Source organism: Rhinoderma darwinii, chromosome 2, assembly GCF_050947455.1.
Source record: "Rhinoderma darwinii isolate aRhiDar2 chromosome 2, aRhiDar2.hap1, whole genome shotgun sequence".
In the NCBI taxonomy this organism is placed as follows: Eukaryota; Metazoa; Chordata; class Amphibia; order Anura; family Rhinodermatidae; genus Rhinoderma; species Rhinoderma darwinii.
Window position 1 is genome coordinate 356,921,063 of NC_134688.1, and position 72,089 is coordinate 356,993,151.

The 72,089-nt window shown below is 42.6% G+C and overlaps 1 protein-coding gene across 4 annotated transcripts; it reads left to right on the forward strand.

Moving 5' to 3' along the window:
- The first annotated feature begins 31,891 nt into the window (after positions 1-31,891).
- SIKE1 (suppressor of IKBKE 1) lies at positions 31,892-55,390 on the forward strand. 4 transcript variants are annotated; one of them, XM_075850722.1, is made up of 6 exons: positions 31,892-31,937; positions 47,017-47,177; positions 47,445-47,550; positions 48,378-48,520; positions 48,984-49,097; positions 54,961-55,390. In XM_075850722.1, the coding sequence occupies exons 2-6, from the start codon at positions 47,019-47,021 to the stop codon at positions 55,060-55,062; spliced, it is 624 nt and encodes a 207-aa protein (XP_075706837.1). In that variant the 5' UTR covers positions 31,892-31,937; positions 47,017-47,018; the 3' UTR covers positions 55,063-55,390. The 4 variants fall into 4 exon arrangements, with proteins under 4 accessions (XP_075706837.1, XP_075706835.1, XP_075706834.1 ...); XM_075850720.1 differs by lacking the exon at positions 31,892-31,937 and adding an exon at positions 45,589-45,703; XM_075850719.1 differs by lacking the exon at positions 31,892-31,937 and adding an exon at positions 45,662-45,757.
- Positions 55,391-72,089: the final 16,699 nt, after the last annotated feature.

The window sequence follows — 72,089 nt, forward strand, 5'->3', positions numbered from 1 at the left end:
ATCGCGGGGCAGGCAATGGGTGGTCGGAGGGGCCCACCCCCTCTTTCTAACGGCTTAGATGTCGTCGTCGCTATTGACCGCGGCATCTAAGTGGTTAAATACAGCCAATATAGGAGTTATCTCCGATCCAGGCCGTTAGAGCAGAGTGTAAGCTCTAATAGACAACCACCTCCCCTATGACGTACATGTACCATGGTTGGTCTTTAACAGGTTAACAGTAATTAAATAAAGTTGAATTGAATAAAAAATATTGTACCAAATAATTTATATTTTTTATAAATCATAAATAAGAGTAGCTAAATAGTAAAACACATATACATCTTTGAAACCACGATAACAATCCGTATATGAACTGTATAAAAAATAAGCAAAAAAAAAATTGTGAAATTGCTTTTTTTAAGCATTCCACAATTAATAAGAATTCATATAAATTGAACCCCCAAATGATGTCTAAAAAATAAATAAAATATAGGACATTGAACAATATAATTCCAGTAGTCAGGAAGATTCAAAGTAAGATTTACTTTTATTCAGACCTCTATTTATATCGCATTTTGGGACGAGAATTCCCCTTCTTCAGACAGTGAGATCATAAAAACTATTTTTTTTTTAATCACTGAACAGTCACCATGAACGGGGATATATGATAGTAAAACATACCCTTTAATACTTTATTATAAAATAAATTTATCTGAAACTAATTTTTATTAAAATATATTGATATTTCTGTGAAAACCTCATGCTAGCGCACGTTGTATAGACACTATCGTTTTAGTGGGTACATTGAACAGACAGTGTACATTTATTTACAGTTGGGCCTGATAGCTCTGACTTAGTAATACGCCTCAAGTAGGTCCCTTTGCCTTGCTCCAGCAGAATATGTGTGGCTATCTTTCCCTGCCGCTTAGCAGCAAGAGAGCAGGGGAAAGGGTAACTGTTGGAGCTGTGACTATATCACTAGTAATTGATTTGTCTGTCTAAACCCTTAGAGCCCTACGCGTTTCTTCACTTATTTTACTCTGAAGTGAATCATCAGGGGCTTTGCAGAGACTATGTAATTGCATCTCTGTCAATCCAAGGGAACAAGTGTGCAATACACTAAAGGCCCGTTCACATGGGCCAATTATAGGGCAAACAAGTGTTCATGTTAATGCTCATGTGTAAACAGGGCAGCGATCAGACGTTGAATGAGCAAAGGCAGCAGAAAATATTATCGTTGTTGGCAGCACATCTCTCGTGTAAACGGAGATGTGCTGCCGACATAATGGAAATGTATGAGGACGAGCGATCGGCACTCGTTTACGGGCAGTGTAAGAGGACCCTAACACTCAATCAAGGCGTGAATATACATGCCAACACAACATGAATGATTGTCAGTGTATTGTATGTGCTGCCGCCAAACGACAATTTGTTCAGCGGAATAAATTATGCAATCAGCCAACAGATGTGCGTTTGCTCATTTGTCGGCTGTTTTACACAGGTCAACGATCGGAAAGTAGTGTTTATACGAGCTCTCGTTTAGCCGATCATCTCCCCATGTAAAAGGGCATTTATAAATCTGTGGTAGGAAGAGATCTACCCAAAAGCAGCGTTAAAAAAATACATTTATTCACCAAAGAAGCCGTGCTCTACTTCTGCGGTCCAGCAGCCACCTTCTCTGTGCTAAATGCAAGCTAGTAATCATATGGTATTGTGCTTTACATGTGCCCCCTACTAGGGGTGGCACCTGTTGCTAGGTAACCACCTAAACTTATTTAAACTACTCCTTAGTAGTGGTAATAGTGAATTGTATTTGTATAAGAAATAATGAGCGGAAATATACATTGATTTTGGAAGTAAAGGCTACGTGGACATCCACCACATTTGTGTAAAACAATTTATCAAATACAAATAGTGATTAGTAAAATTGAAGCGAAAACACACATTCATGTCCAAGATGCCTGTAAGAGGATGAATCTGACAGATACACAATCCTTTCTCTCACACTCTCTGGCCTTTGTCCAGTGGAAGTTTATGTAAAGAGCAGAATATATTGCCCAGATACATAAACAGAAATTGTGTGGTGTCATTGGCGTATCTTCCTAGTTTGTCAAATGTGGTTAATTAGGATGATAGATGAATTTCTGCATTAAGCTGCCCATTACTCTTTTTCTCTTTTACTCATTATAGACCGTGGAAGTTTTCTTTCTAAAGTAAAGGAACCCCTGTATATTATTTACATTTACAAAAAGTTTGTTTGTAAAGTGATATTCAGATTCCGCACTCTGCGCACTATGCATCGCAAAGGGTGAAATCTGCACTGAAAATCGGCAACAGAATTGACATGCAGAGGATTAGAAAATCCCATCTTCGTGTATTGTACTGTAAAATGCTGCGGAATCTACAATGAAAATGTGTAGCAATTTTGCAGCGTGTGAATTCACCCTTTGGAAAACTGTGGAAACATGTTTTCTATGGCCCCTCAAAAGCAGTGGGCCTTATGTATTAAAACTGTCTTTCTGAAAAACTGTCCTAGTTGCCCATTGCAACCAATCAGAGCTAAGCTTTTACTTCTTAAACTTCTATGGAAAAATGAAAGCTGAGTCTTAGTTGGTTGCTTTGGGCAAATATGAGAGCGTTTCTGTAAGATAGTTGTGATGAGGCCCAGTTTTGTAAATTAATACAGAAGTATCAGATTCTGAAAGATTTTGCTATAGTTGAGCAACAGTGTGTATACAGTCTTATACTACAATGCGGAAAAAATGTAAGGCAGCGGGGCCTTAAGCCTGGGGGCCACATGGGATCACGGCGCCACTTATTATTTAAGCGGTATGCACCTGTGTTTCCCTCTCTTCTGCCCCCCTTTTATAGGGGTTTCTCGGTACTTACCTTTTCTCTGAGTTTATTGGACTAGGTTGTTACCAGGAAGAACGCTGGATTGTTCTCCTGGAATCAGCGCGAGGCAAGCTGTGGATCACCTTGATTGGCCAGCAGCAGTTTTCGGCGGGAAGGTTGCTTCGGCTGAAGCGGTGTCAGTCTGAATACAAGATGATCTGGAGCAGTACCCCACCCCCTCTCCCTTACAACAAGTCGAGGTATTTTTTAGTGGGTTGTTTAAATTTGGGAGGACTGGGTCTATTAATAATAAAAATAAATTTGAATTGGACTATTTGGCTTGAGTAAGCCCTTTGGTTTACGAGTTTTCATTATTTGCTATTTATGTTTGTTTGGTAACCCTTAATAAATACTGCAGCCTTATTTATTCCAAATGATCTTGTGTCTTTATTTATTTATTTATGTTTATTATTATTTTGGTTTATTATATGAGTGGCGCCTGTGATCCCATGTATCTGCCCCCTTCCAGTTGTCCCTAATATGGAATATTGTAACGTACCTACCTCGGCGCGATCCAGTGCCATCTCTCCTTGCCGTCCGCTGCTGCAATAAATAACTTGCGGGGACTGGCACGTATGTCAGGCGACCCATGCGCAGAATGCACAGATGTCTCACCTGTCAGAATGCTAGGCGTCTTATTTAAACCGCTAGCATGCTAGACTCAGTTATTATTGTTAGTTTCCTTACCTGTCTTAGCTATTACTTTAGCTAGTATCTACCTGTGCCTTAGGGCCCATTCAGACAAGCGTAATCCCCGTCCGTGTGCTGTCCATTGAAATAATTGACAGCACACGGACCCATTAATTTCACGGGAGTTATTCAGACATGCATGAGTTTTTATGCAGCGAGTTTCCGTTGTGTGAAACTCACTGCATGTCCTATAATGGTGCGTTTTTGCGCACCTTGTCGCCCATTGAAGTCCATGGATGTGTGAAGACCACGGACATCACACGGACGACATCCATGTGTTGTCCGTGCTTCACGCATCAGTTGGTAAGGAAATGCAGATAATAAAAAAGAAAAAAAAAGAAGTGCTTGCACGGACTTGAAAAACGCCTGCCACACGCAAAGCACGCTGATGTCATACGCAACGCACACTGATGTCATACGCAACGCACACTGATGGCACACTGACATGAAATGCGCTAAATACACTGCGTTTTTTAAGAATGTAAATCGGACACGCTCGTGTGAATGTAGCCTTACTGTTGTGACATGACTCTTTGTCCCTGACTTCTTTTACGGATTATCCTCGCTACCGCATACTCAACTCTACTACATTACCGTTGCCAAACCCTGGATTGTCTGACTATCCTCCTGAATTGTACCATGTACCCAACTTTGCTACATCACTGTTACCGAACCCTCAATTGTGACTGCCCTCCTGAATGAACTCTGGAACTGTACCACATTCCCAACACTGCTATATCACTGTTGCTGATACATTATTACGTTAGTCCTTCTCTTCCATGGAGCTTGTTATTGGACTGTTGACTGTTACCCTTAGCAACCATATCTCCAACCACCCTATCACTTGTCTGGGTCCTTATCCACTGATGTTATGCAGAGAATCAACCACTGGGCTAGCAAGAGGCACTGTAGTCCTGGGGCCAGCCAAATACCTTGACCCTAACCGAAGTAGTGGGAAAGGGGGTGCTATAAGCGAATTGGGCTGCCTGGATGGTCCTTTCGCTGAGTATCATATGAACCAGACTGTAACAATTGTTTGAGAAATAATACTAAATATTATAAAATCCTACAGCTACATCACCCACATAAGAATGTAACTGCCCAATTAAAGAGGTTGTCCGCTTTGAACAATTGTTAAATGAGTCCCTTGGCAATAAGCTGATCCACTGCAAACAGAGATGATGCTTTTTTACATCCCATCACTTTAGTCCACCCTTTGTTGCGGAAATTTTGTTCCTACAGATTAGTACATTTTCACGCATGAACTGCATATTTCAGGATCTGTAATAATTCAAAAACTGTGTTATGTGTATACTCATATTCCTATTATATTATATTTTGTGGAAGATCAGAAACCATTAGTCCCACACTTCAGGCTTTACTGCACTGTGATGAATTAGGGTATGTTCAAACATGGTGGATTTGCCATGGATTCCGTAACCCAAATCTGCGACAATTAATACTACAATACATAAGGGTGGTGTTTTCAAAACCCTTTCCTCGTATTGCAGAAAAAAGTCAGCGCGGAAATCAGAGCCTGTTTCAGATCTACAGCAGGTCAATTCCGGCGCATAAATGCAGAGGATTCACCAAGAAAATCTGAATGCAAGACATAACGGCGGATTTCCTGCTGATTTATGGCGAAATCCCCAGCAGAAAGTGTTAGCTAAATCTTGACGTTGCCTAGTGTCGAAACGCGAAGTCGTTGTTTAAATGAAAATCTTCTGCAAAAATCTACTATTCCTGTCGTCAGCAGCGCTGTTTATTCTCCATTTTCCTGACTACTTTCTACAGCTTACAAATTGGTGGATTGGCAGTAACCTACTTTTCTCATTGGCGATTTAGCTGCTTGTCCTTGTTGTAAAATAAAACAATACTCTATGCACTGACTCCCTGTGAGCCAGTGCTGGGCTTGAAGGGCTATCCCCATCTCCCCGTTTACCCTCACTTCATGTCCATTGCTGCCTGACACTTCTGCGTTTGCTGCTCTTTGCAGTGGGCGGTACTCAGTCTGATTGATAGTTCAGGGCGGCCGTGATGTGATGATGTCATCGCGCCACTGCACTGAACATGCGCGCTCTGTGTGCTGCACTACTGAACAGCTCCAGGGCTACTCCGAAGACCGCATGCCATGAAGCCGTCTATTGACCTTGGTAGCGCTGCTGAGAGGTGGCCGGATTGGGAGCTACCGCGCATGCACCAGCATGTGTGCTCTCGTGACCCCTGCCATCCTCTACACTAAAGGAATGTGGGAACATTGTGCAAGTACAGCCACCGATGTAGGACAGCGGTAGTGCCCGTAACCCTAGACAACGAGCTACCAACAAAGAGGGGGACCCAGGCTGGATGTGAAGAAATATCTGGCAAAAGGGAAACTTTTGAAAAATCATGGTATTTAGGAAAGTATATATATTTAAGTTGGCTGTCATATGAAAATGTATTAAAGAGATGGGAATATCTCTTTAAAGAGGACGTTTCACCTCTCCTGACATGTCAGTTTTAGAAAATACTTGTATTTCCAATAAAATAACAACTTTGTAAAACATTTTCTTAGAACTCTGTGTTGTGCCATTACTTTGTTATTCCTCCTAGACAATTATTAATAAAATGACAACTGGGTGTTACCATTCCAGTTGTTAATGGGGCGTGTCCCTACACAGTCTTACTCTGTCAGCACTGATAGGACATTGTCAGTCTTTGTAGGGACACACCTCCGACTAGTAACACCCAGTTGTCAAATGATTCATACATTTCTAGGAGGAATAACAGGGGAACGGCAGAACATAGAGTTCTATGAAATGATTCTCCAGAATTGTTATTTCACGGGGAATAATATTATTTACTAAAAAAAAATATAAATCAGGAGAGGTGACAAGTCCTTTTTTAAAAGTATCTTCCGGGATGTAAAAATAAAGGTTAATATACTGAAAATTTAAAAACATAATAAATGTAATTTAATAATAATGAAAAATACTTACCATAGTGATGGCGCATGGTTCCAGCACTGCTGCCTGCAGATCCCGGGACATATGATGTTACATTGACATGTGAGTGTATTAAAGCACACCAGAGTGACGTTTCGTCCATGTTGACTCCACGTGATTATCCCCCAGAGTCACATGACATAACATTACATAGAGGTTATGTTGTTACATAAACTTTGGAAACAAGATGGACGAAGAGAGGTGATGAGCGATGCAAACACAATACAGTAAATACATTTCCTTATTTATTTTTTTCCATTTCAACATATTAAACTTTATTTTGTATCCTGGAAAACCCATTTTAGCATCAGTCAATGCAAAAGGACAGAGCTGCAGTGTAAAGTATGGGGAGGGATATAGAGCAGCCTGAGCCTCTTATGATACAGGGGCTAGATTTTAGACTACAAGAGATTTCCAGAAGGCAATGCAAGTTGCAGTCACTGATCATAGTTGTGTTCTAGTGGATCAGAGCTATAAATTAGTCAACGATGAAGAAAACAAATAGCTTGTAACAATACACATGCATTATGTACATATCTGAAGATCACAATTGGACAAACAGTATAGTTCAATAAGTCGCCCGCAGTCTCTGCATCGCCTACAGATATCTAATTAAATGTCTAGTATGAGGAGCAACTACATTTCTCCATAGATATTTAAAGGGGTTTTCCAAAACGTTAATATTGATGGCTTATCATATAGGCTATCATGTGTCGGTGGGGGTCTGACTCTACACCAAATAAAGGGACTACGGTGCGCACTGGTCCCCTTCATTGTTTACCCAGGCACAGCGCCTTTTATATAGTTCTGGCTGTGCCTGGTATTGCAACTCAGTCCCATTCACTTGAAAAACGAACACCTCCTTTAAATATACAAAATTAGCTTCAAAGACTATTTAAGTGGCACTGGGTTGTTCACCCTAAATGACTTCAAGTGAATATCTCAGCTGCACTATGCCATGAGTAAAGAGGGTTAGAAAGGTAACTAAACGGTCAACATACTTCTGACATGTCATAGTTTTGATTGGTGGGGGTCCGAGCACTGTGACCCCCACAAATCGCTAAAACGAAGCAGCAGAAGCGCTCATGTGAGTGCTCAGCCGCTTCGTGTCTGTTCGGCTTATTCTGGAAATGAATGTATCGGAGTACGGACTCAATAGAAAGTCTATGAGCCAGTACACCGCTACATCAGCTTTCCGGAAAAAGCCAAACAGAAATGAAGCGGCTCAGCACTCACACGAGCACTTCTACCACTTAGTTTTAGCGATTGTTGGGGGTCTCAGTGCTCGGACCCCCACCAATCAAAACTTCTGACATGTCACTATGACATGTCAGAAGTTTGTTGAACGTTCAGTTACCCTTTGAGCATCTTTTGGTAAGTCATTCTATGCCATTACTGTTAACATTCTATGCCATGCTCACAGTGCATACACGGGCACATCATAGCACATAGTATTAGAACAGTTCTGTGTTCTATGAATTGTATTACTTTGCGTTGTATTATATGGTTTAAATTGTGGTTGTTATTTGAAGAAAAGGAGACCATTTTCTATAAAATATTAATGAAAGATTTTTTTTAAACAGCAAACAAAACTTTTTCTTTGAGATGTTATAGAAATATCAGTCATTTCTTATGGCAAACAGGTTTTCCTCCCACTGACAACAGTAGTTTGGTATTAAAAGCATTAGAACATTAACCCTCAGTGACCTCATTTTTTACTCTATACATTAGACTTCTGTAAGTGGATTTAATCTGAGAGATACACAATGGCTGCGTTTAGTGGCAAAGGTTGGTAAAGCAATTGTCATGAGGATTGAGTGAAGTACATGAATGAGAGATAACATACAATATGGAAGACGTGGTATTCCCTGTTGTTACACAATGACTTGTAGCGCCTGCACAATGAGCACATGCAGTAGATGGAACAAAAATTCATTTTGAACTGGAAAAAAAAAAAGTTGTGTTCCCATATTAAAGTTGTAGTGTTGATTAGCTCTGTAAAACCTAAAACTGCTATGTAATTTGTATTATTTGATTTAAAGGGGTTGTCCCACCATTTAATATCATACTTATTGCATAGATCATAAAAAAATGATGTCATATTATTATATATTATGCCGCCACTTGGTGTTCAAAGTATATAGCAACATGCACGGCCGCTTAATGAGCTGAGTGCTAGTGCACACGCATGCTCCGTTAACCCCTTTTGATTTTTGATTTTTCACTCCCCGCATTCCAAGAGCCATAACTTTTTTATTTTTCAACCAATAGAGAAGTTATTTTTTTAGCAGGAGGAGTTGTAATTTCTTTTGGTACCATTTATAGTTCCATATAATGTACTGGGAAACTGAAGAAAAATTCTTTGCGGGCTGAAGTTGGAAAAAACTGCGATTCCTCAATAGTTTTTTTGGTACGTAGACCTTTTTGAACACTTTTTATTAAGTTTTTTTGGAGAGCTAGGTTAACCAAAAAACAGCGATTTTGACGGTTTACTTTTTTTTACGGCGTTCACCGTGCGCATTAAAAAAGGCTTTATTGCAATATTTCAGACTTTTACGGACACAGCGATACCAATTTTGTTTACTTTGTTTATTTTTAACCATCAATATTTTTATTCAAAATTTTTTGTCAAGATAACAAATATAATACACAATAACCACAAACACATGGTTGTACAAAAACGCAGTGTATCACATAATATACATAATACATAGAACTTGCATAGTGTCGTGAATGGACAACTCAGAACCATTCTAAGCACCACCACATATATATGAAGTACGAACCATGCGGAGAGAGAAAATACAGTAAAACATGTCGCATGTGGTAAATACACACAAAAATGCCCTGAAAATAGAGCATAAAACATACGGACAGAAAACCAAGAATAGAGAGTTTCAGGTTTAACCCCTTAGTGACCACTAATACGCCTTTTTACGTCGGTCACTAATGGGCTTTAGGCTAGGCTGACGCCTTTTCACGTCAGCCTAGTCTAAGTCCTGCACGGGTCTCCCGTGCAGGCAGGAGCCGGGGCTCTGCTGTCAGTTTACTTCGATCGCGGCCGTTTAACCCGTTAAATGCCGCCGTCAATAGCGACCGCAGCATTTAACTTTGTTTACAGAGGGAGTGCGCTCCCTCTGTTACCCATCGGCGGCCCGCGAATGCAATCGCGGGTCTCCGATGGGGTGTCATGGCAGCCGGGGGCTTGATAAAAGCCTCCAGGTCTGCCCTGGACATATGCCTGTTAGGACGCGCCGGAGGCACGTCCTAACAGATTGCCTGTCAGATTTACACTGACAGGCAATAATGCTCTGGTATACGAAGTATACCAGAGCATTATAGCAGCGATCGGAATATCGCACAGTAAAGTCCCCTAGTGGGACTAATAAAATAAGTCATCAAAGTAAAATAAAGATTATTAATAAAAAGTACAGTAAAAAAATAAATAAAACCATTTTTTTCCATAAAAAGTGGTTTTATTTAGTAAAAGTGTAAAAAAAGTACACATATGTGGTATCGCCACGACCGTAATGACTCCATTAATAAAGTTAATATGTAATTTAAACCGCAAAGTGAACACCGTAAAAAAAAACCATGGCGAAATTGCAATTTTTTTCCATTGCCCCCCAAAAAAGTCATAATAAAAATGAATCAATAAGTCCCACGCGCCCCAAAACAGTACCATTCAAAACTACGTCTCGTCCCGCAGAAAACAAGCCCAAAAAATCCCTACATTGATGGAAAAATAAAAAAATTACAGCTCTTGGAAAGCGACGATGCAAAAACAAATAATTTTAGTTCAAAAGTGTTTTTATTGTGCAAAAGTCGTAAAACATAAAAAAACCTCTACATATGTGGTATCGCCGTAATCGTACCGACCCATAGAATAAAGTTAACATGTTATTTACGTCGCACAGTGAACGGCGTCAATTTAAAAACGCATAGAACAATGGCGGAATTTCAGTTTTTTTTAATAATCCCCCCCAAAAAGGTTAATAAAAGTTAATATAAAAATTATATGCACCCAAAAATGGTGCTATTAAAAAGCACAACTAATCCCGCAAAAAACAAGTCCTCATACAGCTATGTAGACGAAAAAATAAAAAGGTTATAGCTCTTTGAATGCGACCATAGAAAAACGAATGAATTAGCTTGGTCATTAGGGCCTAAAATGGGCTGGTCACTAAGGGGTTAAATACATCGGTTTCAAATATGCATTACGGGAGTATACAATTCTGAGGGAGAAGATACCAGTTCTTCCAGTTCTCTACTTTGTTTCTTTTTTTACATTACTTTAAGGGGAAAATCTGTGTTTTTTTTTGATTTTCTTAAACTTAATATTTTATTTTTTTTCCCTACTAAAAACTTTTTTTCAGGTTTTTTTACACACTTTATTAGCCCCCTAGGGGACTTGAACCAGCGATTGTTAGATCGTTAGATCGCTGGTACATTATACTGCAATACTAAAGTATTGCAGTATATCGGCACTTTTACAGGCATCTGTTAAGCCCTGCCCCTGTGCTGCCATAACAATTGTCGTCACTCCCCCCCCCCCCCCCCCCGATCTCACTGCGGGGAGGGAGTGATAAGCTGTCGGAGGGGGCCGACCCCCTCTTTTCAATGCCTCATTTCAAAGCAGCATTTGAGGGGTTAAACAGCCAGGAACAGTGCGATCGCTGACACCCGCAGCATATGGAGCGCGCTCAGCGTGTGAACGCGCTCCAAACATCACCCCCGCACCCGGACGTAATAGCACGTCTGGGTGCGCGAAGGGGTTAAGGTACTTTTAAACTGGCCAATTTTGGCTGGAGCAACGAGCGCCGATCAACGAGACAGCTCGTTAATCAGCGTTCGTTAGCTCTTTCACAAGGATCTATGTATGGGGACAAGCACTCGTTACGCCAATCGCTCGTCCCCATACATTTGTATCATGTTGGCAGCACATCTCCCTGTTTACAGAGGGAGATGTGCTGCCGACAACGATATTTTTTACAATAAAAACGATACAATCAGCCAATGAACGAGTGTTCACTCGTTCATCTGCTGATCGCAGCCCTGTTTACACAAGGCAATGATCATGAAAAGGGCCTTTACTCTCTACAGCTATAGTTTATTAGTACAAGGCCTTATTCAGACGAACGGGAAATACGTCCGTGCAACGCGCGTGATTTTCACGTGCGTCGCACGGACCTATATTAGTCTATGGGGCCGTGCAGACATGTGCGTGATTTTTACTCAGCGTGAGTCCGCTGAAAAAAAGTCACTACATGTCCGTTCTTTGGGCGTTTTTCGCGCATCACGCACCCATTGAAGTCAATGGGTGCGTGAAAATCACGCAAGCCGCACGGAAGCACTTCCGTGGGACGTGCGTGATTCGCGCAACAGCTGTGAAAAGGATGAATGAAAACAGAAAAGCACCACGTGCTTTTCTGTTTACAAACATCCAAATGGAGTGTCATAATGATGGCGGCTGCGCGAAAAGCACGCAGCCACGCATCATACGGGGCTGTCACACGGAGCTGTTAAGGGCCTTTTGCGCAGGCAAAACGGCGCATTTTTTGCATGCGCAAAAACGGCACGCTCGTGTGAATCCAGCCTTAAGGCTGAGTTCACACGTTGCGGATTTGTCGCGGATTTTGTTGCGGTTCTGACGCAGATCTCACCCTTTTGCATTGCAAATTGTAAAATCTGCGCTGAAAATCTGCGTCAAATCTGCGACGTGTGAACTGAGCCTTAGGGTTAGATGAAGTTTTAGAGACACACACAGGAACCGCTGTCAGCAGAGCCGTCAGTCCAGCTTACTGACTAATTCTGCTGACAAAGTCATTCTGCAGTTTCTATGTATAGTGGATATATAGAAACTGCAGAACAGAAATAAAGCAACATTTAAAAAAAAAAAGTATATGAGAAAAGTGATTAGTATAACAAAATACAGACATTACATAAAAATTGCATTAAAGCTTTCTTTAGCCTTTAAGCTGGCCATACACATCAAATTAAGATTGACCAACATGCAGCTTATAAATTGTACATTCTACAAACAATCCAACCATCAACAGGAGCAGGGGCGGACATAGGTGGCAGAGGACACGAGTGCAAGAACAGTTTATGGGCCTCTTGACCTCAAATCATAAAGTATTCTCCCCTATTCACCAGTAATTGTGAACTATAAAAAAGCATTAGCTCTGTCGCTTACATGTTATCTAATAGAATTATGATAGCTGTTTTTTCCTCCTGGGCCCCTGTGCAGCTGCACTGGTTGCAAATATGGTATGCCCGCCTCTGAACAGGGGACATAGTTTAAAAAAAATGTGATTAAAAAAAAAGGAATGCACTTGTACAAACTGATGAATGTTTGACCATAATAAGCTAATCATCCCATACATACCTAAGACCAAGACCATCCCAAAACAAAAATCCAACATGACTGGTCACATTTTCAGCAGTCAGATGTCAGATAACTAAAATGATAATTTATGTAAAATTTTAAAATGACAGCTGAGGGGATGACAGCTGAGAATTTGGAGAATCATGGGGTTCTTGCTTCCTTTTTTATTCGAGACGTGGCCACACTTACTTGGTCCGTCTCCATTGAAATGAAAAATGGGTGCACTCAAATAGATCCCATTGATTTCAAACTAGGATAACATTTCATATGTGGCCCTCACTCTACTGAAAATGGGAACCAGAACCCTATTGTTCTTAAGATTAAAGGGGTCCAGCTACCAGCAACCCATCCATTTGACACTTAAGTATATGTCTATGTTATAATTTTTAAGGAAACGTTTTTAAACAAGTTCATGGTCCACCAAGCCACAGATCAGGGCTGCTGATCTCTCTGACATGCCAAAGTTCTATTTAAGCTCATTTTAGTAGATCCTTATTGACACAACTCCATCTTTCCAGACATCTATGGAGTTCCCATCTCACTGAACCCCCAACAATATTATTAACTGGCATGCATCAAAGAAGAACCCTATAACTGAAACTATCTGCTGATTGAGCTGTCATTTTACTGTATCCACACAAGGAAATATGTGGTTTTCATTTGGACAGTCTTTGGACATTGCTGGTAAATACCTGATATAACATTGGTATGTGGGGCATCATGTACAATCTTTGAAAGGTGGATGAGTTTGTTTGATTTACTACAAGTTTGCTGAACAAATTACTAACATAGAAAAAGGAGTCAGGTCCACATCAGCTAAAGTGGAGGATGTTTACTGTAAAATGGACAAACTGCAGATAAGCCAACAGATCTACAAATCCCTTCCAAAACTTATCAAGAGGGGCATTTGCTTAGATAAGACAGGATCACCTAAGGTCAAGGATGAACCAAGAGCAAACACTGGACAAGCCGCCACTGATGGGCTACTGGTCAACATACCAAGTGACAGCCAGAATACTCACTAGAGTCTTGTCTCTCCAATTAGCTGTAGTCATTTACATTTAGAAAAGTTTGGGAAAACATGTGCACATGGTATTTATGATTTATTATTGTGCTTTTTATATTTTAAGTTCAAGAAAAAAACACACACTTTTTTTTTTTAAATAATCTCATAGATTAAAGTTTTGTCTCAAGTTTTCTAAACCTTTCTATATATTTAAGGAATTATTACCAGAATTGTAGTGCGAGAGTGCTAATTCTACACATCTCTTTCAAAACTGTCAGCAAACTACAGGCTGCTGTGTGATAGCGGACTACAGGCTGCTTAATGTGCATTCTGGTAGTAATGCTGCAGAGCTGGGGATTCTGGTAGTAAGGCTGCACCCCAAGATAGCGTGGTTTGGAAGGAGGGGTATGACGACAAAATCTTGTCATATGCTGATGATCTATTAATATTTGGGGGACATGGGTACTATGCTTGAACACACCATGTTGACCAATGGGAGTTTGGTGGCTTCTCCAGTATTCGTACTAACTGGCAGAAGTCAGCAATACTGCCAATAGATAAAGATGTGAGAACAGAGGACTTCGGACTAAATGTTCTTCCGCAACATGGACGTTTTGAATATCTAGGAGTTGTTGTGTCCCAAGACCCCAGGGAGTATATGGAATTAAATTTTTAGCCTCTGATTCGGAAGCTTGAATCTAAAATAATTTTATGGAACAGAACGCCTTTCTCCAGGGCAGATAAGATCACTATGATTAAGATGCCCATACTCCCCCGTCTTCTGTATATGTTAGCAAACACTCCTGTGGCTATAGGCAATATAGCTTTCAAAGGGAATGTGTCACAAATTAAGTTTTATTTATTAAAGAGGCTCTGTCACCAGATGATCAAATCCCTATCTCCTATTGCATGTGATCGGCGCTGCAATGTAGATAACAGTAAAGTTTTTGTTTTGTTTTTAAAACGATCATTTTTGGCCAAGTTATGAGCAATTTTATATTTATGCAAATGAGCCTTTCTAATGGACAACTGGGCGTGTTTTCTCTTATTTCCAACTGGGCGTGTATTGTGTTTGTAACATCTGGGTGTGTTTACTTGTTTTACTAGCTGGGCGTTGTGAATAGAAGTGTATGATGCTAACGAATCAGCATCATTCACTTCTCATCGTTACCACCCAGCTTCTGGCAGTGTACAGGCACACAGCGTGATCTCGCGTGATCTCGCGAGATCACGCTATGACGTCACTTCCTTTCACAGGAACTTCATCGCGTCGGACGAGCGAGGACACACTGTGTGTCTGTGCACTGCCAGAAGCTGGGTGGTAACGATGAGAAGTGAATGATGCTGATTCGTCAGCATCATACACTTCTATTCACAACGCCCAGCTAGTAAAACAAGTAATTTCGCGCATATTTCGCGCGTATTTCGCGCATCACGCACCCATTGAAGTCAATGGGTGCGTGAAAATCACGCATGTCATACGGAGGCACCTGCGTTTTTCACACAGGACACGTTGTCTCTATGCTAAGGAGTTTGACCTAACTCGTCCAAACCAGCAGAAAAGCAGGAAGTAGCTTAGAGACCAGGTTTTCAAAAAGAGGCCAAACCGTTTACTCCTGCACCACGAGCAGCTTGCAGCCATGCCTCGCCAGATGGATGTTGCTAAGCTAATCGCATTAGTTCAGGAGCGGCCAGAGGTATGGAACACCCATGCGGAGTCATACCATGACCGCACACTCAAGGTGGCTACATGGGAGCATATTGCCGAGGCGCTGTTCGAGCAGGAGTGGGCCGACAGCCGCACCCGTGACCGCCAACGCATTGGTGAGTGGTGATATGTGTGTCGACATATACGTGTATAATGTCATCCATATTGCCTATTGCGTCCCTGTTGAAACAATGCCTGTCATGGGCAACGTTTCGGTTCAGTGGCATCTTTATAGTAGCTGAAAGTAAGGTCTGTTCTTGTGTGGAGGTGTCGTACTGTCGTTTATATGCAGTGTCTGTGTGCGCAGTAACATCTTGTGTGTTGCTTGAATGATGTGTTCTTTATTATTTATACAGTGGACGATGTAAAGAGACGGTGGCGAAGTTCCAGGGACCAGTTCCGGAGAGAATATGGTTCCAGCGGCCGCAGCGGAGAAGGTGGCACCAGGAAGCGCCGCTATATATATTATGATCAGCTGTTGTTCCTGCGGGAAATAATGGACATGCGACCGTAACTACTCGTTGTTGGCCCTTTTTGCAAACGTGACCTCCCAAAAATGTCATATACGCCAAAGATGCTTTGTGTTTGAACAGTAAATTGTGTTCCTCAACTGACGTCTCCCCTATATTCTAGAACTAGCGACAATCTTGACGCGTCAGAAGAGGAGGCACGGGCCGAGTCTACCCAGGCGTCCGAAGCCGCCGCTCCCCTGGTCACCCTAACCCCGGACCCCACCAGAGAGGATCCTGTCCCAGTCGCCTCAGCGTAAGAAGCAGGCCCACCGGACCAAGTGGCACCTACCCATGCAGCACCCCGCCGCATTCGCCCTGTGAACCCGTCCGCAGGTGCACAGGTGGACGCGCGTGTTCTGGAGTACCTGCGGCGTGCAGCTGATGAGGACAACTGCGACTACTTTTGTCGCAGCATGGCACCTTTAATGCGCCGGCTACCAGAGCATAGGCTGGCGCGCCTGCAATCAAACATGCTGTCGCTCCTCGACAGTGCTACACCACCCGCTTAGTCCAGGGCGGTGCTTCACTGCAATCGAGCAGTGGCGTAGTGTGTTTATGCCCTCCGCGGGGGTCCATTTGCCAGGGCACTCACAACCTGCCCCTGCCATATCGCAGATGCCGCAATATCCTCCAGGGCCAAGATACCTCTCCCCTGGCCCAATGGCTGGCCCTGTCCGTCACTTCCCTCCCTACTCCCTACCTGCCCCAAGTTTTCAGGCTCCCATCCAGCCTCACGGCTACCAGCCACAGTATCAGCACCACTATGCTGCTCAGGAACATCCTCATCAGGCCCGGGGACAGCATAGTGGTGCTGATATGTCTGCATACACATCGCCGCCCCATGCCTATCACAATCTGTAGGGGCGCGTGTATACTAAGGCCAAATGTCCAAAAGCCATGACAGCCTTGTAATCATTCCTGGTTACTATCTGCAATGCATCATGTTGGTGCCAATTTTTGTTGGGGTATGTAATCCCCCGTCTGTTTTTTTGTGTTATGGAGTGCATGTGCAAATAACATAAACGCCAAAGTTATATATTTCACTCCCGTGTGGACAATCCTTCTGTTACATAGCTCACCGATTTCTATAGCCTCTACCGCTATGAGGTGCCATGGCGTAAGAGGTTTAGACGGTATGACATTTCTCAACCCCATCGTTGAGGTCTTTGTTGATCGGAAGGGGTTTGGAATACCAGGAACTAAGGTGTTATTAGTATAGTTATTGGCCATACCTAGCTTCACTCACGCAGAAAGGGGCGCTGACATAGGGCAGGAAATCCTTTGTCTACAGAAGAGGATGTTATGTCAAGGAATTGGTGGCTTAAAAAAAGGGAATTCCAAACCCCTCCCGAGGTTTAAGCTCGCAACCCACGTCAAGGGGCCTCAAGTTTTGCGAGTCCCGAACCCTACCCCCCCCCCAAACCAAAAAAGGACTAGAGGGATAAACAGACGTTCGACAAAAGAATACTAACTTCACCACACCTCAAATGGCTACGTTCTGCCAGGGTACATCTCCAGGCTGGCTGTCAAAATACTCTGCAAATTGCTGCCGCACTCGCAGGCCAGATGTCATTTGCTGCCCTGGCCGAGCAGGCTGGGCGATGCTGGTGGTGGGTGCAGTTGTTAACATATATTCCCCATCATGAGCGGCATCATGGATGCGGGTAAAGTTGTGCAGCACAACCACAACACAGGCTTTGATCACAGATGTCACATTGGCCGGCGACATTTGCATTGCTGTCATCAGGCCCCTCCACTTGCTGCACATGATGCCAAAGTCGCATTCCACCACTTTCCGTGCTCTGCCTAGCCGGTTATTGAAAATGCGCCTACGGTTATCCATGCCCCTCCGCGCATATGGACGCATGACTTGTCTGCTGAGGGCAAAACCCTCATCTGCAACCATAACATAAGGAACAGGTGGACCGCTGGTGCCAGGGAGGATGTTAGGCTCGGGAACATCAAGTTGGTTAGACATTAGACGCTGGCCCATTCTGGACGAGCGAAATATGCGGGCATCCGCAGAGCTTCCATAGGACCCGATGTCGATGCTGGTAAAGCACAAATTACAGTCCGACAAGGCCAGCAAGACTATGGAAAAAACTGCTTGTAGTTGAAGTATCGAGACCCAGAGTGGGGGGGTTTCTGGACACGGATGTGCTTCCCATCGAGTGCACCAATACAGTGGGGAAATTGAGTGTTGGTTTCAAACTGCTGGGCTATTCGAAGCCAGTGTTGGGCCGTAGGCTGAGGCATCACGCTGCTCTTCAATCTCAGCCACAGGACCACACGGGTTGATGGGACAATGCCGGAAATAGTGGACACTCCAAGAAGGAATTCGAAATGAAGGGAATGGTAGCTATTGCCTGTCGCCAAAAATCTACAGGAAATCAGGAACACAAACCACAAAGCCAACATGTTAGGTAGGACATGAAGCACATAAAATAATGTGTAACCTGGATTAAGAAACAGCACATACCGTAAGGTGACAAGGAGACGCTCCTCTGGGGAAATACAGCGCGGCATGTTGGTGTCCTGATAGGTTATTCCTGGCCGAACCAGCTCCAGCAGCATATCAAAGGCAGGCACAGACAGGCGGCAAAAGGAGCAAAATTTATCTGGGTGACGACGGAGGTCAGCATACAGGGTATGAAAATGCACTTTTTAGGTGCGTTGGGCCACTATTGGGTGAACCCACATCTTACCTGATCTCCGCCGGTGTGGCAGTAGCATGCTACGGTGTTGGCCAAACCTCCGAGAAACCATCCATGCTAAGAGGACACGGGCCAGAGAGCTAGGTGGCATCAATGCAGTGGGGCATACAAAGTAACCGCAAATACTCGTTCGAACACTCTGTTGCACCAAAAGCTCACAAATTCAGCACCACAGGTGTGCACATCAAGCAGGGGTGTTGCATTCTTGGCCTTTTTGTAGGCTGGCGAAAACAGAACACCTGCTTGCGTTTTTTACACTCGCAGGAAAAACGCATGTCTTACGCGCGTAATACACGCACACACGGGCCAAATACGCATGCCACACGCTGCTGACACGTGCGCAAAACGCAGCGTTTTTTGCTCGCGCAAAAATGCAACGTTCGTCTGAATCAGCCCTTATCTACATTGCAGCGCCGATCACATGCAATAGGAGATAGGGATTTGATCATCTGGTGACAGAGCCTCTTTAAGTTACTGTGTTTTATTATTTGTTTTCAAAAAATGTTGGTGTATTTTTTCCGGTGAATCAGGCAAAGCAAGCTGACTCACAGCTGCTGTAAATGTGATGGGAGACTCACCCACTTCCTATTTTTGGCTACAAGCCAGGAAAAGGTGTCTTTAAATTGCCAAGCATTGTCCAGCTCCATTTTTGAAGTGATTCTACAATTGTAGGACGTGCTGATCCCAGCAGCTATAGGACACACCAAAAGACTAAGAATGATGAAAGTCAAGAGGGAACACCCTAGGGTGAATGACTTTTCAGTTGACAGGTTCACACGGCATGTAGTTGACACGTTTTTTGGCGCATTTTACATGTTGAAAAACGTGCAAAAAAAATGCTCGATTAAGTTTCCTATTTACATCACTGGGAAAGCGCTCCATTAGTGCATACAACGCACTTTTTTACACGAGTGTTTTAAAAAAATGCGTTGTGTAATAATGAAGCATCGGGTCAATTTTTTGAGCGTAAAACGCGTCATATGTTCCCATAGTCAATGGGAATCCTAATTACGCGCCAAAAATGTGAAAAAAATGCACACAAAATGCGTAAAAACAGACATGAAAAACACATCAAAAATGGTTGTATTTTAACCCCTTCAGGACCCAGCCTGTTTTGACCTTCAGGACCCAGCCGATTTTTTCAAATCTGACATGTGTTACTTTATGTGGTAATAACGTTGGAATGCTTTTACCTATCCAAGCGATTCTGAGGTTGTTTTCTCGTGACATGTTGTACTTTATGTTAGTGAAAAAATGTTGTCGATAATTTTGGTATTTATTTCTGAAAAACACCACAATTTAGAAAAAATTAGCAAAAATTAGCTTTTTTTCTAAATTTAAACGTACCTGCTTGTAAAACAGACAGTAATACCACACAAAATAGTTACTAGTTAACATTTCCCATATGTCTACTTTATGTTTGCATCGTTTTTTGAACGTCCTTTTATTTTTCTAGGACGTTACAAGGCTTAGAACTTTAGCAGCAATTTCTCTTATTTTAAAGAAAATTTCAAAAGGCTATTTTTTCAGGGACCAGTTCAGTCTGAGGTGGCTTTGAGGGCCTTATATATTAGAAAATCCCCAGAAGTCGCCCCATTTTGAAAACTGCACCCCTCAAGGTATTCTAATCAACATTCACAAAGTGTTTTAACCCTTTAGGCGTTTCACAGGAATTAAAGCAAAGTAGAGGTGAAATTTACAAATTTTATTTTTTTTGCAGAAATTAATTTCTAATACATATTTTTTGTAACACAGAAGGTTTTACCAGAGAAATGCAACTCAATATTTATTGCCCAGATTCTGCAGTTTTTAGAAATATCCCACATGTGGCCCTAGTGCAGGGACGTAACTAGGAAAGACTGGGCTCCATAGCAAACTTTTGACTGGGGCCCCCCTCCCCTGGGTGTCACACAACCCCCCCCCCCTTGTAGATAGTGCCTTTTTTACAGCCCCCCCTGTAGATAACGCCATACAGCCCCCCCTGTAGATAACGCCATACAGCCCCCCCTGTAGACTGTATGGCGTTATCTACAGAGGGGTACTGTATGGCGTTATCTACAGAGGGGGACTGTGTGGCATTATCTACAGAGGGGGACTGTGTGGCGTTATCTACAGAGGGGGACTGTATGGCGTTATCTACAGAGGGGGACTGTGTGGTGTTATCTACAGAGGGGGACTGTGTGGCGTTATCTACAGGGGGGCTGTGTGGCGTTATCTACAGGGGGGACTGTATGGCGTTATCTACAGGGGGACTGTATGGTGTTATCTACAGGGGGACCCCCCCCCCTTGCAGGGAACGCCATACAGCGCCCTCCCTGCAGAGAGAATGCCATACAGCCCCCCCTGCAGGGAACGCCATACAGCGCCCCCCTCTGCAGGGAACGCCATACAGCCCCCCCCTGCAGGGAACACCATACAGCGCCCCCCCTCTGCAGTGAACGCCATACAGCGGCCCCCGTCTGCAGGGAACGCCATACAGCCCCCCCCTGCAGGGAACGCCATACAGTGCCCCCCCTCTGCAGGGAACGCCATACAGCCCCCCCTGCAGGGAACGCCATACAGCCCCCCCCCCCAAAATGCGACCTATAGTGTGTCCTACAAATAACATGCATCCCCTATCCACAGGATAGGGGATACATGTGTGATCGCTGGCAGCGATAGGGAGAACGGGGGACTGAAAGTCCCCTGAAGTTCTCCATGACTAACCTCTGACTTCCGGCGTCTGTGTCGGCAGCTCACTAAAAATGAAAGAAGCGCTGGTCACGCATGCGCACAAGCGCGACCGGCGCTCCATTCATTTCTACGGAGCTGCCGACACAGACCCCGGAAGTCCGAGGTTTGTCATGGAGAACTTCAAGGGACTTTCAGTCCCCCGTTCTCCCTATCGCTGCCAGCGATCACACATGTATCCCCTGTCCTGTTGATAGGGGATACATGTCTTGTTTAATGGCAGGGCGGGGAGATACCTCCCTGCTCTGCCGTAGTGTTCAGTGGCGTCCCGCTGTAGTAGCCATAGCGGCTGCTAGCGGAGCCTGCGGCCATGGTGGGGGCCCGTGCCGGCGGGCGACACGGGCCCCCTCATGCCGCGGGCCCCGTAGCAGTCGCTACCGCTGCTACGGCGGTAGTTACGCCACTGCCCTAGTGTGATAATGGACTGAAGCACCGGCCTCAGACGCAAAGGAGCACCTAGTGGATTTTGGGCCTCCTTTTTTTTTTAAATATATTTTAGGCACCTTGTCAGGTTTGAAGAGGTCTTGTGGTGCCAAAACAGTGGAAACACCCCAAAAGTTACCCCATTTTGGAAACTACACCCCTCAAGGAATTTATCTAGGTGTATAGTTAGCATTTTGACCGCACAGGTTTTTCGCTAAATTTATTAGAATTAGTCTGTAAAAATGAAAATTTTTAATATTTACAAGAAATAATAAAGAAAATGCACCCCAACATATGTAAAGCAATGTCTCCCGATTACGGTAATATCCCATATGTGTAATAAACTACTGATTGGACCCACAGTAAGGCTCCGAAGGGAAGGAGCGCCATTTGGATTTTGGAGCATGGATTTTGCTGGATTGGTTTTCGGTTCCATGTCTTGTTTGCAACCCCCTGGAGGGACCAAAACAGGGGAAACCCTCCAAAAGTGACCCCATTTTGGAAGGAATTTTTCTAGGGGTATAGTTAGCATTTTGACCACACAGGTTTTTCGCTAAATATATTGGAATTAGTCTGTAAAAATTAAAATCTACTTTTTTTCTGAAAAAACATAGAAATTTTTTATATTTACGAGGAATAATGAAGAAAATCACCCCAACATTTGTAAAGCAATGTTTCCTGATTACAGCAATATCCCATATGTGGTAATAAACTGCTGATTGGACCCACAGCAGGGCTCAGAAGGGAAGGAGTGCCATTTGGATTTTGGAGCACGGATTTTGCTGGATTGGTTTTCGGTGCCATGTCGCGTTTACAACGCCATGGAGAGACCAAAACAGGGGAAACCCCACCAAAAGTGACCCCATTTTGGAAACTACACCTCTCAAGGAATTTATCTAGGGGTATAGTTAGCATTTTGACCACACAGGTTTTTTGCAGAATTTAGTGGAATTAGGCAGTGAAAATGAAAATCAACTTTTTTTCTGAAAAAGCATAGAAATTTAAAATTTTTACAAGGAATAAAGGAAAAAAAGAAACACAACATTTGTAAAGCATTTTCTCCTGATTACCGCAATACCCCATATGTGGTAATAAACTGCTGATTGGACCCATGGCAGCGCTCAGAAGGGAAGTAGCGCCATTTGGATTTTGGAGCACGGATTTTGATGGATTGTTTTTCGGTGCCATGCCGCCTTTGCAACGCCCTGGAGGGACCAAAACAGTGGAAGCCCCCCAAGTTACCCCATTTTGGAAACCCCCCTCAAGGAATTTTTCTAGGGGTATAGTGAGCATTTAGACTCCACGGGTCTTTTGCAGAATTTATTAGAATTAGGCGGAGAAAATTAATATCACAATTTTTTTCCACTAAAATGTTGAATTTTCTCATTTTCACAAGGGATAAAGGAGAAATAAACAACCAATTTTTATAAAGCAATTTCTCCCGGGTACGGAAATACCCCACATGGGGTCATACATTTTTTTCATTAGAAATGAATTAACCCTTTCAGGACTGATCCATTTTTTGCTTTCTTATTTTCGTTTTTCACTACCCGCCTTCCAAGAGCCATAACTTTTTTCTTTTTCCGTCAGTAGAGTGATGTGACGGCTTATTTCTTGAAGGAGGAATTGTAGTTTCTATTGATACCATTTAAAGAGCCATAAAAAGTACTGGGAAACTGAAAAAAAATAGGAAAATATAGTAATATAGGAAAAAAATCTGATTCTATTTTTTGGGGTTTTCGTTTTTACAGCTTTCGCCGTGCAGTAAAAACGAAAACTACAGCGATTTTGGCGGTTTCAATTATTTAAGTTTTTTACGGTGTTCACCGTGCGAGTTAAATAATGGTATATTGTAATAGTTCGGCCTTTTAAGGACGTAGCGATATCAATTCTGTTTATTTTTTTACATTACTTTTGAAGAAAAATGGGAAAAGGTTTTTTTTTAAACTTTTTTTCTTTCTCACTACTAATAACTTTAATTCTTCTACACATTTTATTAGTCCCCTTAGGGGACTTGTACCAGCGATCATTGGATCGCGGGTACAATATGCTGCGATACTAATGTATTGCAGTATATTGTTATTCTTACAGGCTTCTGTAACCGCACGATCGCTGTTCCTGTCCGTTAGTCCTGGGTGTCAGCTCTAATACACAGCCGACGCCCGCAGCGTATGGAGCGGGCTCAGCACGTGAGCCCGCTCCATACATCACCCCCGCACCATGACGTGCTATTAACCCCTTAAGGACGCAGCCTAGTTTTGGCCTTAAGGCTCAGAGCCCATTTTTCAAATCTGACATATTTCACTTTATGTGGTAATAACGTCGGAATGCTTAAACCTACCCAAGCGATTCTGAGATTGTTTTCTCGTGACACATTGGGCTTCATGTTCGTGGTAAAATTTGGTCGATATATTCAGTGTTTATTGGTGAAAAATTGCAAAATGTAGAGAAAATTTAGAAAAAATAGCATTTTTCAGAATTGAAATGCATCTGCTTGTAAAACAGACGGTTATACCACCCAAAATAGTTACTAGTTCACATTTCCCATACGTCTACTTTAGATTGGCATCGTTTTTTGAACATTCTTTTATTTTTCTTGGACGTTACAAGGCTTAGAACATAAACAGCAATTTCTCATATTTTTAAGAAAATTTCAAAAGCCTTTTTTTTAAGGTACCTCTTGAGTTCTGAAGTGGCTTTGTGGGGCCTATGTATTAGAAACCCTGATAAAACACCCCATTTTAAAAACTAGACCCCTCAAAGTATTCAAAACAGCAGTTAGAAAGTTTTTTAACCCTTCAGGCATTTCACAGGAATTAAAGCAAAGTGGAGGTGAAATTTGCAAATTTCATTTTTCTTGCTGAATTTCAATTTTATTCATTTTTTTTTCTGTAACACAGAAGGTTTTACCAGAGAGACACTACTAAATATGTATTGTCCAGATTCTGCAGTTTTTAGAAATGTCCCACATGTGGCCCTACTGCGCTCGTGGACTAAAACACAAGCCCTAGAAGCAAAGAAGCACCTAGTGCATTTTGAGTCCTCTTTTTTATTAGAATATATTTTAGGCAGCATGCCAGGTTTGAAGAGGTGTTGAGGTGTCAAAACAGTAGGAATCCCCCAATAGTGACCCCATTTTGGAAACTACACCCCTCAAGGAATTCATTTAGGGTTGTTGTTACCATTTTGACCGCACAGTTTTTTCACAGCACGTATTTGAATTGGGCTCTGAAATGAAAAAAATGTCATTTTTTCCAATAAAATGTCATTTGTGATCAAAATTTCTTATTTTCACAGGGAACAAAATACCCCATTTTGTTTCCCAATTTGTCCTTAGTGTGGCAATACCCCATTTGTGGTGATAAACTGCCGTTTGGGCCCATGGGAGGGCTCAGAAGGAAAGGAGCGCTATATGTTTGTTGGAGTCCAGATTTTGTTGGATTGGTTTTCGGGTGCCATGTCGCATTTGCAGAGCCTCAGAGGTATCAAAGCAATGGAAACCCACCAAAAGTGACCCCATTTTGGAAACTACACCCCTCAAGGAATTCATTTATGGTTGTTGTTAGCATTTTGACCACACAGTTTTTTCACAGCACCTATTTCAATTGGGCTGTGACATTAAAAAAATGAAATTTTTTCCAATAAGATGTAATTTTTTACCAAAATTTCTTATTTTCACAGGGAACAAAATACTCAATTTTGTTGCCCAATTTCTCCTGAGTGCATCAATACCCCATTTGTGGCAATAAACTGCCGTTTGGGCCCATGGGAGGCCTCAGAAGGGAAGGAGCGCTGTGTGTTCTTTGGAGTACAGATTTTGCTGGTTTGGTTTTCGGGTGCCATGTCGCATTTGCAGAGCCCCATAGGTATCCAAGCAATGGAAACCCACCTGAAGTGACCCCATTTTGGAAACTACATCCCTCAAGGAATTCATTTATGGGTAATGTGACCATTTAGACTCCATAGTTTCTTCACAGAACTTATTTGAATTGGGCTGGGAATTAAAAAAATATATATTTTTTCCAATAATATGTCATTTTAGCTCAAAAATTCTTATTTTCACAAGAAATAAAATACTCCATTTTGTTGCCCAATTTGTCCTGAGTGCGGCAATACCCCATTTGTGGTGATAAACTGCTGTTTGGGCCCATGGGAGGGCTCAGAAGGAAAGGAGCGCTGTGTGTTCTTTGGAGTACAGATTTTGCTGGATTGGTTTTCGGGTGCCATGTCGCATTTGCAGAGCCCCAGAGGTATCAAAGCAATAGAAACCAACCACAAATGACCCCATTTTGGAAACTACACCCCTCAAGGAATTCATTTATGGGTGTTGTGACCATTTTGACCCCATAGTTTTTTCACAGAACTTATTTGAATTGGGCTGGGAATGAAAACAAAATTATTTTTTTCAAATAATATGTAGTTTTGGCTTAAAATTTCTTATTTTCACAAGAAACAAAATACCCCATTCTGTTGCGCAATTTGTTCTGAGTGCCGCAATACCCCATTTGTTGTGATAAACTGCCGTTTGGGCCCATGGGAGGGCTCAGAAGGAAAGGACCACCATTTGGCCTACTGGGGATTTTCTAGTGCGAAGTCATGTATGCAGAAGCCCCTGAGGTACCAGTACAGTTGAAACCCGCAAGAAGTGACCCCGTTTTAAAAACTACACCCTTAAGGCATTCATCTAGAGGTGTAGTGAGCATTTTGACCGGAGACCTACACACCATAAACTGTAATGTGGGTTCTCCCGGGTATGGCAATACCCTACATGTGGCTGTTATCAGCTGCCTGGACACACAGCAGGGCTCAGAGGGGAAAGACGAGGGGGGATAAGCTGTGTGGAGTGCATCAGGGTAAGTAAAATTGGGGTAAATTATAAACCAAGGGATGTATGATACATTTTAAAACACTTTCATACAGAGCTCTGGTTATTCGGGACACGTGTCACATTGATATATTGTGTCATCCATTATCGCCCTCTTATAGCAGACTTTGCACCTCTTTTGACTTTTTCCCTTCTTGCCAGTTTGGGGAACTTCTCCTGGAAAGTGTTGCCCTGGTACGATGTGTGTGGCCCCGCTTCCAGAAGTACTGGGTGCCCCCCCTTCTTGGTCCCTAAAGATTAGGTTCTTGATAATCACCTCTTGAAATTCCAGGAAAGTTCCCGTCTGGCCTGCACATCGACGTAGCATGTACGCATTGTACAATGCCATCTGTATGATGTGCCCGGCTAGCTTCTTATACCACACTGCATGGCGCTGTAGGGCTTCAGGGCTTGATCTTACAAGTCCATCCCTCCCATGTACCTATTGTAGTCCAGGATGCAGTCTGCTTTGGGGGTGGCCTTTCCTTCATATATCCTAAACCTGTAGGTATACCCTGATGCACTCTCACAGCTTATACATCTTCACGCCATACCTTGCCCTCTTACCCGGCAGGTACTCGCGGAATTGAACCCTCCCTTTAAAATGTACCAGGGACTCATCAATAGAAATACACGTCTCGGGGGTGAATGCTTGGGAAAACCGGGCACTGGAACGGTCTAATAGGGGTCTCCGTTTATACAAACGGTCAAAACTGGGGTCATCTCGGGGTGGGCACGGCTCATTATCAGTATAATGTAAGAAATGAAGTATTGCCTCATTTATTTATTTTTTTAGGTTCCAGTTCAGTTCTGAAGTTGCTTTGAGGGGCCCATATATTAGAAACCCCTATCAAATACCCCATTTTAGAAACTAGACCCCTCAAAGTATTCACAACAGCATTTAGAAAGTTTATGAACCCTTTAGGTGTTTCACAAAAATTTAGAGCAAAGTAGAGGTGAAATGTACATTTTTTTTTTGTCAGAAAATCCTCTTTATACCATTTTTTTTATAACACAAAAGGATTTATCAGAGAAACGCAACTTAATACGTATTGCCCAGATTCTGCCGTTTTGAGAAATATCCCACATGTGGCCCTCGGGTGGTAATGGACTGAAGCACCGGCCTCCGAAGCAAAGGAGGACCTAGCGGATTTTGAAGCCTCTTTTTTATTAGGCACCATGTCCGGTTTGAAGAGGTCTTGTGGTGCCAAAACATTGGGAACCCCCCAAAAGTGACGCCAATTTGGAAACTAGACCCCTTGAGGAATCCATTGTCGTTTTCTTGGGGTGCATGCGGCTTTTTGATCAGTTTTTATTCTATTTTTAGGTGGCGTGGTGACTAAAAAACAGCAATTGTACGATTGTTTTTTTTTTCGTTTTTTTTTTACGGCGTTCACCGTGCGCTATAAATGACATATTCACTTTATTCTGCGGGGCGATACGATTACGTCGATACCAGATGTTTATAGTTATTTTTTATGTCTTATGGCGTTTGCACAATAAAATACGTTTTGTAAACAATCATTCACTTTTTGTGTTACCTTATTCTAAGAGCCAGAACGTTTTTATTTTTCAATCAATAAAGCCGTGCAAGGACTTATTTTTTGCGTAACGAACTGTAGTTTCCATCAGTACCATTTTTAGGTACATGCGACTTTTTGATCTCTTTTTATTCCATTTTTTGGGAGGTGAAGTGACCAAAGAATTGTGATTATGGTTCGGTTTATTATTATTTTATTTTACGGCGTTCACCGTGCGGGATAAATAACGGAATAATTTTGTAGTTCAGGCCGTTACGGACGCGGCGATACCAATTATGTATAGTTTATTTGTTTTTTTATATATTTTTATTAATAATAAATGACTGATAAGGTAAAAAGGGGGATTTTTACTTTTAAAGGGGTATTCCGGAACTAAAAAATTACATTTATTTAAATAAAACAATGAAAAAGATATAACTTTCCAATGTACTTACGTTTCATCAGATGGCTGTAGCGTCGTATATCCTCCTCCGTCGCCGTCCCCTTAGCAATGCAAAATCTGCACTTCCTGTGCAGACCCGTCCATTTGGTCTTCTGCCTTGCTTCCGGTTTCCGGCTTACACACTGTACGGTTACGTCAAAAATGACGTAACCGTACCACGTGCTTCTTTATTGAATTAGAGCATGCGTGGTGAACACACTCCACCGCGCATGCTCTGTGAAATTATGTGGCTGCGTCTTCAGCGGCCGTGTATATTACACTGCGCATGCGCAAGGTTGAAGGTGTGTAGCGGTGTGTATACGAAGTTGCAGGAATAACGGCCGTTTCGGCCGTCTTCCCGACAGGTGCAGGAGCTGTGACAGCTGCTGTCTCGTACAGCAGCTGCCGCAGCTCCTACAGCGGGGACCGATCGCTGTGTCCCCGCTGTCTAACCCCTTAAAAGCCGCGTTCTATAGAGATCGCGGGTTTTTAGGGGTTAAGTTACCATCGCCGGCCTGCTACACGATAGCGGCCGGCGATGGTTACTATGGCAACCGGACACCAAACAAAGGCGTCCGGCTATGCCATCGACGGAAGCCTAGTGGGTCCTGACAAAGTCAGGACCCACTATGCTTGCTGTCAGTGAATAGCTGACAGTTCTAATACACTGCACTACGGATGTAGTGCAGTGTATTAGAATAGCGATCAGGGCCTCCTGCCCTCAAGTCCCCTAGTGGGACAAAGTAATAAAGTAAAAAAAAAAGTTAAAAAAGATGTGTAAAAATAAGAAATTAAAAGTTAAAAAAATCCCCCTTTTTTTCCCTTATCAGTCCTTTTTTATTAATAAAAATATATAAATAAACGATACATAATTGGTATCGCCGCGTCCGTAACGGCCTGAACTACAAAATTATTTCGTTATTTATCCCGCGCGGTGAACGCCGTAAAAGAAAATAATAATAAACCGTACCACAATCACAATTGTTTGGTCACTTCACCTCCCAAAAAATGTATTAAAAATAGATCAAAAAGTTGCATTTACCGAAAAATGGTACTGATGGAAACTACAGTTCGTTACGCAAAAAATAAGTCCTCGCACGGCTTTATTGATGGAAAAATTATAAAGTTCTGGCTCTTAGAATAAGGTAACAAAAAGTGAATGATTTTTTACAAAACGTATTTTATTGTGCAAACGCCATAAGACATAAAAAAACTATAAACATCTGGTGTCACCGTAAGGCCGAGTTTACACGAGCGTGTGCGTTTTGTGCAAGCAAAAAGCGCGGCGTTTTGCGTGCGCAAAAAGCACTTAACAGCTCCGTGTGTCAGCCCTTTATGATGCGCGGCTGCGTGCTTTTCGCGCAGCCGCCATCATTATGACACTCCGTTTGGATGTTTGTAAACAGAAAAGAACGTGGTGCTTTTCTGTTTTCATTCATCCTTTACAGTGCTGTTGCGTGAATCACGCGCGTCCCACGGAATTGCTTCCGTGCGACATGCGTGGTTTTCACACACCCATTGACTTCAATGGGTGCGTGATGCGCGAACAGCGCACAAATATAGGACGTCGTGCGTTTCACGCAGCGGACATACGCTGCGTGAAAATCACGTACCTGTCTGCACGGCCCCATAGAGTAACATAGGTCCCTGCGACGCGCGTTGCAAAAACGTATAATACGCTCGTGTAAATGAGCCCTAATCGTATCGCCCCATAGAATAAAGTGAATATGTCATTTATAGCGCACGGTGAACGCTGTAACAAAAATAGAATTAAAAAACAATAGAATTGCTGTTTATTAGTCACCGCGCCACTTAAAAATAGAATAAAAACTGATCAAAAAGCTGCATGCACCCCAAGAAAACTACAATGGATTCCTCAAGTGGTCTAGTTTCCAAAATGGGATCACCTTTTGGGGGTTTCCACTATTTTGGTACCACAAGACCTATTCAAACCGGACATGGTGCCTAATAAAAAGGCGGCCTCAAAATCCTCTGGGTGCTCCTTTGCTTCTGAGGCCGGTGCTTCAGTCCATTACCGCCCGAGGGCCACATGTGGGATATTTCTACTGCAGAATCTGGACAATAAGTATTGAGTTGCGTTTCTCTGGTAAAACATTTTGTGCATAAACTTTCTAAATGCTGTTGTGAATACTTTGAGGGGTCTAGTTTCTAAAATGTCGTGTTTCATAGGGGTGTCTAATATATAGGCCCCTCAAAGCCACTTCAGAACTGAACTGGAAGCCCAAAAAAAATAATTAGGCAATACTTCGCTTCTATACGAACTAGTTAGCGATTCACAGTGTGATGAAGTAAGGGGAAGCAGCGCTTATACGAGCGGTGCACCCCCTTCAAACAGCCGATGACTTTTCAGTTCACAGGTAGCAGAGTTACATGATGGGGAATTTGTTTTCCTGTTGTGTAACTCTGCTACCTGTCAATGGAAAAATCAGCTGCCAGAGTGAAAAATGTTTCCACACAGAGGAGTACCGCAAAGAAACACCTGGGAATCAGACATGATGGACTAACATTTTTCCCTGTGGTGGATGACTTTTCAGTTGACAGGTAGCAGAGTTACATGAAGGGGAATTATTTTTCATCGATGGCTAGTTAGGAGCGCTGCTTCCCTTTAGTTTTTTCTTGCTCACTGTGAATCTCCGACACAGGATGCAGCGGCGATCCACAGGTATTGCTCCTTTTATCCCAATTCACATGTTAGAATTCAATTTTTTTTATTTTATATATATATATAAAATACAGTATTTAAAACTAAGACTGTATAAACAGTTAATATACATTTAGAAAACTTATAATTATAAAGACCAAACTTTACGTATCATCATATAGGGTCAGTGTTGTTTAAAAACGCAGATATCCAGTGATTTCAGCTTGTGCTAGCAGTAATAGAATGAGAGCACCAAAATGAAGACTGGGATTGCAGAAGTTAGTAGAGCTGGGTGTAGTAGGCGGAGCAAGTGCACTGCTGCATGCACATTGCATGCTGGGACTAGAGCAGTGCATGCAGGGAGGAGAAACACAGGAAGAGAAGAGGAATGAACTTACTGAGCAAAACAAACCTCTCCAGGTAAACAATAGGGAGTAATGTTACTAAAACCATTTATTATCAAGAAAAAGCTAGACAGAGTGCACTAATATCTTAATAGAGGAACATTGCATTGATTTAAGAAATAAAAAAAAGTATTGGAAAACCCCTTTAATACTTTTAAATCTTTTATTTTCTTATTTTTACACATCTTTTTTTAACTTTTTTTTTACTTTATTACTTTGTCCCACTAGGGGACTTGAGGGCAGGAGGCTCTGATCGCTATTCTAATACACTGCACTACATGCGTAGTGCAGTGTATTAGAACTGTCAGCTACTCACTGACAGCAAGCATAGTGGGTCCTGACGTTGTCAGGACCCACTAGGCTTCCGTCTATGGCATAGCCGGACGCCATTGTTTGGTGTCCGGTTGCCATAGTCACCATCGCCGGCCGCTATCGCGTAGCAGGCCGGCGATGGCAGCTTAACCCCTAAAAAGCCGCGATCTCTATAGAACGCGGCTTTTAAGGGGTTAATCAGCGGGGACACAGCGATCGGTCCCCGCTGTAGGAGCTGTGACAGCTGCTGAACAAGACAGCAGCGTCACAGCTCCTGTATGTGTCGGGAGGACGGCCGAAACGGCCGTTACTCCCGAGACGTACTATTAGGTCATGGAGCGCGAACGATACAGCTGCCATGACGTAATAGTACGTCAAGGAGCGGGAAGGGGTTAAGTCATAGTGCTCAAAGGGGTTAATGCACAGCGGATGGTGTGAATATTGCAATTTTGCACTGATGTGCCATTTTAGTGCATAATATGTTGTGCCCAGTTTGTGCCACTGAAGACAAATACCTCATAAAACGTTAAGCGGATGCCATATATGTGGGCGCAAACTGCTGTTTGGGCACGCTGCAGGGCTCAGAAGGGAGGGATGCCATTTTGCTTTTGGAGCGCAGATTTTGCTTAGTGGTAGTTTTTCTGTTTTGGGTTTCGCTGGTATTTCAGTTTATAATGTGGGGGGCATGTGTAATCTGTGCGGAGAACATCAGGGCATAATAAGAGGGTATAATAATGCGGTAAATAAATAATAATTCATAGATATGGGCCCGGTGTCACACTGATAAATGGTGTCGGATGTTACCCGCTTTTAGAAAACACTGCACATTTTGCATCGCCATATTCTGAGAGCCAGAACTTCTTTATTTTTTCACCACCGGAGCTGCGTGAGGACTTATTTGTTGCGGGACAATCTGTACTTTTCATTGGTACCATTTTGGGATACATGCGATTTTTTTGATCACTTTTTATTAAAGTTTTTTGCAAGCCGGGTGACCCAAAACAAGCAATTCTGACAATGTTTTTTAGTTTATTTTTTGCGGCGTTCACCGTGCACAATAAATGACCATTATATTTTATTCTGCGGGTCGGTACGATTACGGCGATACCATATGTATATAGGTTTTTTTTATGTTTTGCAGCGTTTGCGCAATAAAATCTCTTTTTTATAAAATAATTTATTTTCAGTGTCACCATATTCTGAGAGCCGTTACTTTTTTATTTTTCAGTCAAAAAAGCGGTGTATGGCTTGTTTTTTGCGGGACCGGTTGTAGTTTTTATCGGTATTATTTTCGGGTACATGCGACTTTTTGATCACTTTTTATTCTCTATTTTGGGAGGGGTGGTGACCAAAAAATAGCGATTCTGGTGTCGTTTTTTATTGATTTTTTTTGGGGTGTTCATCGTGCGGGAAAACTAACATTATAGTTTTATTGATGGGGTCGTTACGAACGCGGTGATACCAGATATGTGTACTTTTTTTAACGTGTTCATTTTTTTCCTATAATGAAAGACTTATTATAGGAAAAAAATGAAGTGTTTGTTTATATAACTTATAACTTTTATTTTTACATTTTTTAAAACATTTTTATTATCTTTTTTTTACTTTTTTCACTTGTCCCACTAGGGGACACTTAGACTTGCAGCTTTGATCGCTGCTAGAGTACATTACACTACACACGTAGTGTAATGCACTCCAACTGTCATTGTGACGTGACAGTCACACTGACAGGAAGTCTCGGAGGACCGGCAGGAGGCTGCTCCTCCGAGGCTTCCGTACATGGCAATCCGGAGGTCATTGTCTGACCTCCGATTGCCACGACAAGCATCGGTAGCCCCCACGATCACTTCGTGGGGGCTGCCGATGTGCTTCAAACCACTTAAATGCGGCGACGGCAATCCGTCGCCGCATTTATGGGGTTAATTGCCGAAATCAGCGGCGATGGTCCGCTGACCGGCAAGGCTGGAGTGTCAGCTGTCAGGGACAGCTGACCTCCCGGTTCCCGCATCCAGACGTACTATTGCGGAGCAGCGCGGCAAGAGGTTAAAAAGTGCTTCACAAGAAGCACTAGTGTATTTGACACATTTACACGTCGTTTTTTTTTGAGCGCCGTGTGAACATGCCCTAAGGGAATTATTTTTCCATTGCATCGTAGGGGAGAAGACAGAAGACTGCTGTAGGTGAGTATATGTTTTTTTTTTTTATTTTTCATATTACTAACTATTACTATTTTTTTGTTTTGCAGGTTCCGCTGAACCGTTTGGACTACGTTGTAAATTTGTTGGACTACTTCGATGATCTACATTTTTTTTTTTTTTTTTTTTTAATAAAATAACATGGTTAACGAGGGTTGTGTGCGGGTGTTTTTATTCCAATAAAAAAATATTTTCTTTTGGGGGTCTGTTTGACAACGTCCATTACTAAGGCGGGGCTTAGTGTTAACCAGTAAAAAGGCTAGCATTAACCCCCTTATTATTACCAACCGCCACCAGGGGTATCAGGAACAGCCGGGTACGAGCCGTAGTGACTGGGGCAGCCGCAGGCTGGTAATATTAGGCTGGGAAGGGCAAAAAACAGTGGTCCATCCCAACTTGGTAATGCTAGGCTGCTTTACTGTATCTGACTGGTTCTGAAAATGGGGGGGGGAGCCATGTCGTTTTCGTCAATTTATTGATTTAAAAAAAAGAAAATCTACAAAGGGTCACCGCCATTTTCATAACCAGCCAGATACAATAAAGCAGCCGCAGCCTAGCATTACCAGGGTGGAAAGGGTCACTGTTTTTGGCCCTTCCCAGCCTAATAGCAGCCTGCGGCCGCACCAGTGCCCGGCCATCACTACAGATGGTCGGGTACTGGATCGTACCAGGCTCTTCCCGATACCCCTGGTGGCGGTGGGTACCGGGGTAATAATGGGAGGTTAGTACTAGCCTTTTTACTGGCTAACACTAAGCGCCGACCTTAGTAATGGACGTCGTCAAACAGATATCTGCCATTACTAAGGTGCTAATAAAGTATTAAAAAATACAGACATAAGAAAATATTTTTTTATTTAAATAAAAACTCCCCCACACAACCCTCGTTAACAATTTTATTTAAAATAATAAACAAAAAAAACTAAATGTAGATCATCGAAGTAGTCCAACAAATCTGACGTATTGCAAACGGGCCAGCGGTACCTGCAAAACAAAATAAATAAAGTTAGTAATATGCCGCTGCACCTTTATTCTTGCTCTTTCTGTGAATCAACATGTATCTACACGCTGATTCACAGTAGCAGCGGGGACTGAAGGGGAAGCAGCTGCGTTCGAGCGTCGCTGATCCTTCAAAGCCGCCGATCAGCGGTTTTGAAGGATCAGCATGCCGCTGCTCCCTCATTCCTTGCTCCTACTGTGAATCACTGTGTAGCGGCAGTTCACAGTATTACAAGCATTCTTCCATTTACTTGAATGAGAGAAGGCTGTAATACTGTGAACCCCCGTTACACGATCCAATCACAGTAGAAGCGGGGACTGAACTGGAAGCAGCGGTGTACGAGCGCCGCTGATCCTTCAAAGCTGCCGATCGGATGTTTTGTAGGATCAGCGGCGCTAGTACACTGCTGAGTCGTCCTGTAGCGGCAGTTCATGAATGAAGGAGCAGCGGCGTACGAGCGCCGCTGTTTCTTCAAAAGAGGTGAATGGCGCCCTTCCCTCTTGAAGCGAGGATCGCTGTGAACTGGGCATGCGACAGAGCATGCGAGGTTCACAGTTAGAAGGGCACCAGCATCGGAGATAGAGTCGCCTCCCGTCCCTAGTCTCCTATACTCTGGGTAAGGGCCTGTTCACATCAGCGTTGCTCTCCATTGAGGGGTTCCGTCTGAGGTTTCCGTCAGGGGAAGCCCTCAACGGAAAGGCAAATGGAAACCTAAGCTTCTGTTTGCATCACCATTGATCTCAATGGTGACGGAAATGTTGCTAATGGTTTCCGTTTGTCACCGTTGTGACAGGGTTCCGTTGTTTTGACAGAATCAATAGTGCAGTCGACTGACAGAAACCTCCGAGGGAACCCTTCAACGGAAAGACAACGCTGATGTGAACAGAGCCAATGTCGTATAGCACCTGTCACGATGGGTGCGTGGACCCACTGGACCATACCGCCTTGATGGTACAGCAGCTGGCCAACAGGGTACAAGTCAAAGTCAATAGTTTGCATAGGTGTACCTGTGGTAACTTCAGACAGTAGCGAAGAGGCTCGGATGGGACCTTGGCAGTAGGCAGACACTAGGCGTGGTGTAACCAGGAAGGCATAGTACGCAGCATAACACGACTCCAACTCGAAACGGAACTTGGACCAAGATAGCGCGGGATACAGGTAGCAGGAACGGTAACACTGGCAACTGGGAAACACTTAAGGGACCATTTGCATGGACGAACATAGGTAAATGACAACAACACTCAGGCAATGCAGGAAGGTTCAGGGCCCTTCTTATAGTCCAGGGTGCTCATGGGCTAATTTGGTAACAGGACACAGCAGAAAGAAGCGGAAGTGTGCGCTGGCGTCTCCTGAGGTGGAGATGTGGGCCAGCGCTCACAGATCCATGGCTGCGGCTGTCAGGAGGTGAGTGATCCTGACGGCCCGCGGCCATCGGTGTAACAGCACCTGTGTATGTGCCATGAAGAGAAACGTACACATATACTAATAAAGATGGCTGACCCCACAAAAGTAAAAACACACACATACATAAAGTTACATTTGGGAACACATTAAAATAATTTTTAAAAAAATAGGCCCATAGCTTAAAACACATCAAATAAATAATAATAAAAAAAAAAACTGTGACACCTATACTTTAAAGCAATAGAAAATCTCTTCAGTGAGTCAATATGTGGGAGGGCAATGTAAGGATAAAGTAATCAACTCTGACTAGGTCGAAGGAAATGGGGGGCTTAGCTGTCCTGAATATGAAGCTGTATTATATATAGTATCGAATGTGGTTCTATTTATGAAATGGGAACAATATGATTTTCTTAACTCGTTGGTTAGTAATAGTTCTGGTCCTATGCCAAATATCTTTGCTTTGCAGGAGTCTGAACAGTTGAATGATTGGCGGTATAGTAAAATCCCACTTGTGAAGTTGATGCAGGAAATATGGCTAAAATTGAGAAATTGTTTTGGAGTTGCCAACTCGCTGTGTGTCACTTCCTTGTGACGCACATTTACCCATTTAGGCAAAACAGCAGATTCAGACACAAGAAACTTTTGGATCTCAAGGGGCTACTAGTACGTCCACCAATTTTTTGAAAATGGAACTATTAAAATTTGGGAAGTCATTAAGAAATTGGCAAATATAGGAAACTGGCTTTTAGGTATATACAAGTCAACTCCATTATGAAGAGTAATGCTAACTCAGGTAATTTTTAAACGGCCTATAATGAGTTTGTAAAGCTGCTCACTAGCTGGAAATGGACAGCTAAATTGATCTCGTTGCTCTATTCTAGACTAAATGTGATTATGAAAGGGAATGTGTTGCTAGAATTATTATTTTTTTTTTTTCAGTTAAACAGTTAGTATATAAATGATTACACATTGTTTTAATTTTTTCACAAGTCAGGAAATATTATAAATTAGATTCTAATTTATAACATTTCCATGTGCATATCACTAGAGGGAGCAATTCCCAAAATTGCAGCTTTGGCATGTGGTAAAGCAACCTCATTGCTTTATGCTGCAAATTTGGAGTAGACACACTCGCTCTAGTGTCCTCACACAATCCCCCCTCCTTTATCCTGGCTAGTGCCAGGAGAAAGGAGGGGGTTGAATGTTCAAACCTCCTACTCTGTGTACCGCCATTTTCTGAGCGAATGCACAGTGTAGGAGGATTAGATACAGTGGTAATCAGACAGTATAACACTAACATACACACACATCACATACACAAACATAACTTACCTGCTCCTGCCGCCGCTCCTAGTCCTTGCGTCTGCGCTGCCTTCAACATATGGCCGGAAGCCGTGACCGGAAGTCGTCATCTTACTGTCCGGCCGCGGCTTCCGGTCCACATGAAAATGACGCCGGATGTCGCTCTACCAAAGACCTTCCTTCTGGTCTGTGTGGGAGCGGCGCATGCGCCGTTCCCACACAGACGGCGTACGCTATAGTGAATGGAACGGCTCCCGTTCGCATTCTCTACGGGGATGTATGTGTCGTATTCCATCTCTGTATGTGTCGTTAATCGACACATACAGAGATGGAAAAAAAAATGGCAGCCCCCATAGAGAAGTAAAAGAAAGAAAAAAGTAAAAAGTACAACACAAAAACACAAATAAATAAAATTTATTTTAATGACATACTAAAAGCAATATTATATAAAAAAACATTTTTCGTGACACCTTCCCTTTAATAAAGAGATTGAGTTTAAGAGTAGCGCTAAATGGGAAAGAAAGATTGGGGAAATATCAAATTCAGTATGGAAAAAGTATGTACAGTATTTAATGAATATTTTCCCAATAATTCACATGGGATGATGCAATATTTTATCCTTAAAAGGCTTTATTATACACCTAGTTGGTTACACAAAATTTATACTAAGATTCTCGGCTGAAAGCCCCAGATGCTCCTTGTTGGATACAGACATTGCACACATGTGGTGGTGGTCGTTACTCAAAGTTGCAACCATTCTGGAATGACCTGATTGAAATAATTGGGGAGATATACAAATAAGTGATAGACCCCTGAATCAAATCCTGTATCATGGGAGCCATGATTAAGGAGACATTGTCAGAGAATCAGAGGATTATGGTATACAAAGTTGTTTTTTTGTGCGTCTGACTATAGCCCAAAAGTGGATGAGTTCATACCCCCAAAGATCCAGGATTAGATATACTATCTAAATAATTTAGGAATTTAGAGAAATGGTGGTATACTAAAACGCAAAAAAATCTATATGAATAGGGCACAGTGGTCTGCATGGGAGAAAATGGCCAAGAAAAATTTGGCCTAGATGGATAATACTATTGGAGAAACTGTAAACCCAGGGGCAACAAGAGATGGAGGTGCTGGAGAGTAGGGTGAGAGGGGAAAATGAAAACTGTGGTTCTTTGATATTTTTTCAACATGTGCTTAGTGGGTGGGGGTGCCGGGTGGTGGGGGGAAGGGTTGATTACATATATATGCAGTACTATGCAAAAGTTTTAGGCAGTTGTGGAAAAATACTGCAAAGTAAGAATGCTTTCAAATATAGAAGTGTTAATTATTTTTTTTATCAATTAACAAAATGCAAAGTGAATGAACAAAAGAGAAATCTACATCAAATCAATATTTGCACAAAGTCATGGATTTGGTAGAATAATAGTCAGGTGTATGATTAACAAATTATACCAAACAGGTGATAATGATTGTCATTTTCATATGTAGGTTGAAACACAATGATTAACTGTAACAGAAACAGCAGTGTAGGAGGCTTAAACCTGGGTGAGGAACAGCCAAACTCTCCTACAAAGGTGAGGTTGTGGAAGACAGTTTAATGTTACACGTCCACCATTACAAGACTGAGCACATCAACAAGACACAAGGTAGTTATACTGCATCAGCAAGGTCTCTCCCAGGCAAAAATTTTAAATCAGACTGGGGTTTCAAGATGTGCTGTTCAAGCTGTTTTGAAGAACAAAGAAACGGGCAATGTTGAGGACTGCAGACGCAGTGGTTGCCCACGGAAACTTAGTGCAGCAGATCAAACACACATCATGCTTACTTCCCTTCGAAAACGGAAGATGTCCAGCAGTGCCTTCAGCTCAGAACTGGCAGAAACCAGTAGGACCCAGGTACACCCATCTACTGTTCGGAGAAGTCTGGCCAGAAGTGGTCTTCATAGAAGAATTGCGGCCAAAAAGCCATACCTTCGATGTGGAAACAAGGCTAAGCAATTCAAGTATGCATGAAAACATGGGAATTGGGGGTGCAGAAAAATGGCAGCAGGTGCTCGGGACTGATAAGTCAAAATTTGAAATATTTGGCTGTAACAGAAGGCAGTTAGTTTGCGGAAGGGCTAGAAAGTGGTACAATAATGAGTGTCTGCAGGCAACAGTGAAGCATGGTCGAGGTTCCTTGCAAGTTTGGGGCTGCCTTTCAGAAAATGGAGTTGAGGATTTGGTCAGGATTAATGGTGTCCTCAATCCTGAGAAATACAGGCAGATACTTATCCATCATGCAATACCACCAGGGATGTGTCTAATTGGCTCCAAATTTATTCTGCAGCAGGGCATCAAACCCAAAACATACAACCAAAGTCATTAAAAACTATCTTCAGCTAAAAGAGCAAGAAGCCCTGGAAGTGATGACATGGCCCCCACATTGCCCTGATCTCAACATCATCAAGTCTGTCTGGCATTACATGAGGATTTGAGGAACTAACCACAGTTCTCCAAGATGTTTCCAACAACCTCCCTGCCAGGTTCCTTCAAAAACTGTGTGCAAATGTACCTAGAACTGATGCTGTTTTGAAGGCAAAGGTTGGTCACACCAAATATTGATTTGATTTAGATTTCTCCTCTATTTTTTAAAGCATTCATACTTTGCAGCATTTTTCCCACAACTACCTAAAACTTTTCCCCTTTTTCTGGGACTGTTTGTATTTGTAATAATGAATAAAACATAGACAAAAAATATATTGCTATTTAAAGGGGTTGTCCACTTTGGACAATCCTTTTTTTGTTTAAAGGGTCTCCCAACAATCTGTTGATCACATTAAATTTCCCGCAGGGCCACCTCAGGGAAAATTAAGGATTACACAGTTCCCATTAAAATCAATGGCATGTCCATGTAATGCTTGGATGTGCCGAGTCCTTCAGAGCGAGAGATTCTTGTAGCCTTTTTCTGCCCTAATAGATTCCTGAATAGAGGACCAGTCATGATCCAGTTGTATGTGGACCCACTAGGCCGCTCCGCCGTAGCTGAGAGGCAGATGACCAACTCACAAAGTCTATGGTAAGAGTGTAGCACACGGGTACCTAGGATAGTCTGGATGGCGGCAAGGGCTCTGGCACAGATGGGGCTGGACGTGGTGGGTAGCGCCAGACGTGGCGGATGGTATCCAGAAGGATAGGCGACAGTCGACGTGGAGAATTCCAGCAGGCAAGGTACGGCTCAGGTACTACACAGGATCGGAACAAGGCACAGCACGGGATACAGGATATAGGAGGCAGGACAAGGGAACACTGGGAGCGGGAAAACACTAAGGGACCGTTTGCAATACAGACATGGGAAAACGACAACAACGCTCAGGCAGGGAATGGAAGGGCAGAGCCCTTCTTATTGTCCAGGATAGGCAGGGGTTGATTAGGGAACTTTAAACATGTGCGTGCGCACCTTACCAGTGAGAGCAGGACCAGCCGGCCACGAGTGCTGGCGTCTCCTAGGAGGGAGACGCCGGCAGGAAGACAATGGACTGTGATCACGGGCGTCGCCAGGTAAGGAACAGCGGCGGTCCGCGACCACAGCTATGACAGGACCCTAATTGAAAATGGGTTTCTTAAACCAGAACAGAACTTGTCACTACGACATCTTTTTTTTTTTTTTTTTAATTCACACTGAATTAAAAAATAACGCTATAGCTTTATTGTATGGGTTTTTACGGTTAACAAATACAGATATATGGCAATTTTTTTATTTTGTGTGATATTTGTTTCATAAAAAAATGTATCATTAAAAAACTTTTGTTTTATTTGATTTTGTTTAAAACATTTTTCAGTCCCATTTTTCCAGCAGATACCACAGATACTCGATTGAATTGATATCTGGGGAATTCAGAGGCCAAGGCAACACCTTAAAGCGACCCTCCGGTCTCAGGACAAAATTACAAATGTGATGCGGTATTTGGAATAATATTACCTGGTGACCTCCATTTGCCCCACTACGCTGTGGATCCACCATTTTAGGGTCCACTTTGTGTTGTCTAAAAAGGGCCCCAGCGCTTCTCAGACTGAATCAAATGCATTCCCTCTGTTCACGATCTATGAAGTGCTGCAGCTATTTTGAGACAGCATAGAGGGGACCCCAAAACGGTGGATCCACGGCAGAGGGGCACAACTGGGGGGCATCAGATATTATTTCTCCATATACACCATCAAATTTAAAATGTTGCCTCGGGACCAGAGGGTTGATTTAAACTCTGTCTTGTTCCTCAAACTATTCCTGAACAATTTTTGCAGTGCAGCAGGGCGCATTATGCTGCTGAAAGAGGCCACAGGCATTAGGGAATAACATTGCCATAAAGGGGTGTACTTGGGCTGCAACACTGTTTAGGTAGTTGCTACTTCTTAAAGTAATATTTACATGAATGTCAGGACTCAAGGTTTTCCAGCAGAACATTGCCAAGAGGATCCCACTTCAAAACGTGACTCACCAGACCAGGCCACTTTCTTTGATTGCTCCATGATTCAGCCCTGATCCTCATGTGCCCACTGTAGGTGCTTTCGGCGATAGATAGGGGTCAGCATAAGCACTCTGACGGGTCTGCAGCTCCGTAGCCCCAAATGAGTTCTGACAGCTTTCTATCATAGCCAGCATTAACTTCTTCAATTATTTGTGCTACGGTAGTTCTAATGAATGAGCCTTGGGCGCCCATAACCCTGTCACCAGTTCACTAGTTGTCCATCCTTGTACAACTTTTGGTAGGTACTAACCACTGCATGCTAAGGACACTCCACAAGACCTGCTGTTTTGGGGATTCTCTGACCCAGTTGTCTAGTCATCACAATTTGGCTCTTGTCAGAGTCGCAAGTCCCGAACCAAACACAGTGCAGGGAGCCGGGCTCCTAGCATCATAGTTATGTACGACGCTAGGAGTCCCTGCCTCTCCGTGGAACTACTGTCCCGTACTCAAAACATGATTACAGTACGGGACAGTTGTCCTGCAGCGAGGCAGGGACTCCTAGCGTCGTACATAACTATGATGCTAGGAGCCCGGCTCCCTGCAGTGTGTTCGGTCCGGAACTTGCGACCGAAATACGTTCCGTCCGTTACGGACGTAACATGCTCGTGTGAACCCAGCCTTAGGCCGGATTCACACGAGCGTGTGCGTTTTGCGCGCGCAAAAAATGTGCCGTTTTGCGCGTTCAAAAGGTACTTAACAGCTCCGTGTGTCAGCCCCGTATGATGCGCGGCTGCGTGATTTTCGCGCAGCCGCCATCATTATGACACTCCGTTAAGATGTTTGTAAACAGAAAAGAACGTGGTGCTTTTCTGTTTACATTCATTCTTTTACTGCTGTTGCGCGAATCACGCGCGTCCCACAGAAGTGCTTCTGTGTGGTGCGCGTGATTTTCACGCACCCATTGACTTCAATGGGTGCGTGATGCGCGAAAAACGCAGAGATATAGAACATGTCGTGAGTTTTACGCAGCGGACTCACGCTGCGCAAAACTCACGGACAGTCTGCACAGCCCCATAGACTTCCATAGGTCCGTGCGACCCGCGTAAAAAACCACACGGGCTGCACGGACGCAAATCACGTTCGTGTGAATCCCCCTTAGGAGCTGTTCTGTTAAGTACCTTTTGCGCGCGCAAAACGCCACGTTTTTTGCAAAACACACACACTCGTGTGAATCCGGCCTTAGTGTGAACACAAAAATTGAACACTCGACTGCCATAGGCCTCAGGGTTTACTAATATGTACTTTTTGCATTTTTTTAAATGTCGTTTCTTGGCCATATTTCGTTTATTTTTTCTACACTGCAGCTCACACTTGCCGGTCCCTTCTGGAAAGGTTTCATTTTTCCCTCTATTGAATTGACTGTGGAAAGAGCAGCCGCAACTAAGGCTGGGTTCACACGAGCACATTAACGTCCGCAATGGACGGACGTATTTCGGCCGGAAGTCCCGGACCGAACTCAGTGCAGGGAGCCGGGCTCTTAGCATCGTAGTTATGTACGACGCTAGGAGTCCCTGCCTCGCTGCAGGACAACTGTCCCGTACTGTAATCATGTTTTCAGTACAGGACAGTTGTCCTGCAGTGAGGCAGGGACTCCTAGCGTCGTACATAAGTATGATGCTAGGAGCCCGGCTCCCTGCACTGTGTTCGGTCCGGTACTTGCGGCCGAAATACGTCCGTCAATTACGGACGTAATTAGTGTGTGTGCACATACCCTTACACTGCAAGTTTGCGTGTGGTTCTCAAGTGTTACCACTGTGTGGTGCCATGGTCAGGCTTCCAGTTCTAGGAACAGGGGTGTATTTACATTTTTTTCTTCTGCAATTAAACTTACGGCAAAAATTTTTTTTGCAAAAATGACATGACAGGAAAATTTACTTTGCGCCCTCGTCCTATCGTGTGGAATCTCATAATGTCCCATAAATGTACGCCACAGCTGGGCATGACAGCACATTGTAATTGTCGCTGATGTTATGTTACGCTAGGAATAGGGCAAAGAGTCAGCGTTAGGGCTTATTCACATGAACGTTGAATACGTCTGTGTGACGGCTGTTACAACAACAGCCGTCACACAGACGCATGTATTTCAATGGGGTAGTTCACGCGGCCATTGTTTCAAGGGATTGTGTGAAGTGTCCGTAGAAGAATAGAACATGTCCTATTTTTTTCCATTTTCACGGATCCCTCTATAGACTCAAGTCTATGGGGATCTGTGAAAACCGGTCCAACATGGGTGAAACTGAGACGTGAAAAACCTCTGTTTTTCATGTCCGAGTTCACCACGTTTGTATGAATAAGCTCCTATATGCAACAAAATAAAATAAAAACGCTGCCAACTGCACTGCGGATTTTGTGTAGTTCTCCCCTATAGTAGTAGTACAGTAAATTAAATGGGTTTTTATGGTCGCATGCCTGTCTTTGTTTACTTGCCAACAGCGATGACATGTGACCAGCCAATCGCTGTCCGCAGCAGTCATGTCAGTATGAGTGGCACGCAATCGCTAAGGCATCGCTTGGCATGCTGCGGCCAAGTTGGGAGAGCATGAGAATACCAATGGTGGCACAAGGTATTCTCCTATTTGTTATATTTACCCATATGCACCTTCTCAGGCGGGTTTTCTAAATGTCGGAAATTCATTAGCATTTGGGTTTGTACTGTTAAAAAAAAATGTGGTGTGTTTTTTTTGTTGTGTATTTTTAGTAATTAGCCTATACTGAGGCTACGATCTATCTACAGTATACATACAAACATACATACAGCAGCGGGAGTACATTTCCTCAATTGACCACTAGAGGGCATAATACAAAACAATGGTGAACAGTTAGTGAGTTATAGCGGTTCTGCAAGATAAGTACACGGCTAATAAAACATTGCGAACGTAAATCACCAGCAATTGTCTGCTCATTCATGGTATAGAATTCCTGGATTTTCGTGACGAACACCGTAAAAATAAACTGCAATTTGCCAGGACAAGACATGGCCGTTCGAATATTAAACGTAATTTTAGCCACGTTGATGACGCCATGGAGATTCCACCAATCAGAAGGTCTTCTCGAAACTTCCGGTGAGTGGGAGGCGGAAGTTGTTGAGGCTGTGGAGCGCCGGTCAGGTTTGACAGGTAACGGGTGCTGGTGTAGCCTGGTGGTCGGCTTGGCATGGGCAGCGCCTTATGACGCTCTATCGTGTGGTTATATGGCCTTTGCGCCAGGTTATTGCACAGTATTGAGACGCTGCTTGCTGTTTCCTGCCATTGAGCGCGCTCTGCTTCCGCCGCTATTGACAATTCCTGCCGCAATTTACTTCTAAGGGTCTATTACCTAGAAATGATGAGTAGTTCTGCCTCTGCGCAATATTTGGAGTCTGTTTTAGTGGAAACTTTCTTCAAGGGCATCTCTAGTTTGTGGGATATATAAGATAATATGTAAAGGAACTATATTATATACAATTCCTTCATATACTTTAACTATTTCTGTTGTTCTAGACTCCAACTCCATCTCCACGCAGCCAGTTTTGTGTTCTCTGTCATCTTGCAAAGCGCTGCTTGCTACATGGCAAATGTCCAGGTGCCAGCTGCTTTCCCTGGTGATGCCAGCTCATGACTGGGGTTTTCAGCAGCTAGACCCACATGGGGAGGGCATATATTCTTAGACCCACCGCACATGCTGTGCTTCCCCCTTCAAGGTGTGAGGAGTCCGGTAACTCCATGCAATATAACAGCAAAAATGACATCTTTACTGAGTATTACATCTATTTACCATATTGTTATGTAATAAAAGCTACAGAGTATTATAATCAAGCTGTAAAGGCGCGCGTTCACATGATCCCGCCGTGTTACACACTTTAGCTATTTCACTTGCAACCGTTTTCTTATTGCTCCAGTGGATCTACGAGAAAACTGGTAAAAGCAGTTTGACCTATAGTTTTTATTAATAACATACAGTTTTGTGTCTGCAGCTCCTATGCAGATCTATGTGTCTCCATAGTTACAGACTACAAACAAACCTCGTGTGTACAGTTGATCTAAGACCTGTAGGTTAGCAAGAAAGCCAATATGGATGACTGTCCGTACCCGTGGATGGTGATTACAAGCACGGTCGTGGGCATGGGGCCTTAGACAAATCCCAGGCGCCACGTAGGCAATGTGTCAAGAAATCTGCTGCTGGTATAGCCTTCTTTTTAGTTGTTTACTATTGATGAGTATGAAAGGTCTTATCGTCAGGCTGTTAAGAAAACCAAAAACCTTCAGATTGGCTCTTGGAGCGGCGTTATTGGCTCCTGAATCCGTACAGTATTGTGTCCATCCTTGAGCTCCTGATATTTACAGTATACATAGGCTCATCATGGTATATGTCTAAACTATAGTCTTTTAAATTACAGCCATGACGTGTACCATTGACAAGATCTTACAGGATGCCAAGACTTTATTAGAGAGACTCAAAGATCACGACAACGCTGCAGAATCCTTAATTGAACAGTCTAGTTCTCTACATAAGCATGTGGAAGCCATGAAGGAGGTTGGCACAACTCTGCCAGAAAAGGTAGGTGTTTTGCTTGCTCTAAGTGGGTATTCCAGCTATCAACATTTATCTCCTTTCCATGGGATAGGGGATAAATGTTGGGTCATAGTGGTTTTAATCTGTGAGACCCCTACCAATCGAGAGAGCAGTGGTTTCCGGTTTCCCTCCACCAGCGTGCCCGTGTTGTATGGAGTGGTGACTGGGCATATTCTCTATAATGATGTCATATGTTGTGGCCGTAGAGAATAATCTCTGACTAATCTATCTTAGTTTTTCATTCTTTTTTAGTACCAAGAAGATTTGGCAGAAATAAAGGACACATCAAAGTACAAACCACATGTGCTGTTATGTCAAGAAAACACTCAGATAAGGGACCTTCAGCATGAAAATAAAGGTGACTTTGCTGGGACTTAGATTTCATGATATATCTTTCCCCATTATATATGAGCATTTGGTCTGTACGCTACTTTTCTAAAGATATTCCCAGTTACAGGGAGCCCGGCCCTGCGACAATGACCATTGTCATTATTAGGGCTGTGCTCAGCCTAGTTAGACCAAGCAACGCTCCCTTCTGTCAGTGGCCTCCTGGCGATCATGTGAACAGTCACGTGACCACATGGACCAATAAATGTAGCGACCACTTCTGTCCTTTGTTATGGATATCCAGCGTCTGACTATCTCTTACAAGATCTTTCAGTCTGGCAGAGGCTTTCTCACGTCTCTATTGATAATACGTGCACGCTTGGCCAAGCTTGAGTGTGCACAGGGGAGCCGGGAGAAATGGCTGTCGGCCGAACGATCATACAGCCGACAGCGACCTCGAGTGTATGGCCAGCCTTAGAGTTAAAGGGGTTCTCAGACAAATAACATTTATCACCGATCTACAGAATATGTGATAAATGTCAGATCAGTAGAGGTTTGACCACGGAGACCCAACAGTAGTGTCCTGTTCCCTTTATTATACTTGGCTGTTAATGGAAAGAGATGTGGGGAGTAGTCGGTCTCTGTGGTCAGTTTTGGACTACAAGATTTGAGAAGGGGTTAATATCCCTTGAATGGATGAATGAAGCTCGGCTTTGGAGATGCAGGTCCTGTAACAGGCACTTCACTCCTGCTGCAATACAATTTCCTAATAATGCCCCATTAGTGACATGAGAGACCTGTCCCATGAATGTGTTACATACTCCGGTTTATTTACTACTCCCTTTCTATCTTTCTCAGAGCTCTGGTTGTCTTTGGAGGAACATCAGTACGCGCTAGAGCTGATAATGAGCAAATACCGGAGGCAAATGCTGCAGTTGATGGCGAATAAAAAACCTGTCCCGACAGAGCCAGTGCTGGGAGCTCATGAAGCCTACTCCTCCGTAAGTTCTATAAACCTTGTGTTCTATTATAACTGACGCTATCAAATGGGATTGTATATTCTTCCCCCAATATACGCTTGGGGTTATTAAATAGAAGAGCAGATCTATGGCGTTGAAAGTACGTGTGTCGTGTTTATGAAGCATTTTCCACCAGTTTACCCTTGTGTTTCTTTGCCTTGTGGCTAGCCGTTTTCAGTTTGGGGGTGTGGTCTAATTCGAAACAGTTGCGCGCCAACTTTACGCGCAACGTATTCTGTGCCAAAGAGCTGTTGTGCAGCCTACGCCAGGAGATGCTAGCCTTTCGTTACAGTAAAACAAGCAAGATGAGACATCTTATTATTTCTGCAACATTTAGGTTTTAGTGAATAACTTTCATTTTTAATGAATGTTATTATCCAAGATGCTGACCGTATGTGTGTTTGGATAGCTCATAACTGTGAACTAATATATACTTGTCTTAAAGGAAATAGAAAGTTTTATCGATAGAATATGTGCCATGGGGGAAGTGATGAGAAAAGCCATTCAAGTAGATGAAGAGCAGGCCTATAGTATTCAAGAAAGGCTTGCCCAACTAGAGGTAAGATGTGATCACATTATTAGTGCTATATATTTTTATTTTTTGATGACATGAAGTTATGGCATTATCCTTGAATATACAACAATTTTATTATTGCTGAGACCACCCGCCGATCCCTAGAACCAAAGATCTGAGGCCCGTTTCTCTGAACTGCGCCAGTTCCAACCAGTTACTGTCCAGAGAACTGCAACATCCCCATTTAGCTTTTTCCGTCTGCATCCAAATGTAGCAGCTGCCGAAGAGCCATATTAAAGTGCAGCTCCTGCTATGGCAAGAAAGCCTCATCTAACATTAATCGCTCTCTCTTTATTACAGTGCAACAATTCTCCATTCCTCCACACATTACTAGAGCACCTCAGATATTAACCCCATCCCCCCGCATCCACTTTTGATGTCACTTTGTGATAATCACTTTGGTATTCTTACCCCAATCCAAGCAATTCTGAGATTGTTTTCTCGTGACACATTGTACTTTGTCAGGGGTAAAATTTGGTTGATAAGTTTATTCCTTATTTGTGAAAAACACCAAAATTTTTAGAAAATTTGCAAAAATTTGCATTTTTCTAAATTTAAATGTATCTGCTTGTAAGACAGGCAGTTATACCACACAAAATACTTACTAATTAACATCCCCCATATGTCTACTTTATGTTGGCATTGTTTTTCGAACATCCTTTTATATTTCCAGGACGTTACGAGGCTTATAAGTTTAGCAGCAGTTTGTCACATTTTCAAGAACATTTCAAAAGCCTGTTTTTTTTACAGACCAGTTCAGTTCTGAAGTGACTTTGAGGGCCCTATATATTAGAAACCCCATAAATCACCATTTTAAAAACTGCACCCCTAAAAGTATTTAAAACCGCATTTAGAAAGTTGGTTTTTTTAACCCTTTAGGTGTTTCACATGGATTATAAGGCAAAGTGGAGGTGAAATTTACAAATTTCATTTTGTTTGCAGAAATTCAATTTTAATCAATCTTTTTTTATTTTCTGTAATGCTGAAGGTTTTACCAAAGAAACACAACTACATTTTTATTTCCCAGATTCTGCAGTTTTTATAAATATCCCACATGTGGCCCTAGTGTGCTACTGGACTAAAACACAGGCCTCAGAACAAAGGAGTACCTAGTAGATTTTAGTGCTCCTCTTTTTTAGATTAGATTTTAGGTACCATATCGGGTTAGAAGAGGTCTTGTGGTGCCAAAACAGTGGAAACTCCCCAAAAAGACCCCATTTTGGAAATTACACCACACAAGGAAATCCTCTAGGGGTGTAGTGAGCATTTTAAACCCCACAGGTGTTTAATTTTTTCCAATAAGATGTAGCTTGACCATTTTCTCAAAAAATAAAGGAGAAACGTACCCTAACATTTGTAAAGTAACTTCTCTAGAGTACGGAAATACCCCATCTGTGGTCAAACTGCTGTTTGGGCACAAGGCAGGGCTCAGAAGAGAAGGCGCGCCATTTGACTTTTGGACCGCAGATTTTGGTGGATTGGTTTTTAGGCCCCGTGCCACATTTGAAGAGCCCTGTGGTAACCGTACAGTGGAAACCACTAAAAAGTGAATCCATTTGGGGAACTACACCCTTTGAGGAATTTATCTATGGGTATAGTGAGCATTTTGACCCCACAAGTTTTTTTCTGAATTGATATATATATTTTTTTCCAATAAGATGTAGTTTTGGCTCAAACTTTTTCATTTACACAAGGATTAAAGGAAAAAAAAAAAGCACCCCAATATTTAAGCAATGTCTCTAGAGTATGGTAATGCCCTATATGTGGTCATAAACTGCTGTTTGGACATATGGGAGGGCTCAGAATGGAAGGAGTGCCATTTGACTTTTGGAGCGTAGATTTTCTTGGATTGGTTTCCGGACAACATGTCGCATTTTCAAAACCCCTGATGCACCAAAACAAAAGTGACCCCATTTTATAAACTACACCCATAAAGCCATTTTTTCAAGGGGTGTGGTGAGCATTTGGACCCCACGGGTGTTTCTTTTTAGAAATTAATACGCAGCGTATGATGTAAAGTGAAAATTGCAATTTTTTCAATGATATGCCATTTCACTGCACGATATGTTGTTCTACTGGAGAATCTTACCCCATAAATTAAGCGACTTCTATCGGGTACAGTCATGACATTCATGTGGACGTAAACAGCTGTTTGGGCATACTGTAGGGCTTAGAATGGAGGGAGCGCCATTTGGCTTTTTGAGCGTGGATTTTGCTTGGTAGTAGTTTTGTTTGGAGTTTTTCTGGTATTTCAGTTTATAATGTGAGGGCATATGTTAGCTGGGCAGAGTACATCAGGGCATAATAAGAGGGTACAATAATGGGGTAAATAAAATTATCCATAGATGTGTGGTATGATGTGAAGCAATTCTGTATACACAGGCCAGTGTCGCACTGATAAATGGTGTCCATTCTTATCCCCTCTTTTGGAACACACACTGCACCTTTTTGGGACTTTCCCTCCTTTGTAGTTTGGGAAACTTTGCTGGTTAAATGTTCCCCTGGTAGAATAAAGGCACCCTCGCTTCCAGCATATGAGCTGCGGCCTTCCCCCTGAATACTAGGGCCTTGATAACCACTTCCACAGACTGAAGGAATGGTCTTCCCTGGCCTGCACATCATGATTCTTTTTCATCACCACCTTACTAGTGCCATAACTTTTTTTCTTCTTTTGTTTATCCACCCACGTAGCTATATAATGGCGCTTTTTGCGGGACGAGCTGTAGTTTTTATTGGTTACCATTTTTGTGCGCATGCAACTTCTTCATCACTTTTTAATCCATTGTTGGGAGGCTAGGGCCCAAAAACCTGCGATTCTGGCATTGTTTTTTATTTTTCTTTATAGTGTTCACCGTGCAGTATGAATGACACGTTACATTTATTCAGCACGTCAGTATGTTTACGACGATACCAAATTTATGTAGTTTTTGTATGTTTTAATACAAGAAGGAATGTTTCCCTCTGGCCTGCACATCAGGCTTTTTTTTTCGTCCGCGCCTTACTAGAGCCATAACTTTTATTTTTCGGTTGATGGAGCTGTGTGCGGGCTTGTTTTATTGGTACCATTTTAGGACACATGCAACTTTTTGATCAATTTCTTTATATAATTTTTTGAATGCTGAAATGACCAAAAACAGCAATTCTGGAATTGATTTCTATTATTTTTTCGGCATTCACCCTGCGCGATAAATTACATGTTAATGTTATTCTGCGGGTCAATACGATTACAGCGATACCATAAGTGTATAGTTTATTTGTTTTACAGTGTTTGCACAATAAAATAACTTTTTTTTTAAAATATCATTTGTTTTCTGTGTTGCCATATCCTAAGACCCATAACTTGTTTATTTTTGGGTTGACAGAGCTGTGTAGTTTTGGGGTAAATGTATCTTTTTGATCACTTTTTATTTCATTTTTGGAAGATGTGGTGACCTAAAAACAGCGATTCTGGCATTTTTCATATTTTTTTTTCTTACGGCGTTAACCGTGTGGGATAAATTACTTGGCAATTTTATAGTTCGGATCGTTACGGATGGGGCGATAGAAATTATGTATAGTTTTTTTTTTTTGTTTACTTTTTTCCAATAATACACCTTTTATTATGGGAAAATTGCATTTTTGTGTCTCTTTAACCCCTTAAGGACACGGCCAATTTTGGCCTTGAGGACAGAGCAATTTTTTTACATTTCCCTCTTTGCATTCCGACGCTCATAACTCTTATTTTTTGTACGACGTAGTTGTATGAGACTTTGTTTTTTGCGGGACGAGTTGTACTTTATGTAGGTACCATTTTTTGGTACAAATACATTATCGTTTAATTTCTATAAATTTTTATTTTGGCGAAAATGCAGCAGCTTTAATATTTATTTATTTTTACACCATACACCGATCATCATAAATAATGTTATACATTTGTTGTACAGCTTGTTATGGTCGTGGCGATACCAAATATGTCTATTTCATGTTTTGGGACTTATATTTTAAAAAGTTTATTATAAAACATGTGTGTTTCTGTGTATTTTTTTTACTTTTTATTTATTTATCATTTTTTTTTTTACATTCATTTAACTTTTTTTTTTTAATCCCATAAAGGGATTTATCATTTTGATTTTGTAACTGTAATGTACTGGCATAGATCTATATGCCAGTCATTAGCCTGTTACTGATCGTACACAGGCAGTTGTTAGGGCATACCTCAGTATGCCCTAACAGGAAATATGTTCAGACGGCCCTGGGGTCCTTCAATGGACCCTGGGCTGTCTGCCCATACGAGTTGTGGGCTTTGATCGCGTCACAGTTATCTTCTGTGACGCGATCAATGTGCAGTCCCCCCCCTCTTTGAACGCCGCGATCAGCTTTCATCGCGGCGTTCAAAGGGTTAACGGCGGAGAGAAGATGTTTCTCTCCTCTCCGCTGTCAGAGTGGGGCCGTCGCTGTGTATTACAGCCGTTGCCCTGCTCTCGATCGCATGCAGAGACGGCTGTCACACAGGACGAGTATGCTCGTCCTAATGCGCGAAGTGCTCGCCACCCAGGACGAGCATACTCGTCCTGTGTCGGCAACCAGTAGACTTGCATCTTTAAAATTTTTTTATTTTTAAGCAACATTTTGATGAACTTTTTTTTTTTTGTCCCACTGGGGGACTTGAAGGCTTGCAACACTGATCTCTATACAAATACATTACACTACCTACGTAGTGCAATGTATTAGAGCTGTTAGGGCGACACTGTCAGGAAGCTTATCAGGACCTGCCGGATGCGGGTCCTCAGACTTCCGTCTTTAGCATACCCGAGAGGCCATTGTTAAGCCTCCGGTTGCATACCAAACATCGGCACCCCTGTGGTCGCGTCGTGGAGGCGCCGACCTGTTACAAATCCCTTAAATACAGCAGTCGCTATTGACCGCCGCATTTAAGGGGTTGATCGCAGGCGTTGGACAGGGGAGTGTCAGCTGTTGGGAACAGCTGATCTCCCGTTTCCCGGACAGTATCCGCTAGGACAGTGAGCACCGGGAACGGTTCAGTAACTATGTCCTGGTGCAGCAAGTAACCTCTCGTCGTGACGAACAGTTACTGACTCGTGCGGGAAAGGGTTGAAGACCATAGACCCGTCTGATATATATATATATATATATATATATCAATCAAATTTTTTTAATTCCTTTTTTTTATTTTTTTTTATTTGTGTACTCTACATATACAGATATGAACAATACTCATATTAAATAATACTCATAACATTAAAACCACCTGCCTGATATTGTGTAGGTCTCCCTTGTGCTACCAAAACATCTCTGACCCGTCAAGGCATGGCAAGGCCTCTGAAGGTGTCCTGTGTTATCTGGAACCTAGATGTTAGAAGCAGATTGGTCTGTGATTATGCAGTTATATATGCAGAAAGCTACAATTCACTGTGTGTTCTGACACCTTTCTATCGTAGCCAGCGTTAACTTTTTAAGAAATTTGTGATACAGTAGCTCCTCTGGGATGGGACCAGGCAGGCTATGTATTACTCCCCACGCACATTAATAAGCCAGGGGCGCCAATGCCCATGTTTCTTGTTCACCGGTTGTCCTTCTACTGTTTGTCCTTACTAACCACTGCATACCGGAAACACCCCAAGAATATTCCGTTTTGGAGATGCTCTGACCCACTCATCTAGCCATCATCACAATTTGCCCCTTCAATAACTGACTGTTCACATTCTGTTTAATATATCTCCTTGACAGATGCCATTGTAACAAGATGATGATTATTATTCACTTCTGTCAGTGGTTTGAATGTTGTCTGATCATTCTAGATTGTTTGCAGTAAAATAATGTTTTATTGTTCCATTTTTAATATTTTCAGCTGGAAAACAAGGAGCTTCGAGCAATTCTGTCTGTGAGCAAGGAGTCGTTACATTCGAGCAAAAATGAATCGGAGTGGAATTCGTTAGAGAAATCCCAATGACATCTTTCAAATTGCAGGACAATCATCTCATGTTTGCTGGACATTCAACAATAATGTTAAGGAGGCTGTTTCCTTGTCCTACACATACTTAGATCAGCACTGGTACGAGTGTTGCACTGCCTTGAAAGTGAAAATGTTCTGTACTGAAGACTTTGCTGATTCGAGAAGATGAGGAAAGCTGCTTATTTATGTGAACTTGTGTTTTAAAAGTTCCTTAAGAAGGAAAAGACCACACTTGGACTTTAGAGCACAGTGACAATTAAAATAATGTTTTATTTAAATATATACAGAGAAAAAAGTATAGGTAAAAATAAAAAACTGAAAATAATTGTGTTTTACTCAAATCCATTACCTCATTTTTCTTACTGGTATATATTATGACCTCAAGGAAATCATGAAAACACTGTTTCGGGAAAAATGGCAAATAGGAAAGGAGCATGTCTGTATGTTAGAAGTGATATAAAGGTGAGTGGGAAAGAGACAATAGTGGCTGAAGTTTGTGAGGAGGTTGAAACCTTGAGAGTGAAATTACAAAGGGAGGTAAACGCTGGTAATTTTTTTTTTTGGGGGGGGAAATTTATAGACACCTAATATAACTGAGGAGATGGAAGTTCAGCTATATAAACAGAGGAGGCAGCGCAGGGGGGTACTGTAGTGATAATGGGAGATTTTAATTACCCAAATATTAATTGGTGTCATGTTTCTGCTTCAACTTTGAAGTGGCTGCTCAACCTGTTGCAAACATTTTATGGCCCAGTGTAGAAGACCCAACTAGAGGTGAAGCTCTGTTGGATCTGGTCATTTCTAACATTGCAGAGCTTGTTGGGACTGTCACTGATCATGAAAACCTTGGTAACAGTGACCACAGTATAATTAAATTTTTTGCTTAACCCCTATGTGCACCACGATGTAATAGCACGTTGTGGTGTGGGGGGGGGGGTTATGTTTGGAGCGGGCTCACCCGCTAAGCCTGCTCTGTATGCTCGGGTGTCGGCTGTGTATTACAGCTGACACCCGGGACTAACTGCCAGGAACAGCGATTTGGCTGTTCCTGGCCGCTTAACCCCTTAGATACTGCGATAAATCACGATCGCAGTATCTAAGACATTAGAGGGGCACCCTCCTCTGACAGCTCCTCGAAGCTCCCCTGTGACTAGATCGGGTGGTGCCGATTGCTGTCATAGCAAACAAGGGGCCTAATGAATGCCCCCAGGACTGCATCTCCTGTTAAACCCCAGGGCTAAGCAGGGGCCTGTATAAATGACAATTTACTGCAATACATTAATATTGCAGTGTATTGTATCAGCCTAGGGGGACTAATAAAATGTGTCAAAAAAAAGAAATAAATAAAAAATTAAATTAAAGTTTTTAGTAGTGTATTTTTTATTTTTTTTTTAAGTAAAAAAAAATATTTTTTTCTCTAAAGTAAGGTAAAAAACAAACCGCCGCGTCCGTAGAAGTCTGAACTATTACAATATATTATTATATAGTATGAACAGTGAACGCCGTAAAAAAATAAAAATTAAACTGCCAGAATATTGTACCAATATAAGCTACAGATCGTCCCTGCTAAAAATAAGCCCTTATACCGTTCAACGGAAAAATAAAAAAGTTACGCCTTTCAGAATGCAGCGAAAAAACACATTTTATTTTTAACAATTAGTTCCTTCCTTGTAAAAGTAGTAAAACATAAAAAATACTATATAAATTTGGTATTGCCGTAATGGCATTGACTGGTAAAATAGCGTTAACATGCCATTTTTACGGTACGTTGAAAGCCGTAAAAATAAAACCCTTCAAAAGATTAAGGAATCACTGGTTTTTCCTATTCTACGCCACAAATCTTTTTTTTTTTAGTTTCCCAATACATTATATGGTACAATAAATGGTGCCATGAAAAACTACAACTCGTCCTGCACAAAAACAAGCCCTCATACGGCAGGATTGATAGGAAAAATAAAAAAGTTATTGCTTTTGGTATGTGGCAAGGAAGAAATTTGTGAAACTCAAAAAAAATGGCTGTGTCCTGAAAGGGTAAAACTAAAAAACAAACAGGCTGGAGGGGCAATAGCAATTACTTTTTCCAGGTTGAGTATCAATTTTCCCAGGATGAGGGCTATACTTCATGATATAGAACTGGGAAAAACTAATGTCAAATAATGGTACGAATTCTAAATGAAGTGCTGTAACTCTACTTTAGTTAATTATACTGCAAAATTTATTCCTATAGGTAACCAGTATAAGCAACTAATATAAATCCCCATGTGGATTACACTCTGTAAAAAGGGCAATAAATTACAAAAAAAATGCATTTAAATAAAAATTTGAGGGATCAGCCCTAATCTTTGGAAAATTACAAAAAGCTTAATAAAATCTGTAAAAAGTTAATCAAATTGGCTTTAAAAGAAAGCAAAACAAATCCCCAAAAAATCAAGTATATAATTGGAAAAAAAACCAGGTTAGAACATGTAGGACCCTGAAATAGTGGTAATGATGAGCTGGTCATGGGGGATGAAGAGAAGGCAGAGTTACTAAATGGGTTCTTTAGCTCTGTATATACAGTTGCAAGAAAAAGAAAGTGACAGTAGGAACTGGTAGGTACATAATGGCCAGAAACAGTAGTGGTCATTTACCTAGACTGGCGGGACTGTCAAGAATTACCCAGCAGGTTGTATAAGAAAATACTTCAACCTCTATAGTGCCTATTTCATGTATAGAGAGTGGCCACTGATAAAGGAAGTCATGGACTGCTAAAGGCGGAATCAAAACGTGCAAGAGGGAATCTTAATGGGTCTGTACTTTACTTAGATTACAGAAAAGTAGTTTTGGAAGGGTTGTCCAGGGAATAGAAATATTTTTTGGAACTGCTCACAATATTGTACAAACATAAAAAAAAAAAAACTATACTCACCTCATCGATCCCCTGCCGCTGCCTAGTCCCTTATTCTTCTCTACTTCCTGCTACAGTGATGACATGCTAACACATGGACGTGTGACTGCTGCTTACTGCAGAAGAGTACTGAGATGAGTCCAGGTGTACTAGCCTCGGCTTCATATGAGCAGGATGCGGTTGAACTAATCTCAGGACTCTGGTAATTTACATTCAGTGCACGCTGTATCATGACTTTTTAGATAAAATGCTAAAACGGACAGTTTTGAGAGGGACAGGTTTAGGACGCTAAACCACAGCAGTATAATGACATGCTAATGGCTTACCGCTCCAAAATCTAGTGCCAGGTTCCCTTTATTGACTTCTCCAACATCTACTGCGTCATAAAAGGAGAGATTGAAACAAAATATATTAGAAAGGGGTCTTTTGAGTTTTGACAACTAATATACATTGCATTTCTTCTCAGGCGGGTTGTCGTTCAGTTTCCCAAGACCCCTGAATGGATAAATCCGTCTAGCTGTGCAATTATCCATCCACCTCCTGTCTTAAGGCTTGTCCACACATATCGTAATTGCTGCAGAAAATTTCTGCAGCAATTCTGCAAAAACTAGCAGAATTTCCGCTGTGGAAAAACCGCACCGTTTCCTGCGTTTTTTTACTGCAGAAAATCGTGAGGTTTTTGCTGCGTTTGTTTTTCAAGTCTGGGAGATGGTGATATCTCCTGAAAAACGCAGCAATTCAGTCCATTTCCGCATTAGGAATTCACATGTACGAAAAATACGCACTGCAGGTGAATTTCTGCTCTGAAATGTTACGCAGCGTGTGGGTGAGATTTGTTAAATCTCACCCATTTTGCTGCTACTGTATTCCTCTGTGTATTTTCCATCTAAAATTCCGGACCAAAAATACGCTGCAATTCTGTTACATGTGGACAAGCCCTTACTGTATGAGTAGATTTGCTTTGCAGAGCTCTTTTGAAGTGGGAGAGGGGGGACGACCTCTATAAGAGTCTGAAGGACAGCTGTTTTTGGTGGTTAACTATTTGTCTCAGAAACTGTTATAACCTTAACCCCTTAAGGACGCAGCCTTGTTTTGGCCTTAAAGAGGCTCTGTCACCAGATTTTGCAACCCCTATCTGCTATTGCAGCAGATAGGCGCTGCAATGTAGATTACAGTAACGTTTTTATTTTAAAAAAACGAGCATTTTTGGCCAAGTTATGACCGTTTTTGTAGTTATGCAAATGAGGCTTGCAAAAGTCCAAGTGGGTGTGTTTAAAAGTAAAAGTCCAAGTGGGCGTGTATTATGTGCGTACATCGGGGCGTTTTTAATACTTTCACTAGCTGGGCGCTCTGAAGAGAAGTAACATCCTCTTCTCTTCAGAACGCCCAGCTTCTGACAGTGCAGATCTGTGACGTCACTCACAGGTCCTGCATCGTGACGGCCACATCGGCACCAGAGGCTACAGTTGATTCTGCAGCAGCATCAGCGTTTGCAGGTAAGTCGATCTTACCTGCAAACGCTGATGCTGCTGCAGAATCAACTGTAGCCTCTGGTGCCGATGTGGCCGTCACAATGCAGGACCTGTGAGTGACGTCACAGATCTGCACTGTCAGAAGCTGGGCGTTCTGAAGAGAAGAGGATTTTACTTCTCTTCAGAGCGCCCAGCTAGTGAAAGTATTAAAAACGCCCCGATGTACGCACATAATACACGCCCACTTGGACTTTTACTTTTAAACACACCCACTTGGACTTTTGCAAGCCTCATTTGCATAACTACAAAAACGGTCATAACTTGGCCAAAAATGCTCGTTTTTTTAAAATAAAAACGGTACTGTAATCTACATTGCAGCGCCTATCTGCTGCAATAGCAGATAGGGGTTGCAAAATCTGGTGACAGAGCCTCTTTAAGGCTCAGAGCCCATTTTTTAAATATGACATTTATCACTTTATGTGGTAATAACGTCTGACTGCTTAAACCTATCCAAGCGATTCTGAGATTGTTTTCTTGTGACACATTGGGCTTTATGTTAGTGGTAAAATTTGTTCGATATATTCAGTGTATATTTGTGAAAAATTGGAAAATTTTGCCCAAATTTTGAAAAAATAGAATTTTTCTGAATTTAAATGCATCTGCTTGTAAAACAGATGGTTATACCCCCCAAAATAGTTACTAGTTCACATTTCCCATATGTCTACTTTAGATTGGCATCGTTTTTTGAAAAAAAAAATATTTTTCTTGGACGTTACAAGACTTAGAATATAAACAGCAATTTCTCATATTTTTAAGAAATTTTCAAAAGCCTTTTTTTTAAGGTACCTGTTCAGTTCCGAAGTGGCTTTGAGGGGCCTATGTATTAGAAACCCACATAAATCACCCCATTTTATAAACTAGACCCCTCAAAGTATTCAAAACCGCATTTAGAAAGTTTTTTAGCCCTTTAGGAATTTCACAGGAATTAAAGCAAAGTGGAGGTGAAATTTGCAAATGTCATTTTTCTTACTGAATTTCAATTTTATTCCATTTTTTTTCTGTAACAGAAAACAGGTTTTTACCAGAGAAACACTACTAAATATGTATTGTCCAGATTATGCAGTTTTTAGAAATGTCCCACATGTGGCTCTGGTGTGCTTGTGGACTAAAACACAAGCCCCAGAAGCAAAGAAGCATCTAGTGCATTTTGGGGCCTCTTTTCTTTTAGAATATATTTTAGGTAGCATGCCAGGTTTTAAGAGGTATTGAGGTGCCAAAACAGTAGGAATCCCCCCATTTGGGAAACTACACCCCTCAATGAATTGATTTATGGTTGTTGTTACCATTTTGACCTCACAGTTTTTTCACCGCATGTATTTGGATTGGGCTGTGAAATTAAAAAAATTCAATTTTTTCCAACAAGATGTCATTTTTTATCAAAATGTCTTATTTTCACAGGGAACAAAATTGTTGCCCAATTTGTCTTAAGTGCGGCAATACCCCATTTGTGGTGATAAACTGCCATTTGGGCCCATGGGAGGGCTCAGAAGGAAAGAACCACCATTTGGCCTACTGGAGCTTTTCTGGTACTGTCATGTATGCAGAAGCCCCAGCGGTACCAGTACAGTCGAAACCCTCGAGAAGTGAGCCCATTTTAAAAACGACACCCCTTAAGACATTCATCTAGAGGTGTAGTTAGCATTTTTACCCCACAGGTACTGTGTAAAAGATAATGCGCAGCAGATGGTGCAGAGTGAGATTTGCAATTTTTTCTATATATATGCCATGTCAGGGTCAGATATATTGTGCCCAGCATGTGCCACTGGAGATATACACCCCATAGACTGTAATGTGGGTTCTCTCGGGTACGTCAATACCCTACACGTGGCTGTTATCTGCTGCCTGGGCACACGGCAGGGCTCAGAAGGGAAGGACCACCATTTGGCCTACTGGAGCTTTTCTGGTGCAAAGTCATGTATGCAGAAGCCCCTGAGGTACCAGTACAGTTGAAACCCCCGAGAAGTGACCCCATTTTAAAAACGACACCCCTTAAGACATTCATCTAGAGGTGTAGTGAGCATTTTGACCCCACAGGTATTGTGTAAAAGGTAATGTGCAGCAGATGGTGCAGTGTGAGATTTGCAATTTTTTATATATCTATGCCATTTGAGTGTCCAATATATTGTGCCCAGCATGCGCCACCAGAGATATACACCCCATAAACTGTAATGTGGGTTCTCCTGGGTACGGCAATACCCTACATGTGGCTGTTATCAGCTGCCTGGGCACACAGCAGGGCTCAGAAGGGAAAGATGAGGGGGATAAGCTGTGCGGAGTGCGGCAGGGTAGATGAAAAATCTAAGGGATGTATGGTAAATTTTTAAAACACTTTCATACAGAGCCCTGGTTTTTCGGGACACGTGTCACATTGATACATTGTGTCCTCCCTTATCCCGCTCTTATAGCAGACTTTGCACCTCTTTTGACTTTTTCCCTTCTTGCCAGTTTGGGGAACTTCTTCTGGAAAGTGTTGACCTGGTACGATGAGCGTGGCCTCGCTTCCAGAAGTACTGGGTGCCCCCTTGTTTGTCCCTAAAGATTAGGTTCTTGATAATGATGTGCACGGCCAGCTTCTCATACCACACCGCATTGCGCTGTAGGGCTTCAGGACTTGATCTGACAAGTCCACCCCTCCCATGTACCTATTGTAGTCCAGGATGCAGTCTGGTTTGGGGGTCTCTGTACTGGTACCTCGTACGGTACGTGGGTACTGGTGTGGCCATGTATTGTTGTCAATACAAGGACATCTCCCTTGTCCTTGACACACAATATGTTGCTGCTAGATTGTGCCCTGTTCTCACCCCTTCTGAGTGTTTGCCCAAGCTGAGTCTTAGGGAGGCCTCTCAGATTTCTTCTAGCAATGCCGCAGTACTTCTGGAAGCAAGGCACTTGAAGAGTGGGACGCTGGTATAAAAATTATCCAGGTAGAGTTGGTAACCCTGGTCCAGCAGTGGGTGCACCAAATCCCACGCAATTTTTGAATTAACTCCCAGTAAGGGGGAGGCATTCTGGGGGCTGAATACTGGTGTCCTTTCCTTCATATATCCTAAATTTGTAGTTATACCCTGATGCACTCTCGCACAGCTTATACATCTTCACACCATACCTTGCCCTCTTACTCGGCAGGTACTGGCGGAATTGAAGCCTCCCTTTAAAATCTACCAAGGATTCATCAATAGAAATACACTTCTCGGGGGTGTATGCTTGGGAAAACCGGGCACTGAAACGGTCTAATAGGGGTCTCCCTTTATACAAACGGTCAAAACTGGGGCCATCTCAAGGTGGGCACTGCTCATTATCAGTATAATGTAAGAAGCAAAGTATTGCCTAATTTTTTTTTTTAGGTTCCAGTTCAGTTCTGAAGTTGCTTTGGGGGGCCTATATATTAGAAACCCCTATGAAACCCCCCATTTTAGAAACTAGACCCCTCAAAGTATGCACAACAGCATTTAGAAAGTTTATGAACCCTTTAGGTGTTTCACGGAAATTTAGAGCAAAGTAGAGGTGAAATTTACATTTTATTTTTTTTTTGTCAAAAAATCCTTTTTATACCATTTTTTTCTATAACACAAAAGGTTTTACCAGAGAAACGCAACTTAATACGTATTGCCCAGATTCTGAAATTTTGAGAAATAACATGTGGCCCTAGTGTGGTAATGGACTGAAGCACCGGCCTTCGATGCAACGTTGCACCTAATGGATTTTGAGGCCTCCTTTTTATTAGGCACCATGTCCGGTTTGAAGAGGTCTTGTGGTGCCAAAACAGTGGAAACCCCCCAAAAGTGACCCCATTTTGGAAACTAGACCCCTTGAGGAATTCATTGTAGTTTTGGGGTGCATGCGGCTTTTTGATCAGTTTTTATTCTATTTTTAAGTGGCGTGGTGACTAAAAAACAGCAATTCTACTATTGTTTTTTTATTCTATTTTTTTTACAGCGTTCACCGTGCGCTATAAATGACATATTTACTTTATTCTGCGGCGCGATACGATTACGGCGATACGATATGTTTATAGTTTTTTTTATGTCTTATGGCGTTTGCACAATAAAATACTTTTTGTAAAAAATCATTTACTTTTTGTGTTACCTTATTCTAAGAGCCATAAAGTTTTTTATTTTTCCATCAAGAAAGCCGTGCAAGGACTTATTTTTTGCGTAACGAACTGTAGTTTCGATCATTACTATTTTTAGGTACATGCGACTTTTTGATCTCTTTTTATTCCATTTTTTGGGAGGTGAAGGGACCAAACAATTGTGATTCTGGTAGGGTTTATTATTATTTTCTTTTACGGCGTTCACCGAACAGGGTTAAATAACAAAATAATTTTGTAGTTCAGGCCGTTACGGACGCGGCGATACCAATTATGTATAGTTTATTTATTTGTTTATGTATTTTTATTAATAATAAAGGACTGATAAGGGAAAAAGGGGGATTTTTACTTTTATTACTTTTAGAACTTTTATTTTCTTATTTTGACACATCTTTTTTTTAAATTTATTACTTTGTCCCACTAGGGGACTTGAGGGCAGGAGGCTCTGATCGCTATTCTAATACACTGCACTACATGCGTAGTGCAGTGTATTAGAGCTGTCAGCTACTCACTGACAGCAAGCATACTGGGTCCTTGACTTTGTCAGGACCTACTAGGCTTCCGTCGATGGTCGGACGCCATTGTTAGGTGTCCGGTTGCCATAGTCACCATCGCCGGCCGTTATCGTGTAGCAGGCCGGCGATGGTAGCTTAGCCCCTAAAAAGTCGCAATCGCTATTGAACGCGGCTTTTAAGGGGTTAATCAGCGGGGACACAGCGATCGGTCCCCGCTATAGGAGCTGCGGCAACCGCTGTACAAGACAGCAGCTGTCACAGCTCCTGCATGTGTCGGGAAGACGGCCAAAATGGCCTTTACTCCCGTGACGTACTATTCCGTCATGGAGCGCGAACGGGATGGTTTCCATGACGGAATAGTACTTCTCTGAGCTTTAAGGGGTTAAACTACTATTATATTTTGATACAATATGATAAATATATATATATCTAACACAACAAATGAAACAGTAAGAATAGAGATTATTTATTGTAAACACAAATGTTTTGCAATGAATAAGATGTAGATGAGATGCTATGATGATGGTCTGAAGATGACGTTTTTCTGACTCCCAGTAAACATCTCCGCTTGATGATATATTTATATCTGCTGAACGAATAAAACAGAATATGTTAGTTTATGGGTAAGTCAACCAGACATTTTTCATATTGAGCACACATTACAAATACTCAAAAACAAGTGCTGTTAGATGGGATTATTCTGTTATGTTTCTTCAGCTAGACCCATGAAGGTATGTGCACACGATGAGAGCCTTTTACGTCTGAAAAGGCAGACTGTTTTCAGGAGAAAACAGCTTGCGTCGTTTCAGACGTAAAAGCTCCATCATCGCATTATGCGAGGCGTCTGTGACGCTCGTAAATCTTGAGCTGCTCTTCATTGACTTCAATGAAGAACGGCTCAAATTACGTTGCAAAGAAGTGTCCTGCACTTCTTTGCCGAGGCAGTCAACTTACGCGTCGTCGTATGACAGCTGTCAAACGACGACGCGTAAATAACAGGTCGTCTGCACAGTACGTCGGCAAACCCATTCAAAGGAATAGGCAGATGTTTGCCGACGTATTGTAGCCCTATTTTCAGGCGTAAATCGAGGCATAATACGCCTCGTTTACGCCTGAAAATAGGTTGTGTGAACCCAGCCTAAATGTTATGGGGGGAGATTTATCAAAACTGGTGCAAAGCAAAAGTTACCCATGGCAACCAATCAGAGTCCACCTCTAATTTTTCAGAGGGTCTTTGGAAAATGAAAGCACCATACTGATTGGTTGCCATGGGAAACGACTACTATTCCTGTGCACCAGTTTTGATAAATCTGCCCCTAAATATTTGTCATTTTCTTATTTAACTAGGCATAAAAAAAAAAAAACTCTGACTGTTAACCTTTAGGCTGGGTTCACACGACTTATTTTCAGACGTATTGGAGGCGTTTTACGCCTCGAAATACATATGAAAAAAACGCCTCCAATACGTTGGCAAACATCTGCCCATTGCTTTCAATGGGTCTTACGATGTACTGTGCCGACGACCTGTCATTTTACGCGTCGCTGTGAAAAGACGGCGCGTAAAATAACAGCCTAGACAAAGAAATGCAGGACACTTCTTGGGACGTAATTGGAGCCGTTTTTCATTGACTTCAATGAAGAACAGCTCCAAATTACGTCTGTAAAAGACGCGGCGAAAAACGCCAGTACATGCATTTATGTCTGAAATTCAGGACCTGTTTTCTCCTGAAAACAGCTCCGTAATTTCAGACGTAAATGCAGTTATCGTGTGCACATACCCTTAGTAGAATACAATGTGTATGAAGCAGGACTGACCTGTCACCAAGTTTGAAGAAGCTCTTTTAACTTTCCACTGGTGGGATCTGTCACATTGTCACGGAGCTTCAGTTCTTTTGTATCTTGGTAGGCAGCAGCGAAGGTATGATGAAATCAGAAGGAAGGAACTTGTGGCGTATCACTCATAGGACCTGTCATTGAGATACAGACAGTAAGTCATCACAGTATACAGTATCCGCTCATCTGTTTGTTACTATCTTGTTTTAAAACATATTTTTATTGGATTTTTCGACAACTCAGTCAAGATCATACGATCATACAATAATACAATACAATAATACAAAGAAAACAGGAATACCAATTGCAGGTGATAATAAATACATCCTAACAAATTAAGCTCAATCATGGATGTTAGGTCAGGGAGATAACTATCCAGCCGTCATCTCCTCTAGCATGTAGACCCTGTTATCGTAGTTGTTGGGTATCCCTGTAAACAGAATTACCGAAAATAATTTAACCTCCTAACAAACAAAAACTGGAGCTTCGTGAAACAGTACACCTGCCCAAGCAGCTTGTTAATGACATGAAGGAAAGAAAATATAGCCATTATTCACTTGATACCTTCAGCGCCCCTAAAGTGCCCTTCAGGTCTTCAATCAAATACCAGGGCGATCCTGTGAATGGGCCTATGATGTCCCTTCGTTCCGAACTAGTGAAATGATTTGTGAGAAAAAGCTTCCATTTCTCAAAGAATTTCTTATCCCGTGTGTCCTTTTTTTGCAATATGCTAATTCGATCTAGATAGAACAATTTCCACAATCCCTGGACAACCATATTCTGGGTGGGTACATCAGCTATAAGCCAGTTCTGGAGTACGCATCTCTTTGCCACTATAAGTATGGCATGAGCCATGGGGGAAAGATGTGTCACTTCCACCTCTTCCAGTTCTCCATCATGTTGGACATGAAATAAGACCTCCATTGGCCCCACCATCCCTGTCAACCTGCCCACCTGCTGCGATAAGGATGTTATCTCCCTCCAAAATTGCTGAATATGTGTGCAGGCCCAAAGGCCATGGTACATGTCCGTCCTTGGGGTATGGCACCTAGGACAGGATGTTTTCCTATCTGGTTGAGAGTGACGGAAGGGGTCAATGTGAATGCATATATTGCCTGATGGATAATCTTCAGTTGGGTTTCCCTCCAATTCTCGTTTTGAACATGCGCCCTGAAGTCCACCAACCCCATTTCAATATGCTTTTCAATACCTGGCAAGCTAAACAGTTTTTCCCATCTCCCAAAAGCCTGTGCAGGGGACATTTTCAGTAGTAATGGTCTGAGAGTACGATGTAGTTGGGAAATGGAGCGTCTGTGATTGCCCGAGAACCATGAGTCAAACAAGTTAGAAGGGACCTCATCCACTATATCCGCGAGTTTAGTTTTACAGTGGGTTAGTATTTGCAAATATTGTAAATGCTGATGTTGTACAAATTTATATCTGGTCTGAAGTTCCTGCAGGGTCAACCACCTCTTATCCTGTTCATGAAACATATCCCCCAAAGTTGCTATCCCTTCCTCCCTCCATTTTGACATTAGTTTGTTTGATCTTCCCGCTTCAAACTCGGGGTGCTGCCATAAGGGCATATGTTTTGAGATACGGTATTAAAGATTATAATGTTTGCGCAATATTTTCCAGGCAATGATGGTATCTCGTAACAGAGATGACTTCTTGACGTTCTTCGGCAGAGATGCAAATGTTGTGTGTACCAGAGCCATAAGATCCCAAGGTTCTGCTAGCTGCCTCTCCAATCTAGTGTTAGAATGAAACCCCGTGTCATGTTTCCAATCTAGCAGGTGTCTGCTCAAGCACGCCAGGTTATACCCCCGGATGTTGGGAAAATTAACCCCTCCCTCGGCCTTTAGCATCATGAGTTTCGAGAGCGCTATTCTCGGTTTCTTTCCCCCCCCCCAAATGAATTTGGTAAAGGATGAATTAAGTATATTAATATCCGAGTGCTTAACCAGAAGAGGGATGTTCTGGAGTGGATAAAGTAATTTTGCAAACCCCAACATTTTGACAAAGCAACACCTTCCCATGAATGAAAGAGGTAAGCTGTGCCATCTCAAAAGATCCGCTTGGATGTCATGAATCAGGGGAGGATAATTCAAATCATAAAGGTAGTTAGGTACCCGACCCACCTTGATACCTAAGTAGGTTATATTAGATTTAGCAATTTCAACATCTAAAGTGGCTAGGGACCGCCTAAATGCGGAGTCCTGCGTCCCCAGATCTAATAACTGACATTTTGACGTGTTAACTTTGTAGCCTGAATAGCTCCCAAAGTAATTGAATGCCTGGAAAATACGCGGAACATCCTTAAGGGGGTTTGAGAGAAATAAAAGTATGTCGTTCGCAAATAACGTTTCCTTGACTTCCATCCTCCCTACCAATATACCCTTATACAAATTGGATGACGCCAAGTAGCGCGCCAGAGGCTCTAAAGCCAGATTGAACAATAGAGGCGACAGCGGACATCCCTGTCTAGTACGTTTGTATAGACGGAATGGTTGAGATAGAAAACCCGGGGTGGAAATTCTAGCCTTAGGGGCCTTATAAATGTGATGTAATAAAGCCCTGAACGCCCCAGTTATTTCCATCCTATCCAGTACAGCATCTAACCATTTCCATCGGACATTGTCAAAAGCCTTTTCCGCGTCTAGTAAAAGTAATGCTGAATGTTCTTTAGGAAATGGACTTTGCTGCACCCTATCTAACACTGCAAGAACCGTCCTAATATTAGTGACCGCCGACCTACCTTTAATAAAGCCTACTTATTCTGGGGCTATGAGATGTGGCATTATATTCGCTAACCTATCCGCAATAATTTTAGAAAGGAGCTTGGTGTCTACATTAATAAGCGAGGTGGGTCTATACGACCCTGGCAATAGGGGATCCTTTCCAGGTTTTATCAATAACTTCACATAAGACGTGTCTGCTGATGGTGGTAATCCCTCCTCTCCCAAAGCACCGTTAAACAAAGAAACCAAAGTCTCAGTCACCTGTTCCCTCATTGCTTTAAAAAATTCTCCAGTCAAACCATCTGGGCCAGGTGCCTTCCCATTTTTTAAGTTCCTAATAGCCCCATCTACACCCTCCTAAGTAACCCTGGCGTTTAGGAGTTGTAACTGTTCTGTGGAGATGACCGGTAGGTTGACCCTGTCCAACAATGTGTCTGTCAGCGGAGGGGACGATGTATCGGAGTATAGTTCCTCATAAAAATTAGCCAGAACCGCGTTAATACGGTAAGGATCGCATGTGTCCCGCCCATTATGATCCCGCAATTTCGCTATGTGTTGTGTTGGGTGTTTTCCTCGGGCCACAGCTGCCAGTAACTTTCCCGCCTTATTACCGAACCTATGTAAAGTAGCTTCAAAATCACGGTTATGCAACATTTTTCTGAGCGGCCCATTCGTCAAAGGATTGTTTAGCCTGAAACCAGGCCTGTCTAGCCTCTAATGTGGAGTGTGTCAAGTATGCTGTATAAGCTGTCCGCAGTGTGGCACTAGAGGAATTAAATTTTTGCATTATTTCCCGTTTTTTACTTACGGAGTATGCCAGTATTGTCCCCCTCAGCACTGCCTTGGCCGTATCCCAGAAAAGTGAGGGGTCATCCCTGTGTCCTGAATTCGTTGAGGTGTATTCCAACCACCATCCCTGCAACTGCCTTACAAAAGTGTCATCAGACACTAAATGGGCCGGTTATCGCCAGATAAAATCTGACCCTCTGGGATAGGTTTCCTGAAAAGCCACTCGTACCAGGGCGTGATTTGAGATCACTAGATCTCCTATATCAGCGGATCTAAACCTCGGTTGTAATGCTGGAGACATTAAAAAGCAGTCTATCCTGGACCAGGACTGTTGAGCATGGGAGTAATGCGTAAATTCCCTGACATCAGGGTTACCTCTTCTCCAGGGATCTATTAAGTGCGTGCTTTCCAGCAAAGGTCCTAACACTCTGTCGTGTTTTCTGGGGGCCCTTGTAGGAATGGACTCAGGGTTGTGTGGATTGTGTGAGCGCCTATCCTCCCTGTGGTCAAGAACTGAATTAAAATCACGATTTTGTGCTGGACGGTATCTGACAAAAGGGCCCTTTCCAGACCGTTGAAGAATGAGACATTATCTCTGTTAGGTCCATACACATTATAAAGGCTTAAAACCCCGCAAGGTGTGCTTAGAGCAATGTGGAGCAGACGTCCTTCCGTATCTGAATCTGTATGAATTACCTCATGTACCAGGTTTTTATTGATCAAAATGAGTACCCCCCGCCTTACGGCCACAAGCTGAAGAGCCGTATACTGCACCCACCCACAATTTTTTCATGCGGTGGAAGTCGCTCTCCTCCAAATGATTCTCCTGAAGAAGAGCGATATATGTATGAAGTTTTTTTAAATGGCGGAGTACCATCATTCTCTTATTAGGGGATCGAAGTCCCTTTACATTCCAAGAGGTCAGCTGCATAAACTAGGTGTCCCAAAAAGGTTCAATAGTGACTGGTCATAAATATCTATGGCTGGGCAAGAATGCCCCACTACCTTGGTAGCCGCTCGGTGGTATCTGCTCCAGTTTGCTCCCAACATTACAATAACAGCATGGATAAGCAACATAAGAAAATTTACATAATCTATAAAAACAAAATACCCATCCAGGAATATCAACAGCATTCCCAGTGAAACAAGTTTCAAATTGGCATACATGACTTCACTTTTTTCTGATTCGTGATCCATCCCCCCTTCCCCTTCCAGACGTAGGCAGCATATTTCAATACAAATTGGTCTTTCCCGACCATAGAAGAACAAATGCATTATATCTAAAAAAGCGGGAACCCTGTCAAGGAATGGGCAACCAAACCAGCAACCACATGTATGTAAGGCACAATCAAATGCCGTCTGTTGGCATATATGATATACTTATCAGTCCGAGATGGTTGAAATCGGGTTGTCCACACGTTGTCGATGTAGGGTCTTGGACGTTTCTGCCCGTTGTTGCTTGGGTGAGGAAGCACGGGCTATATCAGACCAAGTACAGTCCCTCGGTGGAGAAACTGGTGAACGAGGACCTTCCCCTCCAGTGCCTTGACTTGTAGTCTCCGCTCCCGACGCTCTAGGGCTCCGAGATCCAGGTATCTTGTCCACGAACAATGCCGCTTCCTCAGGCGTGTGAAATACCTTGGTGGAGCCATCCATCTGTGTGATCCACAGAGTAGCCGGATATTGTAGCTGAAATTTGATTATGCGTTTGTAGAGGGAGGTGCAGATCCCTCCAAAGGCTCTCCGACGCCGTGTGACCTCTGCTGAATAATCTGCAAACAGGATGATTTTTGCTCCCCTTATATGTAAAGGGGTGTTACGGTTCCGGAAAGTGCGTAAAAGTTCCTCTTTATCATTGTAATCCAGTTATCGCATGATCACCTGGCGTGGTCTGGTTTGCTGCTCTCCTTTTGCGTTGGCATTCGGACCCGGAGGGCCCACTCGATGTGCCCTTTCTACTCTGCAGTAGAAAGACCCAATGCTTCTGGCAGCTCCGTCTCGCAGATCCCCTGGAGATGCTGTTGTCAAATATGCTCAGGCAATCCGACAATCCGCAGATTATTCCTTCTGGAACGATTTTCAAGATCTTCCAAACGATCCCTGAGCTTGGTGTTATCTCGCATTAAGCCTCTAATGCATGTATGAGCCCCTGCAGATTCATCTTCCATGAGACCAACTCGCTATTCCGGCTCATCTAATCGGGTGCCATGAGATATCACCTAATTTTGAAGTTTCTGGAGCGTTGTTGTTACTGTGGCTATTAAGGAATCCCGAATTTCAGGGGCCAGTTGAGTAGCCACCTCTATTGGCAACTTCCGGTAATCTAGCTGTGAGTCGGTAACTACCGACGGCATTATCACCTTCCCAGGGAGTACTGGGCTCTGAGGCCGGGTCTGTGAGTGTGATGGCTGCAGCGGCGCCGCCATCTTGGATTGCGCCTCACCTCGTGTGCTGCTTTCGGCCTGGTGGGAGATCTCTTTGCTGCCGCTCCGAAGGAGATATCTCTCCACAAACCCTCCGGTTCCTGTCACCAAGCCCTCAGCTGAATGCCGGGGCAGTTTAATCCTGCGGGTGTGTGGCGGCGATGGGTTAGGGCGTCAGGGCTTCAGGAGCTCATGCAGCTCCATCCTCACATCT

Excerpts from the sequence above, each read along its gene's own strand:
- SIKE1 (XM_075850720.1), top strand. The coding sequence starts at position 45,616 with ATGGCCGTTCGAATATTAAACGTAATTTTAGCCACGTTGATGACGCCA. Across the intron at positions 47,178-47,444 it reads GCACAACTCTGCCAGAAAAG|TACCAAGAAGATTTGGCAGA; the intron begins GTAGGTGTTTTG and ends ATTCTTTTTTAG. Across the intron at positions 47,551-48,377 it reads CCTTCAGCATGAAAATAAAG|AGCTCTGGTTGTCTTTGGAG; the intron begins GTGACTTTGCTG and ends TATCTTTCTCAG.